The sequence below is a fragment of the Tamandua tetradactyla genome, chromosome 3 (genome assembly GCF_023851605.1).
Source record: "Tamandua tetradactyla isolate mTamTet1 chromosome 3, mTamTet1.pri, whole genome shotgun sequence".
Taxonomy (NCBI): domain Eukaryota; kingdom Metazoa; phylum Chordata; class Mammalia; order Pilosa; family Myrmecophagidae; genus Tamandua; species Tamandua tetradactyla.
This window is the reverse complement of record NC_135329.1, coordinates 179,137,843-179,209,931: the sequence shown is the minus strand read 5'-3', so window position 1 is coordinate 179,209,931 and position 72,089 is coordinate 179,137,843. Positions and strand designations below refer to the sequence as shown.

The 72,089-nt window shown below is 37.3% G+C and overlaps 1 protein-coding gene across 1 annotated transcript; it reads right to left on the bottom strand.

The window, feature by feature from the left end:
- Positions 1 to 29,726: 29,726 nt before the first annotated feature.
- On the bottom strand, positions 29,727 to 63,641 carry ICOS (inducible T cell costimulator). The gene is made up of 5 exons (XM_077154792.1): positions 63,346 to 63,641; positions 37,347 to 37,688; positions 36,553 to 36,659; positions 35,178 to 35,262; positions 29,727 to 33,172 (listed from the first exon to the last, which is right to left on the bottom strand). Exons 1-5 carry the CDS (start codon positions 63,401 to 63,403, stop codon positions 33,159 to 33,161), a joined length of 606 nt encoding a protein of 201 aa, XP_077010907.1. The 5' UTR covers positions 63,404 to 63,641; the 3' UTR covers positions 29,727 to 33,158.
- Between the last annotated feature and the right edge of the window lie 8,448 nt (positions 63,642 to 72,089).

Genomic DNA, 72,089 nt, shown 5'->3' with positions numbered 1-72,089 from the left:
ATGGTGAACACGGCATCATCTGCTAACTTTCTTTCCTGGCTTCCTGTTTCATGAAGCTCCCCAGGAAGCATTTTCCTTCTTCATCTTCAAAGGTCACTGGCTTGTGGATTCTCCGCTTCGTGGTGCTGCAGCATTCTCTGCTCTCTCCAAATCTCCTTCATTCTCCAAAATATTTCCTCTTTTATAGGACTCCAGAAACTTATCAAGATCCACCCAAATGGGTCGAGACATGTTGTCACCTAATCCAGTTTAACAACCACTCTTGATTACATCACATCTCCAGAGAGACAATCTAATTACAGTTTCAAACATGTAATGCTGAATAGGGATCAGAAGAAACTGCTACCTTTACAAAATGGGATTAGGATTAAAACGTGGCTTTTCTAGGGGACATACATCCTTTCAAACCAGCACATCTGGGAAGCAAAAAGTATCAGACCTGACCCTCATGGTGCTTACACTGTGGAGGGAAATCAAGATTAACAATGACAACAAAAATGACGAAATAAATGTTGAGAGAAGAAAAAGAGCATTTTAAGCACAAAAACTGTATCTGCAAAGACCCACAGTAGGAGAGACCATGGTAAGTTCAAAGAAGATTTTTACTATTTATATATATATATATATATATACATATATATGTATATACACACACATATTCATATATGTACATGAGTATATAAGGATATGGTATAGGATATACATACTATATATACATATAGAGAGATACAAATATAAATACATATTTTAAGAAAGCCTCAGAGAGAGAGAGAGAGAGACTGTTTGTATCTATGGGAAACACTTAAAGCTATAAAACATGGCCCCACCCCTCAAGGAGCATGTACTCTGGATAGAGACATAAGAGACATGAGATGATCGTCATAAACAAGTTAACATTCATTCCTTCTCTTCTAAAACTATTTTTTTTAGATTCCACAAATATCCTTGACCCAGTTCCTGGAGGTCTTGTCTCTTTTTCCAGAACTACCAGGAGGGATCATAATGAAATGTTTTTTAAGTAAAAGGAGTAGCCTTTGGGCCGATCCCAGTTCCTCTTCCTTCTTCCTCGAAACAGTAAATTACCTGCTTAAGGAGGGCACCAACAATAAGTTTTATATGAGAATTGCGGAAGAAGAGGTGGTCAGAAAAGGCCTCAGAAGAGGTGGTGAAATTCGAGCCTTGGCTTGGAGGACGGGTACCCTGCGGATAGGAAAGGGAAGACAGAAGAGCAATACCTAAGGCCTGAAAGAAGAGAGTAAAATGGTGCTGGGAGGAGATGTGGGGGTAGGGTGGGGGGTGGGCATAGTGACAAAACCAGTCTTGTTAGAGAGAAAGCTTTGTAAAGGAGAAAAGATAGTTGGAGCCAGATTATGATAAGCCTTGAATGCCAGGCTAAAGTTCTTGGGTGCTGGGGCTTCCTTCTAAATTCACACGTAGCAGACTAGAAGGGTTCTATGAACCCTTCTATGAACTAGAAGGGTCAATGAACACCGAGAGGAATAACATCATGAAAATCACATTCGAGGAGAGTCAGGAGGCAAGGGGTTAACAAGCCCAACGTTTAAGATTCTAAATAAAGTTAATTGTATTGGGAATAGGAGAAAAAGGGAACAATCCAAATCATAATGAAGTATCAGTAGTTTTGGGTAGTTTAAAATCATCTCAGTTAGGGTGAACTATGCTTTAAGCAACAGGCTTTAACGACAGGAGATGTTCAAAACTATTCCCTCCCCCATGCTTCTCTGTGCAGGACACTTTCCTGCAAGAAATACGTCTCTCTGGCTCTGTTGACCTAGCGACTGCTGTGTGCTTCCTTCTCTTTGGCTGTTGAGCTCTGGAGAGAGGTGTTTTGTGTGCTGCTAATCACCACCCTGTGAGTAGGGAGGAGATGGGGAAGGATGCAGAGAGGGACACATGCATCTTACCCTATCTGATGTCTCTTACCTATTAAGCCTAGATACGGGGGTAGCACCATGCTGAATGACACAGATTCCCAGAAATCTTACCAGCAAAAATGAGGGGATTTTGCTGAACCAACAGCCCAGTGAAGGAGGAGGGCTGGTGTGTCAAGATGGAGCCGAGGATTCACCTCCTTTCATTGTACCTACTTAGAGCTAAGATGGCGTTCTCCACGACCCTTGCACCCATGCTATCTAAGCAAACATCCAGAAATCAATAACATCTTCAAAGCTTCTGAAAGTCAAACCAGTCTTTGCTTTCTTTAAAATTACTTCTAAAACCTCACATGGCCCTGGCTACTGAAATCAGAATCCTGACAGCTACAACAAATATGCATTGGCATGGCAGCCAGTCTCCACACCCTACTCTATATACAGGTTGATTTCAGATTCTACCATCTGGATATTTAAATATGTCACATGTTTTCATCTAATTTCTGAACTCTCATGTAAAAGCCTATGAAGGCAGACCTCCCACACTTTAAAGTGCTTAGGGTATACTTTCTGGGCTAGATATAAATTGTAAGAAAACTCTGAAATCTAAACTGAAGAAGTAAATGGCTGTTTCCCAGATGAAGTCTTTTATAGATTTCTTCTTCCATTAAGAAGCAGGCTAAGGGATCTACAACAAAATCAAGAAAAGCTGGTGACTTCTTCTGGGAGTTTACTGAGGAGAAGGGAGGAGGCCCTGCACATGATTTACTTTGTCTGGTTGATTCGAGAGTTTCTGAATGATTAAGAAACTGCAACTTGACTAAGTCAGAAACCATGTGGTCTGTAACAGAAAACATTCTCAAGAAAAACAACATAAATTTCCAGCAAGCAGATGATCTTTGTAATTGCATGACAAGAATGAGAACTCCCGTCTGCCCTCCATTCTGGATATAGTCACTCAGCCAAGGCCATTCCAGGACAAGGGGGTGAAATGTGTGGTCAGCATTTTTTTGCAAAAGGGAAAAATTACCTATTGAAATTGAGCCCTCAGTTTTATTTTAATGACGTCTCCTTTACAGTCAGGTGAATGGATGTGCAGGGACTGAGTCTTGCATTGCCTGTTTTGCTAGCATAAATGGCTTCACTTGGTATATTTTTCCAACAAAAAGGAAAAGAGCACAATTCTCAGTTGTCTACCAAAGACTAGACACTGTGAGAGAGGTCCTTTCTCACATTCTCACTCTAAGAAGTAGCAATGATAATGTTAGAATTTCACTGGCATAGCTATCATTGGCTGAAAACTTACTGTATGCCAGTAAGTAGTGTTTTACACAGATTGCCTCATTTCCTACTCATAAAGCCCAGTGGGGCAGTCAGAATTTCCACCCTTGTTACTGATGAGGAAACAAAGGTGCAGAGAGATTGAGTAAATGCACAATTTAACACAGCTACTAAGTGAAAGAATTTAGGTCTGAAGCCAGAGCAGTCTAATTTATTCAATCCCTGCTTTTACTACTATATCTTTGGGCTTTTTAATCACCAAGTCTATATATGAAGTGTGTAATAACTTTATGTCTATAAATAACTATGTAATGTACTTTTAAAAAATAACAGCTTTATTGAGAAATAATTTACATACCACAAAAGTCATCCACTTAAAGTATACAACTCAGTGGGTTTTAGTACATTCATCTATGTGCAACCATCACCATTACCTAATTTTAGAAAATTGTATCACCCTCTAAAGAAACCCCATATCTATTAGCAGTTACTTCCTATTTCCCACTCCCTCCAGTCCCCGGCAACCACTAATCTACCTTCTGTCTTCATGGATTCCCCTATTCTGGACATGTCATATAATTGGATGCTTACAGTATGAGGGCTTTTGCATCTGGCTTTGTCTACTTAACATGATGTTTTCAAGCATGAATGTTGTGGCATGAATCGTTTTCTTAAGATAAAACTAATTCAAACTTGTGAAAGACAATAGCCATCAATAGCAAATATTTTCTCCTACGATAGTAGATAATAATGATTTCCACACAATTACTGCCACATCCATGAAAGAACAACCGATATTGGAAGATTTCAGGATACTTACGGTATTGTGCATCTCCCATTACCTTCTTTTAAGGGTCTCAGGCCAGTTGGTTTTATAAATCAAAAGCAAATGTCGCAAAGATCCCAGACCTGTTCTCGCTCAGATGGAAGGACCGAGATTAGGAGAAGCTGGCCCGTTATTCTGGATTTATCACCGTACGAATTGTTTTGCTGCTACAAGATTTGGGCTCCCCATGAATTCCCTCTTTTGATTTATTTGTGCCCTGTTATCTGATCTCAATCTCAACAAAACTTCAGGTTGAATTCCCAGATTTGGACTGAATACACCGTGTCTGCCTAGCACTTGGTTTGTTTTTTTGTTTTGTTTTCCATTCCTTCATTAGCTAATATAGTAATGAAAGTATCTCAGTGTTGTAAGCAACCTTGGTCAACATCCTCCTCTAAAGTGACCTATGGAGATCACGCAACCATTTAGTAGCAAAGCTATGGTTGAAGCCCAGGGAAGAGGGTATTTTTCTTTAACAGAAAATAACATAGATGGACTTCAGAGTCAGAAAACTTAGCTGTGAATCTCACTCTCCAAGCCATTTTCTCATGGGGGTGTGAACGTTAAATGAAATAACATGTATAAAGTGTTAAATACTGCACTGAGACACAGTCTAAGTGCTTGACGGGTGTCCACTGTTATCCCTTCTAGTTAAGACTCTTTGGTTTGGGACTCTGAGGTCCCTCCCAGACAGTTGGCGGAAACCTATACTTCCCAAATTCCTCTTCTACTTCCAGAGCCAGGAGAATGGCGAGCACCTGGGCTGTGCTCTTTGGCGAGCTGTAACCTGTCACAATACCAGAACAGACCTGGGAACTGTGCCCCTCAAGCATCCAGGAGATGCTTCATTCGAATCCTAAAGCTAATAGTCATCTCAATCTCTGTGTTGACTGCCCCAACCCGGGCAGCTCTGGTGGACTCCTGGGAGTTATCTTGGATAGAAAACAAAACTTTATTGTTCCCATTTGATGGTTCCCAAGAGTGAGAATGAACCCAAAACGTAGTCTGAATTCTCCTCTTATGCCCTAAAAACATTGCACTCATATGTAAGGTACTCCTTGTAATTGAATCATATTACTTACAGTCACAATTTCCCATTACAAAATATTGTCTTAATTTTAACTAACATGATTACTCCTTAAAATCTAACTGAAAAACTTTCCATACTACCCAAATATCCTAACTAAACAAATACATATGCTCTGCCTTGCAATAGCGTTTGTTCCAAACTTACCCTTTCTTTTTAAGTTATTGACCCAGAACATTTTATATTTTGCTACTTTCCCAGATATGGGCCTAATGGATTGGGAAGCATATTTTCCCCATTTTGCAATCTTTTACCCCTCAGCAGCAGGCCCACTGCTGTACTGATCTGCTCAGAGCTCCCTCTAAGGCTAGGTAGAGCCTACCCCCAAAAGATCCACCCTATCAGCACTTTCCCTTCAGCCAAATGGACAAAAAAATAAAAATTAAAAAAATTAAAAAACCAAGGTATATGCCCTGATAATTAATTATTCAACTCTTTGGAGTGCTTAGTATATATAAAAACCTAACTGAGTTCTGTTACTTTCTTGGTGACTCAATGCAAATTATTTAACATGTCTAAGCTTCAGTTTCCCCATCTGAAGAATGGAGATGGCAAAAGTGTTTATTATAGGGTTGTTTTAAGTATTAAGAGGGATAACAAATAGAAAAGGTTTGCTGCAGTGCAGTGTCCAACACACAAAGTGATCAACCAATGTTATTATTGTTGTGGATGTTGTCACTGGACAATGGAGATATGAAGATACATAAGACATGTTCCTACCCTCAGGGAGCTTATAAGAGACCTGAGGTGACAAGGCTTAAGCATGGGACAAGGTGATAACGCAAAAGGTGTCCTCATGAGGTATGTGATGCTTATGCTTGTCAGATGAATGAGAGATGGAATACTGTGGGCTAGAGTATAATGTTGAAAATGCCAGGGAAAGGTAGCCGGAGGAATAAGGAGCTAAGCACAAAGTGCACTTAGATAGCGAGGAGGGGGAGAGTATATTGGGCAAGAGAATAGGAACAAGTGAGATACAGAGACAGAGTTGTGCAAGAATTTAGAGGACCAATGCCAGAGGACCTGGGTTCGATTCCCAGTTCCTGCCCATTAAAAAAAAAAAAAGAAAAAGAACTTAGAGGACCATGAGTGACTCAAGTGGGGGATTTATGTCAATGTAGGTTGGAGACAGATTATGAAAATATTGGGTATGTATGTACACTGTAAGCATCTGAGGTTTCAAGCTGCAAAACTGTGGGATCTTAAGATGCTGGTGGTAAATGGAGTGGGCTGGTGGGTTGGTATATGAGGTGGACTGAGGACACTACAATGGGAAATGTATATATTGCTACAATAAATTTAAGGCGAAGTGCAGAGATTCAAGTAGCTGTCTGGAAATGGAAAGGAAGCCAGATCTGAAAGACACTTAGAGGGAGGATTTGTCTCCTGACTGGATAGACAGGGGCAAGTTGTGGTGGGGTATAAGTCTGGGGTAATGGAAAGAGAAAAGGGGCCAGAGTATTCTAAGGTTTTAATCTCAAGAGGCAGATGGTAATGTGGGATAGTATCATTAAGAAATGTGAGAGCCTTTAATTCTGTCATTTGTTCAATGACATTCATTCATCACTCTCTACACCAGACCCTATGCTAGGTAATTTGGATTCAGAGATGAACACAGCAGTCCCTGACTTCCAGGAAATAAGTCTAGTCAGAAGAAGAAACCAGCTAGGGGAAGAAAGGTCGAGTATTTACTCAAAATTTGATAGATATGAAAAAAACTTAAATGTCATCTAGAGTACTCCTCACCCTGCCCCACCTGAAACAAACTTTAAAGATGAGAAAATCAAAGTCCAAGGGGAACAAGTGGCTTGCAAGAATTCACACCTCTAGTTACTGTCAGAACCAGCCCAGAACGTGAGCCCAGAATCCTTTGTCATACTGTGCTACCATCCCTCACACTAGTGCTTACCCTTGAACATGGGCTGCATGTTCAACATCATTTATGCATGACCCTGTGGCATCATTCACAGGGTATCAGAGAAGGCAAAGGAAGCTGCTGGCCAACTGCAAATGTGAGGTGAGGTTCAGTAGCTAACTCACTTCCCATGTGCCGGTACCTTTTTGCTCCCAAAAGATTGTTTCTTCCAAGGCCCATACATTCAATGTCTGTGGGAATAAGGAGATCATCCACCATCAGATCGATGCCTGTCTCTCTCCCTCCCTCCACTGCCTGCACCCAAACATTCTTCAAGACTTCTCACTTCCGTCTCTTAAGTATTGCCCAGATCAATCATCTCATTTCTACCCCCACCGCTATTGTCTTAGTCTAGACCCTCACTGCAGTTGCCTCCCGATTTTTTGCCTCCTGCCCAATCCATCTTTGTCACACTGCCATTAAGGAACCAAATATGGAAGTCTTCTGCTTAAAAACTGTCTGTGTTTCTTCATTAACCACAGGATAAGTCCAGTCTCCTTAGTATAACCAGAAGTTCTTTTCCACCCAGAAGTTCCTTGCCACTCTTTTTCAGGTACACTATACCCCACAAAATAACTACCCACCATTATTTGAACATCCCAAGTTCTTTCATCTTCCTCTGCTTTTGTACATGTTATTTTTTCTGCTTCCTTCTCTTCTTTGTTCTCATCCTGATCTTTGAGCTCCTCCTGATCTTTTAATGCCTACCTCAAAAATCGCCTTTCCCTAAACATAGATTTCTATTAATTGTATTTACATAGCTCATACCATGACAAAAAAATATGTTTATATATATATATATATATATATATAGAGAGAGAGAGAGAGAGAGAGAGAGAGAAATACACTCTATATAGTAATGTAAAAAAAACTCTAAAATTTAGCAAATGGTAGTAAAGTAAGATACACCAGGACTGATGTTTGGTCATAAAAAGCTTCTCATATAATGCTACACATCTGCTAGACCTTCACAGTCATTGATTTAAGCTTCTGGGACCCTTATGCATTTATGTATCTTACCCCTCCCCTAGACTGTGAGTCCTTAAAGACAAGAAATTCATCTCAATGATTTCTGTATCTCCAGTACCTCAAATAATGCCTGGTATTCATTAAGCACTCAGCAAATGGCTATTGAATGAATAGCCAAATGAATAGATGAATGCATATTATACTAATCTTTATACCTCTCCCCCCAATACCGGATAATGGTGCCCCAGTTTTATATATAATGTGAGAGCTAGTAGAGAGAATTTCAGAGAGAAATATTCAAGTACATGGAAAATGGTCATCCTCTTTGGAAGAAATAAATTAATCTTTGGAAATATGTTGACTCTCTAGAAGGAAAGAAATGGAAAAAAGGAGTCAGCAAAAGAAAAAGAAAGGGAGCCTTCGGGGAGGAAGAAGTAGGGAGGCAGGGAAGAGAGAAAGGATGATCAATCAATAGCTGTGAATGTTCAAGAGACCAAAACTCTTCTTGGGTCAAATATCTTTGGGTTCTAACAGACTCAGAGATCAAATTACCTTTTGTCTCTTGGATTGAGTATACTGTACATATTCAAAAGAAGGTTAGGTGGTGGTGGTCGTTTATTTTCAGTACAGCTTAACTTAAAAGCATTATAAAGGACTGACAGCTGGTAACAGAAGACCGTAATTACATTAAACTATTCTTTATAAAATCTTTACCATGTTTGTGGGAAATTTCATCCAAATGTTTCTGATTTTGAAGCTTCTCATATGAAATAAATATTTAAGGCCAAGAAGCATTTTGACTACCATCAATAATATTTTTAAAGTTTTTTTCTTTAAAATAAGCTTGTGTTACATATGTTCTTATTCTATAAATCTATGAGTTAGGTGGTCACTAAACCTTTTCTCTTCATCCAATATCCAAGGGAGGAAAAGAAGAAAACATAAGAGTTCCAGTACAGAAATACACAAAATGGGAGAACGGGAGCTCCCAAACTGAGGTATGATCTGAACAGTCTAACCCTTTTCTAAGCAAGTTGCCAATTAGTGGAAGGTAAGGTAGAAAATATCTTGTGATTTGGGTGATTTCCACAATGACTTTTGGGAGCTTTAGGAGTTTCCTAGAAATTTAAGTAGCAAATTATGAAATGGCTGACCGTACATCTTTAAGAAGTACAAGATCATACCAAAAAAAGATACGATATAATATTCATTTTGCCAATTTAATTTATTCCATAAAGGGGTTGCCCTCTCATTGACCTGAGGAAAAGAAATAGTTGAAGTCTAAGTTTAATCCAAGTAGGGATCTAAACAAAATCATACAGGGTCTGATAAATCCAGAGATTATCACGAGGTAAAGATTTTAAGTAATGCTGAAATTCAAGTCCTGGATCCAGGACTAAAGATATTTAAATAGCAGAATGATAAAATCAAGGAAATAAAATAAACCTCAGAAATTACTTTGTAAATGAGGAAACTGAACCTATAGCATATTTGATGGCAGTGAAATAATGTAGTTTGCAAAGGTAATCCACATACAGTAGGAAACAGTCTTTTAGTAATAAGAAAAAATTATGTGCAAAGTTTAAAATAAATCAAATTGGATAAAGTTGGGATGGTATCAGTGATATCAGTGACCTTACCTGTGACAGCCCAGAACCCTGGATGTTTCAGTCCAGGAACCCCTAGACCACCTTCCTAGCTGCCTTTCCCTGAATACAAAGAAGCTGAGGACAGTGAAAATGTTAACATTAAGAAGAATCTGGATACCTGGAGAAACGAATGGACATTTGCACACTGGTGTTTATGGTGGCAGTGTTCCTGATCCACAATGAATGGAGGTGGCCGAAGGGTACAATGACTGGGGAATGGAAGAGGGAAATATGGTGTATACACACAGTGGACTACAGAGCAGCTCCAAGAAGGAATGAAGTTGTGAGGCATGTAAAAAGGTGTATGAACCTTAAGGACTATATATTGAATGAAATGTTAGGAACAAAAAGACAAATATTATCATGCTTCAATCATATGGACTAACTATACTCTAAAATTCAGTGAACTAAAGCTGAGAGCATGGGTTATCAGATTGGGGCTTATTGTAAAGGGTCCTAGATTGTAAGCTCTTACAGCAGTCACATATATTCAGGAGGTGTAACTGTTCTTTCTAAATTTTGAGATACTGAGCTGTTTGTATATAACATGGTCTTTCCCAGAAACTTTGTTTATTTATGTGATACCTGAGACTCAAAGTTAGAGCTCTGAAGCCATGAAAGTCAGCAGTAACCCATACAGGAACTATTTAAAAAGTTGAAAAAGTGATCAGACATCAAGTAGAAATATGTACAGATATGAATGAAACTGATCTGGATAGGACTAAGGTATATCAGAAGACTGGGTAAAGGATGATATTGTCTATAATTTAAAACTTCAAATTCTGTGTGAAAGTAAAGGGAAAGATGTTTATTTGGTGAAAAATGTATATTTTGGGTAGTACATTTCCTAATTTAACTTGTGTGGTCAGTTTAGTTGAACACCATAAGTCCATGGAATCTTGGATAGTTAGTTTATGGTATATTGGAGTGGCTGGAGGGAAATACCTGAAACTGTTGAGCTGTGTTCCAGTAGCTTTGATTCTTGAAGATGATTGTATAAAGATATACTTTTACAATGTGATTATGTGGTTGTGAAAACCTTGTATCTGATGCTCCTTTTATCTAGGCTTTGGACAGATGAGTAAAAAATATGAATAAAGAATAAATAAGTAATAGGGAGATAAAGGATAAAATAAATTGGTTAGCTTGAAATACTAGTGGTCAAAGATAGGGAGGAGTAAGGGGTATAGGATTATGAGGGTTTTTTTTTTTTTTGTATCCTATATGGCAGGGTCACATTTCATTATTTTTCCATGTGAGTTTCCATTATTGCAGCACCATTTCTTGAATTTTTGTTTGTTTGTTTTGGGGAAGCACACAAACTGGGAATTGAACCTGGGTCTCCCGCATGGCAGGCGAGAATTCTACCACTGAACTATCATTGCACCCTCTCTTTTTTGCTTTTTATTCCTTTTTTTGGAGTGATGCAAATGTCCTAAAAATGATTATGGTGATGAATACACAACCATGTGATGATATCGTTAGCCACTGATTGTACACTATGTACGGACTGAATGTGTATGAGGATTTGTCAATAAAAATATTAAAAAAAAAAAAAAAGAGGGTGCATGGGTGATTCAGTTGTAGAATGTTCACCTGCCATGTGGGAGACCCAGGTTCAATTTCCAGATCATGCACCCCCCCCACTCCCCCAAAAAAAGAAGTATCTGGGAAGCAAGAAGCTGGTGACAACTGTGGGCACATAAAGAAATGTGAGATGCAAAGCCAAAAAGCTGATGACAATAATGGGGATGGAAAATTGCCTAATTTTAGACAAATTATTAGTGAAAATTGTACAACTACACTGTACGCTCTTTTCAAGCAGGTAATTTTAAAACGTGTCCTAACATGTTTTTAAAAGAAAGTGTCATTTTAAATTCAGGTTTGTCTTTTCAAAAGATTCATATGTTAATTTAATCCGCAGCAGCAGTGAGTACTACTTCAGAAAAGCAAATTATACTATGGAAAAAAGTGCTTAGCAAGAGCTTCTCTTTTGTTCTTTGTGGGGGCGGCAGTTTCCCGACTATGGGCATCAGCACTCAGTCTCATTATGTCTTCTGTGAATTGGGTACCATCTCTGCTCTGCATCTAAGTAAATATGACTCCCAAATGGCTCCCACCGCCAGCTTCAGCTGTGGCTGAAGGTGCTTTTCAAGAGCACAGCAGGGAGAACTTGAGTTGAGCAGTGTATTTGAAGTTGTAATATCCAGTGCCTCCACACATCCGTGTTTGTTGTTGATGGTGAACATAACAAAAGGAGGGAAAAACCCAAATGACTTCAAACAAGCCCAGACTTCAAACGTTAAAAAAAACCCAGAGGCTGGTAATTTGAGTTAAGGATCTTTTGTGGGTTGAGCTTTACTTAATTAATGCCCCACCTCTGCCTTTACCAATAATGCTTTCAGTAAAGAAAAATTGAAGCCATCTTTTGGAAATCAGATAAAGGGGAAAAAATCTAGGCTAATTTGGCCTAGAGAAGAAAAGATGGAGAAAAAGTTTGCTAACCATATTCAAGGATATGTGCAGGTTGGTGGACTTGTCCTACTGGACATTTGGTAATAGTTTGAGCTATTTTCATTAATGGTAAGAAGAAATTGGTTTAACTTCAACAAATAAATAGATTCTAGTGAGAACTATCGAAAAGTAATTCTTTGTCCAGGAAACACCCATTTCTGAATGAAACACCTATTTCTTCCAAGGCCATGTCAGATTTGAACACACCCAAATTCATCTCACATAGAATGTGGTATCTAGGATTATTGGGGGAAAAAATATTATTTTGTTTATGTGTTCATAAACTCCTACCAACATATTTTACATAGGAAGCAGATAAAGATGATTCTCATTTCTATCTTCTCCACTCCAGCTATGTTTTCCTAGTTGTCGATCTCTATTCATGTCACCATTGCTTCTATATGTAGGAAAACACCTCTGGCTTCCTTTGATAGCCAGGTAGCAATCAGAAATCTATTACTGTTCATTCATCCTTCAAACCCATCATTTCCAAATGTGGATTCAACATTCATCCCTTCAAAACTCCACTTCTTGTACTTCCTAGCTATTTCTGTTTTGATCAGAGTTCAGTCAGGGAACTAGAAACCAGGGCAGTTATTCGAGTCCTGGGAATGTAATACAGGTAATAGATTAAACAGATACTGGAGGATTGAAAAGGCGAAGCAAAAGGGACTGCTGAAGTAATACAAGTATAGAAACTGAAGGTAGCAACTATAACTCTTAGGGGTGGTGGAACAGAGGGAGGAGCTCAGATCTACAATCTTGGATCTGGGGAGCTCTGGGCACTGCTAGGCCAGTGCTGATGCCTCAGGAACTCAGAAGAGAAGCCTCAGAAGATGCAAACCTCTGTGGAGGGGACACACCAGCCAGCCCGTGCTGGTGTATCTGAGGCAGCCCCATTAGCCTTGTTCTGGAAGTGTGGGGACAAACTGGAAATCAGAACCAACCTCAGTTACTAGGATGAAGAAGCCCTGTTTTGATGACCCTGATAGGAGCAGCAAACAAAACAGGAAGCAATGGGTCCCCTCTCCCTCCTCCAGGCTTCATAGGGAGCCAGCTGGCAAAACAGAAATGTGGTTTGCAGTGTCCAGCCTCAGTATCCCAGGGCAGGATACAAGAGAGTAGGTTTAGAGCTTAGAGACTACACCTTAATAACCAGCATTAGTACCATAACCCTCTAAAGCAAAGATCAGCAAACCAGAACCTGTGGGCTTGATATTAAGTAAATAAAGTTTTATTGCAACACAGTCTTGCTCATTTGTCTACTTATTGTCTATGGCTCTTTTTTTTTTTTGCTACAGTGGTAGAACTGAATAGTAGCCACAGAGTCTTTGTGGCCATAGAAAAGTATTTCATTCAGAAATGGGTGTTTCCTGGACAAAGAATTACTTTTCGATAGTTCTCACTAGAATCTATTTATTTGTTGAAGTTAAACCAATTTCTTCTTACCATTAATGAAAATAGCTCAAACTATTACCAAATGTCCAGTAGGACAAGTCCACCAACCTGCACATATCCTTGAATATGGTTAGCAAACTTTTTCTCCATCTTTTCTTCTTTAGGCCAAATTAGCCTAGATTTTTTCCCCTTTATCTGATTTCCAAAAGATGGCTTCAATTTCTCTTTACACAGAGTGTAAAGTAGTTATTCGGCCCTATGTATAAAATGTTTGCTGATCCCTGCCCTAAACTTACAAAGCTGAACAACTCTGTTATTTTGAGAACTTCACTGCCTTCACCCTCAGTGTAGAATCATCTAAGTTCTACTGATTACACCTCTTCAATGTTATTCCTTCTTGTCTCTGATTCCTTGGCTATTACCTCTTCTCTTGACCATTTCCACACACCTCTTCAGTCTACTTACATGCTGCTGCCTGGATATTCTCTGAAAAATTTGTCTCTGAAGGTGTTTCTGTTGTGCTCAAGCACCTTCAATACTTCTCCATACTACTGGGAAAAAATAAATCTAAAGCCATTACCCATTTTTTGGCACATTGCTACAGTTCTGGCTTATTTCACATCACTTTCACGCACACTCAGGTCACTTATTTGCACCTAAACTAAACTCTGCTCTTTACTATCTTTGTGATTCTGCTCACACAGCCTCATTTGGTTTAAGAGAATTAAAAAAAAAAGTTAACACTACTCCTCCCCACCCAAGTTAAAAACCAACCAAGTAATAGGTCTAGGAGTCAGGAAGATGGAGTTCAAGAAGGTAGATTTGTTATTATAAAAGCTAAGTTGTTGGGTGGGCAATGGTGGTGCAGTGGCAGAGTTCTTGCCCGCCACACCGGAAACCCAGGTTTGATTCCCAGTGCCTGCCCATGCAGAAAACAAACAAACAAAAAACACAACTAAGTTGGAATATGTAGCTAACTCATGCAATAAAATGAGTGTACTAATACTCATTAATATACAACCTCCCATTCACATCCCAGTTAGACCTTAGGAAAACCCATCCAATGGAAAAACTTAGGACTGCAAAATAAAACGCCAGGATCTTTGCCTCACACTAATCCAGGATTGTGAGAAAATATTAGCACTCAACATCCCAGTGCTCAAAATTTTGTAATAAATCAAATCAATATATGTGAATCAATGGATATTTCCTACCAGTCAGGAAGGATGGGTAAAAGACAGGGCTGTTGGTTAAGGGCCCTGGCAAAAATAATCAGATTGAGGAAGGGTTGTTCCCCAATCATTCCCCATCATTTTTTTCTCTCTCTCTTATCCTTTGGGATTAACAGGAGATCCACGATTCACCATGGTTGTGACTCTCTCCTCAGTAAGGGAGGACACCCACTGTTCATGAAGGCAGTCCTGCTCTGACTTCCATGGGCTGCTTCCTCAATAGCATCAACTGCTCCTTTGGTAACCTCCTGTTAACAAAGCATGAACTTGCCCCCAGACAGTGCATTAACTAGTTTAACTTCAAATTCACACTCTATCCAAGATTGAGAATTTGTTCCCTCTTCTATTTCCCATCCCAAATTATGCCCAACTACACTCCCCCATATAACCCCCATATAACCCCCATATAAACCCCCATATTATGCAATACGATTAAATGGCAAAACTAATATATTCCAATGATACATTTCCAACAATATAAAGATGCCCAGAATTTGCATATAAACTCCTTCCCATGTGCAATTCCCAGAAGAAATTGAAGTCCAAAGATTCAATTTTCTTGCAAGTTAAGGTCCAAGTAATTTAAAGCACAAAAGAATTAAAGTACTTAATTATTCCTTCTCAACTTCTTATTCTACTTAGGCTCAGTAAAAGGGATAGGCTCAGATATCTGGTAGAGTCTGATTTCCTTCAACACTTCTGCCTTGGAGTCTCATCACTGAAATGTATGTATTTTCTTTTGTCCCTTCACATTACAAGAACCCAAAGACACACCAATATTGTCTCAGCAGCAGCCGTATGGCCATGAAATTTAGAAAACAAGGCAAAGAGGCCTAGAGTGGCCAACCCCAAACAAAACTGTTTCCTTGAAGCAATACTTAAACCTAGATCCATATCAGTGGAACCAAGGGGGGGTAGTTAGAGAGCAGATCTCAATTTTAGCCTTGTTCAGATGCCAGTCAGCTGATGTCAGGCATCTGAAGTTTATGACTATGAATTTATATCCAATTGGGACAAATTTCTCCTAAAATGTTAATTTCTCAGAAGAGGTAACATCATATCTGATGGAAAATCCACCTGCACTCTATCTCCCAGAGAGAGGTATTGGACGTTATAGCCTTCTTTGAAAGTTTAGAAATGTATGAGTTACAGTACATGTCACAAGGTCTTATTTCCATTTCCCCTTCAAGTTTTGTTTTTCTGGTGCCACATACCACACAGAGGGTGGTATCTATTTAGACCATAATTTCCACTCTTCCGAGCGACATTTTCATCCAGCAAGCGAATACAATGGCTGCTAGCCTGCCTCTTGAAGAAGAATTGCTTAACCCTATGAAACCTGTTTCCTAGGAAAGGTATTACCCTACTCCCCACATTTTTTTCTATTGCAATCTCACCCTTCGCAGATCTCTGAGCTGAAGTGCCTGTGAATGTTTCTGAATATTTTTCTCCTTGGTTTCTGGTGAGAGCCAGTTTCCCTGTCCCAAAACACTTACTATCTTTCCTCCCCTTTTGGATGTTCTGGACTTTGAGTACTACTTCATTCTGCTCCATTTTTTTTTTCAGCAACAACCAGATATATCTGGGTTTCATTTTTGTCTGCCGTTCTGTTACTTTTTCAGAAAGGATAGGTTGAGATTCTAACAATTTACCTAATGCTTAAGTGGATCTTTTTAAATTTGTCACAAACATGGCAATACCAGTAATTTTTTTGTACCCAAGTATTTTCTGTCCTTTTATTTTCTTTTAGGTTTTTAGCACAGATTGTTTATATATATATATATTTTGTGTGGTCCCTGATAGCATGAGAGAGGAAAACAATCAGTGAGTTGTTGGGCTACCAGAAGCTCTCAGCCTAAATCTTGTCCATCGTTATCCATCTGAGTTGGGTAATTCCATTCCAGGAAGCACTCACCCACCAGACTAATTTCCAACCCAGGCCATGATTCAATCTATTACTTTACTGCTTGGTTCCCCTGTAATAGGCCTCATTTTACCAGAGACTTCTTAGAATCCTAATTTCACAATCTCGGCACATGATGCCCACTTACCCCTCATAATAACCATGCTGCCTTGAGATTTACCCAATAACTGAATATTTTTTACTAATCTGTTGGGTCATCCCCTCCCAAATAAGTCCACATTTTCTGTAACCACATGGCTTAGTTATTCCATCTTTAAGGAACAATTTTCTAATGGTTCTTAACATAAACTTTCAACCAAAGATATTAAGGTAGTACCTCTTAAAATTTCCTAGATCCCAACTTCCTCCTGGGAATCTTTCTGGTCTGTTCTCTGGGATCCACTTTCCCTTCCTCTGTTAGATTATAATAACTCACGAATGTTGTTCCTAATCTATCAACAAATAAAATGCGTCTCCCTTTCCTACTGCCTTATTTAGAAGCAGTTAGACCTAGATTTATTTCATTTTCTTTTCACAGGTCTACCCTTACCCACCACCCACCCCCACCCCCACCATGTATTTGTTGTCAGCTTTGCTCAAAGAAAATATTGCACCTCCTCCAAATTTAGTAAGACTATTTTCTTTTATAGGCCTCATTCATCTATTGTTCTTGTATAAAAAAGGAAGGTCAAATCATATTTTTTTAAAAACCACACCAGTTCCTTCTGAATTTCTTCAGCCAATCTGATTCCTAGAGGCAGAGGATTTTAAAAGAGATATTTTAAAAGCTTTCTTAACCTTTGGGTTTGGAACAATTTCAGTGTATTATTTCTCAACATAATAAAAGTTGATGAAATAGTCTATAATAATAAGGACCGGGGCGGGCCGCGGTGGCTCAGCGGGCAAAGTGCTTGCCTGCTATGCCGGAGGACCTCGGTTCGATTCCCGACCCCAGCCCATGTAACAAAAACGGAGAAACAGAATACAATAAAACAAGAAAATGTTTAAAGATGTTTCCCTTTCTTCCTTCCTTCCTTCCTTCTATCCTTCCTTCCTTCTCTCTGTCTTTCCTTTAAAAAAAGAATAAAAAAAAAAATAATAATAATAATAAGGACCACTATTTCTTTTGTTAAAAAGCTTCACTAAGTGTAACTTACATACAATAACATCCACCAATTTTAAGTGTACAATTTGATGAGTTTTGGTCAATGTTTAGAGTTATGTAACCACCACTACAATGAAGATGTAGAACATTTTCATAACCTCCAAAAGTTTTCTCATTACATTTCCTGTCAATCTGCTCTCCCTATTCTCAGTCCCAGGGAACCATTGATTTGCTTTCTGTCACTATAATTTTGACTTTCCTAGAATTTTGCATAAATGTAATCATATCGTGTATTGTCTTTCTTACCCGGTTTCTTTCACTGGGTAAGATGTTTTTGAGGTGCTTCCATGTTATTTCATGCATAGGAAATTTGTTCCTTTTATTGCTGGGTAATATTTGCTGGGAAAGTCATGGACACATGCTCAGTGCCCATCTCCCAGTCCTGGCCTCCCAATCCCCCATTGTGCAACAATTTTTCAGTATGGTTCCATTCCACAACATGGGGGAGATGTCAAGTCTAATGAAAAGGTCTGGCCAGACCTTAAACTGGGAAACCAGGAAGCTAGCCCCAGATGCTGATGAAGGCAGGAATTCTTAGTGGCAGGGCCTCCTCCCTGCCAAACTGGATAAATACCACACTCAAACAGCATAGATTTGTCTCATTTCTCAGATGCAAAGTGGAGCGTACAGAGCTGCCATGTACAGACTCAGAGGAGTAGTTTGGGCCACTTCAGGAGACTGACCAGGATGAAACTTCTTACCCTTCTTTTTTTGGATCCTTTGTGCTATGTAAGTAATAAAACAGTCATTTCTGAAATGACACAGTTAATTTTTTTCCACCAGTTGATGGGCAGTTTGGTTGTTTTCAGTTTTTTGTTATTATGAATAATGCTACTGTAAACATTTACATACAAGTCTTTGTGTGGGCATGCATTTTCATTTCTTTGGGGGAAGATTCCTACAAGTAGAATTGCTAGGTTATATGGTAAAGATATATATATATAAGAAATTGCCAAACCGTTTTTTTTAATTTACATTCCCATCAGCAGTGTACGGGAGTTCCAGTTGTTCTACATCTGACCACACTTAGTATTGCTGTCTTTTTAATCTTAGCCATCTTAGTGGATGGAGGTGATTTCATTTGCATTGCTGTGAAAACTACCTGTGCTGAACATCTCTTCATGTGCTTATTTGCCTTTTGTATGTTTTATTTTGTGGAGCATCTGTTCAAATCTCCTGCTCCTTTTTAATTGGGTTGCTTTTCTTCTTATTATTGAGTTTTAAGAGTTCTTTTAAAAGCTGAGAAAGAGATTAGACTTCAATTAGAGATATGAATGAAGCAGATCTAGTTAGGACTAAGATAAATCAGAATATAAGGTAAAGGATGATATTGACTGTGTATTAATACTTCAACTTCTGTGTAAGACCAAAGGAAGAGATGTTTATTTGATGCAAAATTTTTATTTTCTATAATATATGATCTAATTGAATGGTCAATATATAAATACCATAATTACATGGAAACTTGAATAGGGAGTGAGCTCTTGATGGTTTTTACAAGTTAGTGTGCCCTGATACATCCCAGAGTAATTTGGGCATAAAATAAAAAGCCCTTTTGAGGGACTAGGGGAAAATGTGGAAACACTAAACTTCTCCACCTAGGGGATTCCAGATATCTGCTGAGCCTTCAATCTTGGGATTTAACCTTATGAAACTTATTCCTGCAAAGGAAAAGCTAAGCTTACTTACAATTATGCCTAAAAGTGAACCCGAAAGAACCTCTTTTGTTGCTCAGATGTGGCCTCTCTCTCTGAACCAACTCCACAAGTGAGCTCACTGCCCTCCTCCCTACATGGGATGTTACTCCCAGTGGTGTAAATCTCCCCAACAATGTGGAATATGGCTCAAGGGGTTGAGCCTAGCCATGGCATCATGGGATTGAGAAAACCTTCTTGACCAAAGGGGGAAGACAAAAATGAAGTAAAATAAAGTTTCAAATGCTGAAAGATTTCAAATAGAGTTGAGAGGTCATTCTGGAGGCTATTCTTTTGCATTATATAGGTTTTCAGTGGATTAGAATAGCTAGAAGGAAATACCTGAAACTGTTTCTTGAAGATGATTGTATGACTATATACCTTTTACAGTGTGGCCATGTGATTGTGAAAACCTTGGAGATGACACTCTCTTTAACCACTGCATGGGTAGATGAATAAAAAAATAAGGACAAAAAATAAATAAATAATGAGGGAGGGTAAAAGATAAAAAAAAAAAAAAAAAAGAGTGAAGGGATCAATAACATTGTATGCAGGTTAACAGTCAACATGTAGCATGTGCTCCCATGATGTAAGAGTGAACATAGTTCACTAAAATCTCCTTCAGTAGGGTATGCATGAAATATGTTATGGTACTTCCATATCGTGGAATATGATTTTTGTTTTGATAACAAATGAGGCATATTCATATATTCACATATTTGCTGATATGTAACAAACTATACTGTTAGATGAATAAAGGATGGTACAGAAAAGCTTGTTTAGTACATTCTCATTTATGTAGAAAAAAATCTGTTTATTGCTTGAATTTTCATATACTTCTCTGGGATGCAACAGGAAAGCAGGAGAGGAAGGAAGCCTCACTTTTCACTGCATATCTTTTTGTATACTTTGAAGTTTGATTTTGAACCTTATGACTACATGATTAACTCAAAAATAATTAGTTAAGAAATAATAAAATCAGTTGACTGTAGTAAAGATAAGCAGATAGCAACTGTTAGCAGGATGCTTTCCAAAATTACAGTTTAGGTCATCTGTGAATATGGAAATTAGGATAATTTCCACTTTCTTTTTGGTGTGTTGTTTTATTAGTTTTTACAATAAAGGTGTGTCATTTTTTTATTTAAAAAAGATGTCTTTATATGTTCCAGATACCAGTTTATTGCCAGATATTTGTATTTGTATTGGAAATATTCTCTAGAGGTCTGTGAATTATCTTCATTTTCTTAATGGTATTTTTTAAGGATCAAAAGAACCATGCATGATTTTTTTCTGTTATAATTTATATTTTGTGATCTTCCTTAAAACCATGTGTTTATCCTGAATGTGTAAAGATTTTTTCTTATGCTTTCTTCTAGAAGTTTCTGTTTTTGTTTTTTTTCAATCTGATCCATTTTGAATTAGGTTTTGAATATGATATGAGATAAAGGTATGTGTTTTTTTTGTTGTTGTTTTTGTATGGGCAGGCACTGGGAATGTATCTTTTTAAATAATTTCTTCTTGACTTTTTTCACTAGCTAGAATTTCTAGTACATTGTGAACATAAGAGTGAGAAAATATTTCATCATCGTTTTCTTGATCTTAGGTTGAAAGCATTCTCCTTCACCATCAAGTACAATATTATCTGTAAGTTTCTCTTAAGAAGATAGCCTTTATCAGTTTGAGAAAGTTCCTTTCTATTCCTAGTTTGCTGAAAGTTTTATCATAAATGAATGTTGAAGTTTGTCAAATGCTTTTCTGCAAAAGTCAGCTTTACTCTATTAATATGGTGAATTATGCTGATTGATTTTTGGATGTTTGACTGACCTTATATTCCTAAAATAAAACCAAGTTGGTCTCAATGGATGATTCTTTTTATATATTGCTAGATTCAGTTTGCTAACATTTTGTTAAGAATTTTTATCACAGTGTTTGTGAAAGATATTGGTCTAAAGTGTTCTTTGTTTGTGTTGTCCTTATCTGATTTTCAAATTAGGGTAATACTGGCCTAATAAAGTGAGTTAGGAAGTGTTCCCTCATCTTTCTAAAAAAGTTTGTGTGGGATTGATATCATGTCTTCCTTAAATATGTGGTAAAATTTGCCAGTTAAACAATATGGATCTGAAATTTTTATTGTGGAAACTTTTAAATTACAAATTCAATTTATTCAATTAACATGAGAGTATGCAATCTTCTTGAGCTACTTTTGATAATTTGTGTCTCTTGAGGTATTTTTCTATTTCACCTGAGTTATCAAATTTATTGTCATAATGTGCCCTTACTATCATTTTGATGCCTGTAGGATCTGTAGTCATGTCCCCTTTTTCATTCCTAATAATAATAATTTTTGTCTTTTCTCTTCTAGTCTACCTAATCAAAGGACCACCTTTTCATTTTCATTGATTACTACTTTTACCTTTATTATTTCCTTCCTTCTTACGTTGGATGCTTCTTTTTCTAGCTCCTTAAAGTGGAAGCTTAGATTATTGCATTTAGAAATTTTTCCTTTTCTAAAAGAAGAACTTAAAACTACAAATTTCCCACTTCATACTGCTTTATCTGCATCCCCCAAACATTGTATCTTTGTTTTCATTTAGTTGAAAATGCTTTATAATTTCCCTTGTGGTATCTTATTTGAAATTGTGACTAATTTTCTCAAAAATATGGTGTTTCTTTTCTAAATATCTGAAGCTTTCCAGAGCCTGAGCTAAGGGTGGAGAGGGCAGGGAAAGGACAGAAGGGGAGTTGGAGAGTGCACCTAGACAAAAGAACCACCAACTCAGTTATTTCCAGGAATAGTAGTAACATTTTGAGAGGAAATTCTTCCCAAGTTTCTACTTGCTTTTGCTTATTTTCTGAAAGAGTTATTTTCCAACTCTCTCAATGCCATCAATGCCAAAATCCCTGCTGCTGTGCTCATTTTTTCCCTCAATTTTTCATTAATAAAATCTATCACCCTTCTATGTATGAAACCCAGTTTGCATCTCTGAAATTTAAAGTCACAGTTCTATTTGATTTTAGTTGATCAGAATTGAGGGTTATCAATCTGGCACTGCCTCCTCAAATCTGGGACTAAGAATTTGTAGCTAGAATACTAATGTTCTGTATCACTGGGGACTTTAGTTGCCTTTGTTGTTTAAATTCTATTCTGCAGTTGGAAGATCTTCCTGAGAAACATGGTAAAAGCAGCAAATGTTGATTCACCTACCAGTTCCTAAAAAGATAAAATTCCTTCCTCAGTCTTACATGCAATACCATGTAAAACTGTGTACCTGAGGAGTTAAAGTTCAGCTGAAATCCCTGGTCTATAGTTTCCTTATAATTTCAATTGCTAAAATAATCTCCACCCCCACCCAAAACTGGTGTTTGTGAAGGGTCTTACCTATTAAAATGTTATTAATTCATAAATGCATGCTTCAGTTAACTGTTCTGTCCAATTGAAGGTGTTTCACAGCCTGTGCTTACTAACATGAGGAAAGTGGGGTAATGGTTTCCCCTAGTCTTCTCTACCTGGAATATCCCTCAATATACATTAATACTGAAATAACTTTCTTTTTACCTGCCATAGTTCTACTGATCTTTTAAATCTCAATTCAAATAAGCCTTAATTTAAAAAACATAATGACAAGGTCTTACCTCCCATACTTTCCATCTCCTAGCCTATTAATACCATCAAACATTTAATTCTCTTAGTATTTACTATCTTCTTTATTATTTATTTTATCTCTATTAGAATATAGTTCCATGAATGCACTACTCAGGATTTACACATTTTTGCATTCTATCTGGCTTTTAATAGAGTGCCTTGAACATAGTAGAGTTAATAACTTTTCTTGAATAAATAAGGAAATGGAAGGGAGGGAAGAGAGAAGAAGGAATGATAAATGAGGCTAAAATTTATTGAAATCTACAGAAGATTTATTCTGTATTACTCTACAATGTAGAATTAGAATTTAAAAGGTGATATTATAAGGAAATAACCTTCATCTCAACAGAATAAAGAGCTTTCCAATATTTGGTGTTGTTATTAAAGTGGAATAAGTCTCCATTTGCGAGAGTGAACATTATGTCACATTATGTCACTGTGCCCAACCAAATGCTGAATGATTCTTTTTCAGAATTGCCATAAAGACATTCTGACATTTACTGGAAGGTTATACTAGGTGAAGCACACAATTCCTTCCTATTTAGACCTTCTGTGATAGTCACCTGTGACCACCTAGAATCTCCACTCATATTGTTCCCTCCTATTTTCTGCATTTATTGCTTCCAAGCCTGGTCTGCCCAAAACTGAAAATGACTGATCAAAAATATTGACTGGTCTCTACCTCCTTCCCATTTGTTTCCAAATATCTAAATTTTATATTCACCTGTGTCTATCAATTACCCAGACTGGCCCAGAATATTTCATTAACAGGTGAGGTATAAGCAAGCAGATATGAGGCAATGATGAGGAAATGTTGAAATAGATGTAATTATGCCTCAAGAAACTCTTTTACATATATCCTCCTGGGCCAGAAGCCAGTCCAAACTAGCGGCTGGCTCAGAGCCCTGAAGATGGGTCATATTACAGTTGGTGGTTAAGTAAAGGGCTGCGCTGGCTGGGGTTGTGGTATCAGAGGTAAATATAGATTCTGATAAGGTTGGTGTCATAGGTTTCTGAAAATTTAATGACTGGCAGAAACCACTTTTATTTTCCTCCGAATGCTTACCAGAAGAAACCCTAGAAATAATGGATAGTGCCAGCAAATTATTTCTTACTGGAGTGATCAGGTAATTGGCCTGACTGTTGGGTCTTAGCAAAGACAATGGAATCTTAGAGCTGCAGATAAGCTCTAGGGAGTAAAAGTAAGGAGTCTAGGTCCCAAGACTCAGGAAAGATCCAGTTCTCATTTCCACTGACCCTTTTATCTAAAAACAGTTCTTGGTCAGAGCCTCTCATGTGTGGTTAAAACTTGGTTGAGGAAGGGAGTTAGCGTCATTACCATTGGGGTTAGGGCAGAGTAGGAAGTTGGTAGAGTGGTAGAGTGCTATCCCTGGAGGGTGGGGGTCAAATCTTGGTAAAGAGGGAGGCTATTCTTCTTCAGCTCTGGTAAAGACTGGTTCACCTCTACTTGCTGCCCACTGAGAACCTTCCTTTTCCTTCTCCCTCTCCTTCTGTATCCTCTTCATACTGTCCCTCTGTAGGTCGAGGAGGATAGATTTCATTTTAGTAGAGGATATAGAGTACGTAAATGAAGTTGGATTAGGTAAGACGAAGCAAGTGAGAAAAAGAGGTAAGCAATAATGTCAGACATAAGAGGTATAGTTTCTGATCTGCTTCTGACACTCACTAGTGATGTAATCATGGGTAAATCATTTCACTTCTTTACACCATCAATGAAATTGGGTTGGAGAGTCTTGGGATCCCCTCTGGCATTAACACTGAGCTTTATAAATACTTTTCCTTGTGGCCTAATTTTATATTCAGATCTTGCCTTTACTTACAGATAAGTGATTATTCTGCACACTTGAAAATCTGGACAGTCATTTTCTATAGCATTTTACTTTAAATATATAAGTCAGCATAAAGCAATTGCTCCTTTAGCATGAGAGAGAGTGGGGTTAAGCAGGGAACAGAAATTTGGGATTGATTATTTTAAATCACTCCTTTGCTCCTCACATACCAATAGGATTTATTCTCAAAAGTCTGTTTGAGAAATGTTATGTTAGCTCCGAGCATTCACTGGAAGGCAGTCAATGGGTCCAATATCACTTATATTCATTCACTTGATTTTCTTTACATTAAAAGAGGAGTATTTCCCAGAAAGAGTCATTTTTCTTTGCTGTTGTTAGGAAAGGGATTCAGACATCAAAGCATTTACTATAGACTTTGGGATGGAGGAAAATAGAAGAGCTTCACCCTGATTTCCATTACAAGGGAAACTCTCACCCAACATAATTTAATTAAGCCTAGCCTACTTTCCACATTAATAAAGTAAACAGTCATTAAAAGCTAATGCCAACTTCTTTAGGGATTCTGACAGACCCTGCAGATGAAGCAAAAAAAAAATTTTTATTTTACAGTGATGGGATCCAATGACAAGTACAAGTCAGGGTCCTGGCTAAGTGAGGCAATAGAGTCTTTTCTTAACGTGGGTTCAGACTGTATTGAGTCCCAGGTAGAGTTTGTTCTTTAGGGGCACGTTTTACAAGTAGTGAAGAAACCAGTGAATCTGCAGCTCCTTCAGTGGAAGTAATAGAAAGGAAACTGGAACTGGAGGACTAAATTCACCACTGCCCATGGGACTAAAGCCCATTCACCCTGTCCTCCCTCCACCCCAGCACCTGCACAGCTAAAAGCAAGGCATTTCAGCCACCCAATGGGCTGAAGACTAAAACTCTGCTCATGACTATAGCACTTAAATTGGAGTGTGGGCCACTGGACAGGGAAAGAATCTAAAGGAGACAATAACAGCAGCTTTGTCAAGGATGGAGTGTGGAGTTTCAGAGAGAGAAATTTACAAAAGGAAGTGAGAGTCCTAAGCAGAAGAAACCCAGATTGGAAGTAGAAGAAAGGGTTCACAGGAGAATCCCCACTGACCCTGAAGACCTCAGTCTATAAGTATCTTTTTTTTTTGAGACTCAAGGTGTAATGGGGTAGACAATGTCATTGGCTAGAAATCAAACACAGTGTGAGAAGAACAAAGCTTCCCAGGATGCTTCTGGCAGAATGATCATGTACACTGGGAGCATGAGTATGTGAAAAGGGTGGGGGAAGACATTGAGGGAGGTTTGGTGATTGGGGACCATGATAAGATTAATAATGGTCCCCAAAGATATCGCGGTCTTAATCCCTGGAGCCTGTGTTGTTTTGTTCCCTTATATGGCAAAAAAAAGACTTTGCTGGTGTGATTAAGTTAAAGGTCTTGACATGGGCTCTGAACATAATCACAAATGTTCTTATAAGAGGTGAAGAGAGATTTGAGAACAGAAGAGGAGAAGGCAATATTAACAATAGAATCAAAGATAGGAGTGAAGCAGCCAAAAGCTGAGAAATGCTGGCAGTCACCAGAAGCTGAAAAGGGCCAGAAAAAGGATTATCATCTGGAGCCACTCGAAGAACTAACCCTTTTGGCATATTGATTTAAGCCCAGTGAAACTGATTTTGGACTTCCAGAGTGCAAGAGAATACATTTTTGTTTTTATAAACACCATGTAATTTGTTACAACAGCCACAGGGAACTAATACAGGGACAATGTGAATGAGGAAGAGAGAAGTGAGCTATTTTGTCAGCTACTTTCAATGGGAAAACATGACAAGGAGATGGAAGAGATGCACAGACTGCTTATAGAATACTACAGGGAGGAGGAAAGGAGTGGGAAGTTTGTTTTGACACTGCCTCCAGGCCTCTGAGAGGTACTGATAATAACAACAGAGTTTTTCTTTAATGAAGTTTTGCTGTGCTTTGAGAATGCAACCCCCGATTGACATATTCTCAAAAGATTAGGCAAAGATATATTTTTCAGTTAAATTTGCTTCTGTTAGAAAGTCATTTCCTTGAATATATTTCTGAGTGGATTCCAAGGTGTGTGGGTTTCATACTAGATATTTTAGGGAAACTTAACTAACACTTTTTTAGACTTCAAATGCAGTACTCAACCTTCATCATGGATTCAAGCTATCTCCCAAGCCAAGCCAAAGAGGGCATAGTCATTTTGAATTCCATATTATTGGAATAATGATGGAAAAGAGTGCCACATGCATCAAAAGCAAACTACAATCATTTTGGCTATCACCATGAAGCCAAAAGGAAAAGGTAGGAAACTTTATTTTTGTCTTAGGTGACATTAGGCTACTTATTAACAGTGAAGGGGACTTAAAACTTTCTCTATGAAATCCACTAGAAATACATTTTTAACCCTGCCTCTGTGGATATTTTTTCTTAAGGAGAGAGGTCAGTGACAGACATTTATGGTTTAAGGAAGGCTCTGTCCACCTTCACCAACAAAGACAAGATTCCCTGTGAACGTACCTGACCATAGACACTTAATTCTTGAAAATGGAAAATTTCATAGAAATCACTATGCTAAAGAAACTTTGCAAGAAAGAATGACATTTAGTCACAGAGTATGTTAGTAACATAACATACACAAAGTTGAAATGACACAAGTAGTCTTCGAAGACTGAGAAAAAGAGTTCATAAGGACTGATGTTAGGGGTTATTTATAGTTTTGATGACAGACTGTCTCAGGAATAATGTATGGCAAGGGCAGAATGGCTAAGATTCAAAACTGAGTTCATAAGAGATAAAAGTTGGTGTAAGGTAAAAGACACCCGAGGGTGGCTTTTAGGTAGGTAAGTACTTGGTGAATCACCACTATCCTCATCTTACTGAGACCATGGATCCTGGAGGTGGGAAAAAATGTTGATACCGATGGTTCACTCTCCTGGAAATTTTCAAATTCCCCACTTCCTCATTTTTATAAAATGAAGGTTGTCTGGAACCAGGCTGAACATGCACAGCTTGGCTTCAGAGGCACTGAGAGAAATTTTGCCCACCTAGTAAAAATAAATAAATGTGGATCAGAAGTAGAAAAAAGACTTAGATAACACAAAGGAAAGGTGGTCTCTTCTTTGTAAAGAATGAACTAAGAAAAAGATACAAGGTAGAGAATTTTATTTATCAGAAATCAAGCTGATACTTATAAGAAGGGAGGTCAGAGCACACGAGGAGTACATACTCTAGGGCACTGGACATAAGAGGGCAGTGAAACAGAAGGAGCAGGTCATGTTTGGGTGTGATTCAATCAAGGACTGTGCAGAAATAGATGAGAGCTTAAAAGGTTAAAGGAGTGGTCTTACTGTGAGTTCCCCCAGAAGACACTGAAACAAGGATTCCAGTTTAAGTAGCTTGTATTGGAGGTGAAGAAAAACAAGTAAGGTAGTGAGAAAATGAGACAGAGAAGGAACAGTAGCCAATAAAGAGTTTGTTATAAAGCCAGTTATCACTGTAGGCAATTGAAACTTGACACCATGAGCAAACTGAGGAAGCCAGTTATCAAGCCCAGACTACAGAGTTATCAATTCATCCCAAGGTAGGGGAGCATTTGTAGTCTCCAAGCAGGAGCTAAGAGCCTGAGTAAACAGAAGGGCATCCCAGCATAGGATATTAGAGCCAGAAGAGAGTGTGGAGGGCATTCATGTGGGGTGGAGATGCCCAATGTGGGGATATCGGAGCCCAAGTTGGGCAAAGACGGTAACGGGATTGAACAGCCCAGAATGAGGAGTAAGCATGCAAGCAGAAAGAAAAGGGCACTAGGTGGGGAGGGGGTGGCCAGAAAATGGGAGATTGGTTTCATACCAGGGGAGTGAGCAAATAAATAAATATATTCAGGATAACGAGAGTCAGGTTTCTCAGTCTCAGAAGAGGGGCAAATAATAGAAAGGGATAGATCTAGGCTGAATCGTATAGTGCTGTATTGGAATCAAAGGCACAGGTGTGAAATAGTGGTTTTTGATATAGATGGATGATAGATAGATGTAAATGTGTATATGCATGCATATATCATGCAATTTACATCTGTATTTATAAATATACAAATTTTATATCACATAGATTTGTAGGCACACAGATACACACATTTACATCTATATTTATTTTCATATATATATATATTCCACTAAGAGAACCTATAAGCAGGGAAATCCCAATAGCATAGACCATAACTAATGCCTAGATCTTGGCTTCTAAAAATCATTTTTTACCAAAAGAACCCAGGGCTCCTTGGAGAAACAGCTGATTCCAATGCTGGGGGCAGGGTAAACTGAGCCTCAAATATCGTTTTCTGCCAGAAAGCAGGGAAATGCTGAAAGAATGGTGGGGAGGACTGCAGAAGGGCACAGAAGTCAGCTTAAATGGGCTCCCACTGGCCAAGGTTGGAACAAAAAAATACAGCTGTACATCGTTTTATTGCACTTCCCTTTACTGTGCTTTGCAGACATTGATTTTTTTTTTTTGTAAATGTAAGGTTTGTGGCAACCCTGCATTGAGCAAGTCTATTATGGTGTCATTTTCCTAGCAGCATATCCTCCCTTCTTATCTCTGTGTCAACTTTTAATTAAGTTATGCACATTGTTTTTTTTAGACATAATACTATTGCATACTTATTTGTAGTATAAACAAGACTTTTATATTAGTAGGAGACCAAAATATTTGTGTGATTCATTTTATTGAAATTTTCGCTTTATTGCAGTGGTTTGGAATTTAACCCACAATAACTCCAGGGTATGCCTGTAATGATAGTTACAAGATTTCACCCATTGAATAAAATAGGAAACTATTAGTCATACAAATATAAATGAGCAAATGAATATATTGAAACTTTGATGAATAACAGAAGAGTTGCATAGTTTCAAAGTACCACCCCACAAAATATCTATTAACTACTCTGTATATTACTTTCTAGTGTAGAAGCTTGACAGACACATTTTAATCAAGTGATCAAAATGTATATCATCAGTAATGTGATTAAAAGAATGCAGCATCCCTTCTGCGTTATTTTTGCCAAAAATGAATGTTAAGTGAAATAAAATGATTGCCTGCCATGGGCGTTGCTGTGAGGAACTTGACTCCAAGAAAGAATTTTCCAGAAGACAAAATAATTGACCTGGAGGGGCTTTCCAAAAAGAACAATGGAAAGCACCCTGTAGATTGGAGATAAGCAACACCTGCTAATAAACCAGTCTCTGTCCAGTTGCAATAGCTTATCAGACTAGGCAAGTACACCATAGTAATCAATGCATATTTCCTGCCCACTTTGTATGAGCCCTCTCCACACAATGAAAGATGGACACAGCTGTCTGCCAATCAGAACAGTGAGTTCCTTTCCACATGTAGTTTAGATGCTGCCTGAATGAATGGTAAACTGCTCCAATAAACTTATGGAACTCATATCTTGCCTAACATTTTATTTTAACAGGAATAGCTTGAATTTAATAATGAAGAAACACCAGACTGACCCAATTCAAGGAATATTCTACAAAATAGCTGATTTATAATCTTCAAAAGTGTCAAAGTCAGAAGTCTAGACCGAGGAACTATCCAATCTGAAGGACACTACGAGACAGGACAAAGAAATGCAAAGGCAGATTCTGAACTGAATCCCCACAGTACATTCTGGTGAAACTTGAGTGGATCTGAGGATTAGAAGGTAGCAAGATATCGTGTTAATTTTCCAAGGTTGATGCTGTATTGCAGTTATGGAGGAGAATGTCCTTGTTTGCAGGAAATGCATATGAACATTTGCATGTAATAGGGCATTAGGTCAGAAACTTATTCAGGAAAAGTAGACTCCTTTTGCTGTTCTTCCAACTTTTAAACAAGTTTGTGGTTGTTTGAAAGTTTAGAGAAAAAAAAAAAGCAACCGTTCCAAACACTGTAACTATATTCAAAAATAAAGGTCAAATTTGCAACTTCTAGTTGAGGTGATCATTTTCCTCCCCCCCAAAAAAAACACTAAGGCATTTTCAGTTTCAGTTGTGGAATAGCAAATGTTTATTCTTTAGCTTACTACTGCTGCTAAAATCTCTTTGGTAAGTGGCTCCTGTAAAAACCAGTTTTTATTTCACAGAAATATTGTCCTTTAATAATTCACTTTGAAATGTCCAGCACTGAGCACAGGAAGCTGCAGGGACACAGCTAAGGCCACCGGGTGGTTATGCCACCACACAGGCTCCCTCTCCCTGCATGGGTAGCTGTGAAAATTCAGGGAACCCCTCTGCAAAGCCAGACAGGTTGTCCAAGTCACTGAAAACAGAAAACACTATACTTGATTCAAATTACAAACTCAGTACTGTACTGTACACATCCAGCATTATGCACACTTAAAAAAACATAGGCATGCATAATGACACATTGGATCTCACTTTTTTAAAGTAAACTATCAGCAGGCAACTACAAATTTTTAAACTATTAAATAACTCTATGTTATGTAAAGTTAAACATGTTGTTACATACACATTGGCTGCTCCAGAAGCCTTGGGCATACAGACTGAGAAGTGGAGACAATATTCCAACAAAGAACAATCACATATTTGCACATATTTAAGAACTTTTCCAGCCAAATTATATTCAAAGAAAGAGTATTTTGAAGGGCCAGGGCCAGTTTTTTGATGTGCCCTGAAAACTCCGTCCTTCGCAGATCCTGGAGGATGAACATGGTACAGATTCACTGTGATTCCAGTATGATTTCAACCTCTGGGAGCAAAGGTACCAGGTTGTCCCCGCCTCTAGGAGTCTCTCAACCCTTGGAATCGCATCCAGGTATGAAGGGTTGCTCCAGGCTGATAAGGACTGAACTTCTCCATTTCAACCTGCCGTGCCCGGAGGTAGCTTGGTTGTAGTTTGCAGCAAACTCCGGTAAAGGCAGCACTTGTGGCAAGTGGCTAATTGGCTCTGCCTCCAGAGAATGCTCACAGTCAAGCACGGTTAATCTGGTCTGAAAAAAGAGCCTACCTGGAAATTAGCACCATGAAAACATGGAAATGGTAGAAAACAGGATCATAAAATGAAGTTGAGGGGGGTACAAGGGTAGTTCGGTGGTAGAATGCTCTCCTGCCATGCAGGAGACCGGGTTCGATTCCCAATGCATGCAGTTCCCCCAAAAACAAACATGCAAACAAAAGAAAGAAAAAACAAACAAACAAAAATTCAACAAATGGCGCTGCAATAACAAGATACTCACATGGATAAAGAATGAAATGGGACCTCAAAAAATGAAGTTGCCCTTGATTCTGGGCCATGTTTCCTACCACTAATGTTAACAAAGTAAACCATTTTCACTGAATTTGGGAAAATAAGATGTCTTTCCAAGGCAAATATATTCTTGTAAGGAAAGTATAGGCGAATTATATCCACTGGCAGCAATAGTATACATCTTCTAGTATTTTGCTGAGAGGCCGAGGGAGAAAATGTAGAAATGGCTACCTATTCAGACTGGCTGCCAAGTAATCATGTAGAAGTATTCTTAAAAGGAAATTTGAAAAAAAAAAAAAAAGGAACTTTGAGAGCTGAAGACAGCATCTAAACTTTTGATGGGGCAGTTGGAGAAGAGAGTACTGTATACTAATGTATTCATATAATATAGAACACGGTAACACCTCAAAATAAAAGAGCTACAGTTTTGAAGCATCTCCCTCCATGGAAAGAAAAGGTCTGTGGGTCAAATGCAGACAGGTGCTGGCCCTCTCGGCCCATTTGCTTTGCAGATTTGGTACCTTTGGCATCTTAAAAATTGTTTGTGGATGTGCTCATTTTGCTGACTGGTGCATTGCTGGGAGCAGATGTGAAGACAGGCATTCCACCCGAGTGAAGTCTATTTGCTGAGCAGACGTAAGCCGGACCTTCCAAAAAGCTAGTTGCGGGAGGGTGTTTGTTTTGCAAGAACTCAGCAGTACCAAAACAGTCTGTTGAAATTCCTACTGACTGATAGACTTACTGGTCCAGATTGAACAAAACACCAGTAGGGAATGTATATAGTCAAATCAAGTCTGACTCCATGGTCGAGAAAACAAGGGAATCTCACGCTCCAAGTTGAGGGGTGAGGAAGGGAACTCGCCAATTTGGTTCATGCTTGGGTGCCAGGGAATTCCAGATTATAAGGTCACATCTGTAACAAAATTTTAAATAAATTCTTAAAAAGCTCTCCATGCGCCAATTCCTTCAACAAGTTTTCCCCATTCCTCTGCTTCTCATAAACATGCATATAGTCGAAACTCTTCTTTACTACAACACCCACTACTAGTTCCATATTTTCCATAAACTTTTGCCCAGCCCACTCTGGACTCCTGCAATAGACATTATCTGAGCTCTTCACTGTGCCATTAATCATGTGCTTTTTACACCCTCCTGCTACTCCACTTTGCATAGGAGCATGTCACTTCTCCCAGTGAAGTTACAAACTATTGAAGACATGAACTCTTGGGTCTCCCCTTCCTCTACCCAGCTCACATTTTACTCAGCACAGTGTATTCACATAATAATCATATAATTACTATTTGACTTGAATGGAATTTATTTATTTAATAAGTATCAGTGAGCTGTGTGCTAAGTCTATGGAGTCATCTGTCTGGGGACCTAGCATTCAGAAATTTTATGAAGCTTATTTTTCAAGATGCCGAGTCATGCTTTGCTTGAAATTGTGTGTGTGTAACACTTTCAAAACACAGAAAAGAGACCCTGCCCGCCCTCAGGAACTTACCCTCTGACCATTTCCACAGTTATTATTTGCCTAAATCTAATTACAAAATATACTAGGCTCGGTAAGTGAGGTGTGAAGCTATTCATCTCTGATTCCAGTTGCACCTGGGGTGGCCAGTTCTACCCCAACAGTCCCACAGGACACAGCCCAGGGATGAATGAGAGTTAATGCCCCTGGAGGCAACCCCAAATCAGGGGGACAGGAGCCAAGGGATAAACACCCCATTTCTGGCGCCTCAGGAGAACAATTCAGGGAGGAGCCTTTACATCTCTCAGAGGTCCTGATGAAGTCAAGCTTCTGTGGCCAATAGTTGAGATCTTGATCATGCACATTTCTTCTGTTCTCCCGCCTTCTCTCCTTCACTTTCCCAGTCCCTCACCCCTTTGTCCTGTGATCACTTCCCAAATAAGCTACTTGTACTCAAGTTTCCTTCTCAGATTCTGCTTCAGAGGGTACAAACTAAGAACACATTATTATGAGCACACAGATAGGGAGAAAATATGTTTTCACTATCAAAGTAATGAAGCACAAGCTCTTTGCTTGTGTCAAAGCTACAGAGTTTTAACCATCTGAGCAACCAAGAGAGTCACTTAATTCTCCGGGCATTGATTTCTCTTATCTAAAGGTGAGTAGATGGACTAAAAGGAATATTTAGGTCCCTTCACATGCTGTGATTCCATGACAATGGAAGCTATGCCTGTGAGGGTCTCTCTGATATAGTCCTTAACCACTATGTGGAGAGAAAACTGCAGTGACTTCTGCCTTATTACTTTCTTCTTATCATTCAAATTCAAAGGCATAGAACTCACAGATTTTCCTCAATGGATGCTTCAAACCTTTTGATGCTCTTCAACCTGACAATACTCATTCCTAAATTTCAACAGAAAAGGTCAAACTTCTACCTTACCAAGATTTCTGAGGCTGTCCAAGCTCTTTAAATTTGCATTCTCTTTACAGTACAATAATATAATATCTTCATCAATTTTCCCTTCTCCCCCTTTTAGCACCAGCCCAGATCTCTTTTCTAAGTCCAAAATCTCCATCCTGCTTGGTATCCCTCCCAGCTCCTCACCCAGTAGCATGCACTTAAATGATGCTCAATAACTGCTCTTCATATGATATAATGAAACTTTCAACGAGTAAGACTTGGAATCATCACAACTCTTGAAATATGATTTGGGAAATTGCCTTGATAGAGCAATGGTTTAAGAACATATTGTTTGTTTTCAGTAGTGGTTTACAAACTTATTGTTTGTTATCAATGTACAGCAGAAAGCATAAAGTCAGTTAAAGTGGAAATTCAGACCTTCACAGAAAATACAAAAATAAGGCCTAAGAGATATTTTCCCCTTCTTTAAAAGAAAAAATTTAAAAGAACCTCCTCCACTGCCCAAACCCAAAAATGGAGCTGTACCTCTGATTCCAGGTTTTTTAGTTGTGTTCACTGCTGCCATGGACATATATTCACTATTAGGTTCATGCACACAAGACTGATACTTCTGGGGAAAAAAAAAGTCAGAAACATGATTTGTCCATTGCTCTTCCCCATTTTTTTTTTAACTTTTTATTGTATTGACATAAATGCAACCCAAAATCTCTGATTTTAACATTTCAGTGGTACTAATTACATTCACAATATTGTGCCCCCATCACCAACACCCATTACGCCAACTTTTTCATCAACTCATATAGAAACTCTGCATCCATTAAGCAATAAACCCCCATTCCCCTCCTCCTCTCCCAGCCTCTGGTAACCTGTAATCTATCTAATTCTATGAAATGTGTTTGTTCTAGGCATTTCATACAAGCAACATCATATTTTCCATTCTTTTTCAGAGAGGTATGTGACTAAAGCATGAAGATGTGACTTAGGCACCTGACTTTAGACTAAGTAGGAGGACATTCTAGAAAGACCTTTCGATGATAAGAACTTTCTACTGAATTTCTTTCCTCATTTTTGCCTTTATCATTCCTTCACCCAATAGACTTAGATCTTGGGCCTTATCTCACTGCCTCCTTTCTTCTTCTCTCTTTTCAAATTCTAGTCTAGCGTAGATATGCATACTGCCTGGCCAAAGAACATACCATGGGTATGATTGAGTAGTCATGTATTTACATGATATCTAGATTGTTATGAGTTCTTTCATTGAGAACCCTAATGTAAAAAAAGAAAACCCCCTAGGATAGAGAGAGATTACTGTCACTGTCATCACTGTTGTCATTGTTGCTATTTTGTTTTTCTTGGTAGCTTTTATGTGGTTTTCTTTAAAAGCAAGGGGTCTAATAATTTATCATGCGAAGAAGCTGGCAATTTCTTTCTCAAATTACTACTGACAGCTTATAAATTTTTTTCACTGATCATTTTTTATCTTACCTGTTAGGTGAAACTTAAAACTAATTGTTTCATCTTTTCACTGGCTATTAGGAAGCTTGGAATCAAATTTACAACACATTTTTAATAATTTTGTAAAATCATAGGCATCTATTTTTGTGTTTTATCTTTCTGCCTGGCTTTTTTTAACCCCCTTTTGTTGACCCCAATTTCCATTTCTTTTGAAAGAATAATAACATATTTCTATTTAAGCCTTTGAGTCCTTTTCGAAGGAAGTGAGTTATTAAATAAATAAATAAGCTTCTGTTCTAAGTTATTAGTTTTTAAATAAATATACCTTGGGAAAAGGAATTGCTTACCTGTGGATCAAATTACTCTGGTAACGTGTACCTTTGATGAGTAAATACTGCCAGTGTTCTTCAGTAAAGCAGATGCAAGAAAAGATAAAATAGCTCACCTTTTTTGAAAGCCAACAAATAAATACACATCCAAAAATGTAGAGTACAATAAAAGATGCACATCCTATGGGTAACCAGATCTTCAGTTGGCAACAAAGCTGTGATTCTGGGTTAGAAAAAAGATATGTTAAAGAAAAACTCTGAGAATCCAATCTCTTATTAAACTGCTAATCACAAATTCTTTTACCACATTTAAAACCTGATTTAATCAAAAGAAGCTTTTCTTTATTACCGTCACGATAGCCAATAACTATTAACTGACATCATCTCAATACTATAGCAAGGATCTAGAAACTAAAACTTAAAAGGCTCTATATTTTTATTATACATGCTTCTGTACTCACAGGTGCTTAGAAATGCGGTTACTAGAAAGGGCTTTCTGTCTTTATTTTTGAAAAACAGTAAATAAGAAAGTAACCTATTTTCAATACAGAACTACTATTTCAATCTTTTTACCCTATTACTCAAACCCAGGACAAAACCAGAATCTTAAACCTTAGGTAAATAGAGGTAATAGCCATTAAGCCACGGGCTTGAATATTTGTCTCAATAACTTTGTTTAATCTTTAATGCCATATGAGTTTTAAAAACAACATGACTTATTTCCAACTCAGCTGTCTACTGATTAAGCTGCATATTACCTATTAATAACCATGAATAATTATTAATAATAAATTGTCCCTTGCATATTCTCATTATAAAAGATTGCCTTTAACTGTACTAAATGAACTCGAACACAAAAGATGCTTATTTGTTTAACTCTTAAACTAGAAAGATGAAAGCAACGTCTTACCATAAATATGCAAATATTCTCCTCTAACAATTGCTACATCATGAGGAGGAGGTTCAAAAATTGATAGTTTGCAGAAGTAATAGCTGGCATGAGAGCTGTCCAAATTGTACAGAAAAAAAGACACACTATTATTGGATAAGTGTGACTGACAGAATTCCAAATTCTTAGTGGACACCATGTTGGTTTTGTTTTCCATTGTCTTAGTGAGCTCACAGAGCATTTGACTCCCTTTCAGCAGCTGCATTTTAAATTGCTGGACAATTTCAGGGTATTTGCACATAACTTGTACACCTCCATTGTGAAATGTAAACATCTCATACTTGGTAGAATCATTGATTTCTCCTGGACAAAAAGAAAGAAAACAGAGAAAAAGTGACCTTTAATGAATATTTTGCCATAATTATATTTGAACATAAAAGTAATTTCTCCTCTTCTTTAAATCTCCTTTATTACCCCAAAGTAAAAAAAAAAAAAAAAATCACTTCCAAAAAAAAAAGAAGAGAGAGAATATGGCCAAAGGCAAGACTATGTTCTAGGAATCCCTAATCAGAAACTTTCTTGTCATTTATAAATATCTAATACATGATATATTAAACAAGATATTTACCTAAGTATGAATCAAACAGATATGGTCCCTGCCTTTTGGGAGCTTTTATATTTGAGACAGATAGTAAACAAATAAATGCATAGTAATGCACTATAATTCATGTTAGGAATGGACAAAACATAGTACTACTCGAATAAAGGTGGTAAGGAGGAGACAGAAGATTGAAGAATTAGAAAATGCCATTTTGAGGAAGTGAGTTTTAAATTGAGATGGAAAGATGAGTAGCACTCAGTCAAAGATGGGGAGATTTGGGGAAAGAATGTAGTTAAGGGGAAAAAAACTTTTAGAAGTTCCAAATAAACTAAAAATGAGTGGTTATATCTATATTTACATTATGCCCTTCCACTGGAAAGCAAAACAACAGATGAATCATTTTTCAAATGGTAGTAATATGTCTTCTCTGAACCTCATCCACTAAGAACTGAATTGAAGCCCAGTGATAAAGGTAAAGTCCCTTTTTTTGTTTTTTGTTTTTGCTTTTTCATTTTTTTTAAAATAAATTTTAAGCTTATAGAAGCCCAGGTTATTTTTTGTGAGCTACATAGGAATAATAGAAGGAAGATGCTGAAACAGTTTTGACCTGTTTAGATCCTGAGTTTTTAAATGAGTTCAAACTGTTCTTTGTCTTCCTTTTTCTTTTTTTTTTTTCAATCTGATAAAGTCTTCAAGTTGAAAATGTTTGGGAAAAAAATATTAATATGGCATATTTTTTTCCACCTAAGTTTTGGACTCTATATCTTTATTCTTGAGAACACTATATAACAAATGCAAAGGATGTTTAAGAAAAAAATTACCCAGTCCTCCAGTGAATAGAAATACTAATTGTATGTTTGTGGTTTTTATATTTCAGATATATGCTTTTTTTTTTTTTTTTTTTTTTTTTTTTTTTTTTTTTTGACAGAGAGAAGGAAGGAAGGATAGAAGGAAGGAAGGAAGGAAGAAAGGGAAACATTTTTTAAACATTTTCTTGTTTTATTGTATTCTGTTTCTCCGTTTTTGTTACATGGGCTGGGGCCGGGAATCGAACCGAGGTCCTCCGGCATAGCAGGCAAGCACTTTGCCCGCTGAGCCACCGCGGCCCACCCAGATATATGCTTTTTTATATAGCAAACATAATATTCTGAATTCTGCTGTTGTCATTTAATGTTATATCATAAACATTTCTTTATTTTACTGTCATTATAACTTTCTTTTCAATTACTATATAATATGCCATTATGTTCATCTATTATAATTTGTAAAAGCATTTGAACTATGTTGGATATAGGGGTTATTTTCAGCATTTAGCTTCCATAATATGGCATTTGGTAAAAAATTTTCACATTATAATACATTGTATTACCATAATGTTTTCTGAAAGAACTGATCTACTTTATGGGTGGCCTGGAAATATGCAAGTGGGTCCATTTTTCACAATTCTCATTGAACTAGTTGCTTTAGTGTTATTTAAGATTCACTACTGTTTTAGTTTGCTAAAGCTGCTGGAATGCTTTACACCAGAAATGGATTCATTTTTTAAAGGGGATTTATTTAGTTATAAATTTGCAGTTCTTCAGAGGAAAGGCAGCCAGCTTTCATCTGGGTTTCTCTGTCACATGGGAAGGCACACGGCAACATATGCTGGCCTTCTCTCCTGGCTTCTGGTTCAAATGGCTTTCCCCGGGGCATTTTCTCTCTGCGTCTCCAAACATCTGGGTCTATGTTGGGTTTGAGCACTGTGCTGGTTTGAATCTATGGTGGACCCCAGAAAAGCAATGTCCTTTAATCCTCATTCAGTATTGCTGGGTGGGAGCATTTTGATCGTTCCCATGGAGATGTGACCCACCCAACTGTGGGTGGTAACTTTTGATTAGATGATTTCCTTGGAGGTGTGTCTCCACCCATTGAAGGTGGAGTTGCTTACTGGAATCCTTTAAAAGAAGAAGCATTTTGGAGAGAGTCCCTTTTTTGTAGAGCCACGAGAAAGCCAGCAGATACCACCATATTTGCATGTGCCCTTCCAGCTGAGAGAGAAACCCTGAACTTCATCAGCCTTCTTGAACCAAGGTATCTTTTTCTGGATGCCTCTGATTGGACATTTCTATAGACTTGTTTTAACTGGGACATTTTCTCAGCCTCAGAAGTATAAACTAGCAACTTATTAAATTTCCCTTTTAAAAGCCATTCGGTTTCTGGTATTTTGCATTCAGGCAGCTAGCAAACTAGAACAAGCACTATCTCTCTCTTCTGACTTCTCCTTTTAAGCCCCCAGCTGGTTAAATGAAACATCATTCATTGTGGAAGGCACTCTCCTTAGCTGACTGCAAATGTTGTCAGGCACAGATGAAATTCTTGTGCTGATGATTTAAGCCCACAGCAACAGAACAACTAGGCACCATTACCTGGCCAAGTTGACATTTGAACCAAACTATCACAAATACTAAAACTTATTTTTCTTAATATTTCCAGATTTCATTTATATCTCTCATATTACTAAGGGATCAATTTTCATCTTGGGAATTAGATCCTGGGAAATAAGCACATGTTTCAGTTTTCAATTATGGCAGTACAGATTATTCAGACTAATTTCCACACTGAAAACAATAAAAAATGTCAAATAAAATGTCTACAAAGATTAGTAAAAGCATTAAGGAATTGACAACAAAGGAGGAGGAATTACCAGGTTAAACTCGAAGAAAGGATCATACCCAGAGTGATGAACAGATCTTAGATGATGATGTTACTCCAAAAGTATTCACTGATCTCCCAAAATAAAAATTAATTTTAATATCTCAACTCCCAGAGTCTTAAAATGTAATGGGATACTCATGCACTTCCCAAACAAACTAAAAACCAGACAAACAAAAATTCAACAAATGGTGCTGCAATAAAGGGATACTTGCAGGGAAAAAGAATGAAATGTGGCCCCGCCACATAGCATATTTAAAAAGGGGGGAAAATACCCCCTCCCCAATACACAGAAATTCCCAAAGAGTTACATCCTTGAAGTATAGGTAAACCAGAAGTAAACCAGACCTCATGCAGATTACAGCTCACTTTCAAATTACTTTTATTATCCACGTAACTTCAAGCCTTGAATTTTGCTTAGGCCAGGGTGGTCCTGAACTATTATTATCCATAGGCTTTTGAAAGTAAAAATGCGAACTATTTCTGGAGAAAAAGATTTACTCATAAGGCTTCAAGTCATTCCAACAACTAATATTTAATGCAGTGATAAACACATCATCAAAAATCATCTGGCACACAAGGAAATGAAGCAACAGCAGAAACAACAGTCTGCAGAAACAAACTCCAAAAACAATTTGCAATCTGAGTTATCAGATCCACAAAAATAAAACAATTAGGCTTACTGTGTTTAAAGAAATAAAAGGCAAACTTGTAATAATATCTGCAGAGGGCAGAAAACTTTTCTTAAGTCAATCAATTTGAAAAGGGAACCAACTAAAACTGACAAAAAAGAAAATAAAATTGCACAAATTGAAATTAAAACCCCACAGATGTGTTTAATGGCATATTAAACAGAGCTGAAGAAAGAATTCATCAACTCTTTCTGGAAGATAGGTTAGAAAAATTATCCAGAATGGAGCATGGAGAGACAGAAAAAGAAAAATACAAAAAAGAGTTATAAGAGAGCAGAAATTTGAAAACTTCCTGCAAAAGTCCAGATAGCAAACATTTAGGCTCCCCAGTCTATACTGTCTCTAGTGCAACTACTCAGCTCTGCCATTGTAGTACAAAAGCACCCACAGACCATCCATAAATGAATAAGTGTGGCTGTTCTTTCAATTTTTTTTGACCCGTTAGAATGCAAAAACAACTCAGCCTTTGAACTGAACAAAAAGAGGCAGCGCACCAGACACGGCCTCCAGGTCATGTTTGCCAATCCCTGGCATAGAGTTATAGAGTGAAAAGCCCTAACACATAGTTCATTTGAATTCCAGGAGGAGAGACAAAAGAGAAAATGGAACGAAGCATATAATAGAAGAGATTATGTTGAAAGTTTTCTTTAATTAATAAAGTCACAATTTTCAGATTCATGAATCCCAACAAATCACAAGGAGAATTTTTTTTTAATGTGCACTTAGACATTTCACAGTGAAAAATCTTAAAAGCTGCCAGAGAAAAGAAATTGATAGCCTTCAAAAGAAGCAACTATTAGACTGACAGATGATGTCTTAAAAACTGCAGTAAAAGCCATGATGCAGTAAAGCTGTATCTTCAATGGGTTGAAAGAAAACATCTGTTACTTGAGAACATATTGTCTGGGAGGAGAGTAAAGTTGTGTGTAACTTGAAACACTGATAACTGAAGTACGCATGTTGTTACTTCTTCCATAATGACTAAAACAGAAAAGGAATGCATAGCTTAAATGAAAATCACAAAATTCAGCCCAATAGTTTCCTCTAAAGGGGAGAAAGTATTGGAATCAGGTGGAGAAGCGTCTGTGTGCTGACAGGGTTTTCGTTCCTTACCTGTGCCAACCGTTTCTAATTATTCATTAAATTGTGCATTTATTTCTATTCACTTATTTGTAGAGATGCTTTATTCTACAATAAAGAAGCTTAAAAAGTATTCAAGGGGAAAATAATAGTTATTTCATTTAAAAATAGAGGAAATAATGTAAGCAAAAAGCAAAGAGGAAAGAAATGGCAGTGGGAGCCTAGGGGCAGTCCCCACTGGATTAAAATGAAAGGTTTCTTGTTTGGGAAGTTATTAGTCTGAAAGTAAATGACGCTGCATACAGTTTCTTTAACTCCTACATGTCTCTACTATCATTGCAGCTTAAGACAAAATCAGGGGGTTGCTCCTCAAATACTGTAGAATTGTTCAGAGCAAATTTCCCAGAGACTTTAAAGTTGCAGCAAAAAGACCGCAAGATCTTGGAGCAAAAGTGTCTGCGGTTGTGCATGCCCACACACGTATAGTTGCAGTATTGTTTTCTCTTTCTGAAGATGAGTTTGTCAGCAAGTTTTCCTCTTTTGAGCCCACGTTGTGATTTATAGCCCAACATGAGATGAAATACAGCAGTAAATGATGCAGTGTAGTCGAAGTGCAATGCAGCAGTTTCTAAGGAAACTGAGGCAAATTCTGCCTCCCGCATCAGCAAGCCTCCGTGATCAAACCATCCTTCTAGACCTCAGCCTCCTTATCTATGAAATGAGGAGTTAGGACAAAAAAGTCCTAAAGTTCTTTCCCACATTTACTTTCCAACATTCACACATATAGATGTGACTACAAACAGCCTGGAGGACTCATACAATGCTGCTGGGTGAATCTCCAAAGGGGAAACTATGTCCCCATAGTTCTCTCTGTCATGGCATTTTTTTTTTCAATGCAATTTATTGAGATACATTCACATACCATATAATCATCTAAAATATATTATCCACAGCTCACAGTATCATCATATAGTGTGCGTTCATCACCACAATCAATTTTAGAATTTTTTCATTGCTCAAAAAAATAAAAATAAAAAATTCCGTACCCCTATCCCCCACTCCCATTACTTATTATTATTTTTTGTCTTATTTCTTACTCAACTGTTCATACCTTGGATAAAGGGAGTGTCTGTCACAAGGTTTTCACAATCACATGGTCACACTGTAAAAGCCATATAGATATACACTCATCCTCAAGAATCAAGACTACTGGATTAGAGTTCAACAGTTTCAGGTATTTCCTTCTAGCTGTTCTAATACACTGGAAATGGAAATGGAATATCTATATAACGCCTAAGAGTAACCTCCAGTATGACCCCTTGACCCTATTTGAAATCTTGTAGCCAGTGATATTTTATTTTGTTTCATTTCTTTTCCCCCTTTTGATCAAGAAGGCTTTCTCAATCCCACAATGCCAGGACCAGGCTCATTCCTGGGAGTCATGTCCCACATTACCAGGAAGATTTACACCCCTGAGAGTCATGTCCCACATGGGAGGGGGAACAGTGAATTTATTTGCAGAGGTGGCCTAAAGAGACAGGTTCTGAGAAACAAAACAGGTTCTCTGGGGGTGACTCTCAGGCATTATTACAAATAGGCTTAGCTTTTCCTTTACAGGAATAAGTTTTATAAGGGCAAGACCCAAGACTGAGGGCTTGGCTTATTAAATTGGGAGTTCTTAATACTTGAGAGAATATCTGGAATTCCCTAGGTGGGGAAGTTTAGTATTTTCACTTTTTCCCTAGTCCCTCAAGGGGACTTTGCAAATACTTTTTTATTTTATGCCCAAATTACTCTGGGATGTATTGGGGTCAAAATAACAAGATCTCATTCCCTATACAAGGTTCCATGTAATTGTTTGAATAAACTAACAATACAGATTAAATTAGCTAGTGTGCTACAGAAAATATAAATTTTGTGTCAAATAAACATCTTTTCTTTTGGTCTCACACAGAAGATGAAATTTTAAGATACAGTCAATATTATCGTTGACCCTGTATTCTGATTTACCTTAGTCCTACCCAGATCAGCTTCATTCATATCTCTAATTGACGTTTGATCTCTTTTTTAGCTTCTTTTAACAGTTGCTATGTGGGATATGCTGACTTTCAGAGCTGCAGAGCTCTATGAGTCTAAAGTGTCACACAGATATCCAAAGTTCCAGGGAATGACCAGGTTACACTCAAAGAGCTCAACATCTCAGAATTTAGAAATAACAGTTACAACTCTGGAACAGATCTGACTGCTGTAAGATTTTACAATCTAGGAAACTTTAAAATAAGCCTTACTGAACAACTTGCACACCTTAATCACCAATTGCCCAATCTCTGCCCAGATTCTATCACCTGATAACCTATGCCCTTGAATTCAATTCTCAGAGTTTGCACATTACAGTTAGTCCACGTTAGTGAGGTCTTACAATATTTGTCTTTTCCTTTCTGGCTTATTTCACTCAACATAATGTCCTCAAGTTTCATCCACCTAGTTGCATGCCTCACAATTTCATTCCTTCTTGCAGTCGCTCAATATTCCATCGTATGTATACATTATATTTTGCCTTTCTGTTCATCAGTCGATGTAACCTAAGACTATCTACATCCATTACAGACTGTGAATAATGCCACCATAAACACCAGTGTGCAAATGTCCATTCGTGATCCTGCTTTCAGTTCCTCCAAATATATAGCTAATAGTGGGGTTGCAGAATCATATGGCAACCCTATACTTAGCCTCCTGTGAAACCACCATACTGCACCCCAGAGAGGCTGCACAATTCTAATTCCCTATCAACAGTCATTAGATACACTTTTCTCTCCTACATTTTCTCCAGCACTTGTATCTTTCTGTTTTTTTTACTTTTTTTATTGTATAATATAACATATATACAAAGCGAAGAACGAAAAAAGTAATACTTTTCAAGGCACTCTTCAACAAGTAGTTACAGGATAGATCCCTGAGTGTGTCATGGGCTACCATACCATCATCTCAGATTTTTCCTTTTAGCTGCTCCAACATATAGGAGGTTAGAAGGAATAAATATTTCTTTTATCATCACAATCAACTTTTAAAATCTTTTTTTGTGAAAAATAACATGTATACGAAAAGCAAAACATTTCAAAGCACAGCACAATTAGTTGGAGAACGGATTTCAGAGTTCGGTATGAGTTACAATTCCACCATTTTAGGTTGTACTTCTAGCTGCTCTAAGATACTGGAGATTAAAAGAAATATCAATTAATGAGTCAGCAATCATATTCATTTGTTAAACCCTACCTTCTCTGTACAACTGTACCATCACCTTTGATCTTTCTTGCCCACTCTTTAGGGGTATTTGGGTTATGGCCATTCTAACTTTTTCATGTTGGAAGGAGCTGTCATAACATGGAGTAGGGTGAGGGAACTATCTGATGTTCTGGAGAGGTGGGCCCTCTAGATTTCAGGACTTACCTGGTTCAGGGACCCATCTGGAGGTTGTAGGTTTCTGGAAAGTTGCCCTAGTGCATGGAACCTTTGTAGAACATTACATATTGCCCTAGGTGTTCTTTAGGATTGGATGGAATGGTTTTGGGTTGGGATTTGGCAAGTTACAACAGGTAGAAATGTCTAATTGAAGGTTGTGTAAGAGTGAACTCCAGAGTAGCCTCTCAACAATATTTGAACTCTCTCAGCCACTGATACTTTATTAGTTACACTTATTTTTCCCCTTTTGGTCAGGAAGAGATTGTTGATCCCACGGTGCCAGGGCCAGACTCATTACTGGGAGTCATCTCCCATGCCACCAAGGAGACTTTCACCCCTGGAGATCATGTCCCACACAGGGGGGGGAGATAATGATTTCACCTGCAGAGTTGGGCTTAGAGAGGGTAAGCCACATATGAGCAACAAAAGAGGATCTCCAGAAGTAACTCTTAGACATACATATAGGGAGACTAAGCTTCTCTGCTACCTACATAAATTTCACAAGAGTAAGGCTCAAGATTAAGGGCTTGGCCTATTGAGTTTGATGTCCCTAATGTTTGACACAGTATCAGGGGATTCTCTGACGGTAGAGTTTAATAGTTCCATATTTTTTCTCCCATCCCTCAAGGAACTTTGCTAATACTTTATAATTATCTGCTTAATATATTCTGGGATGTATCTATGCATTACACTAAACTATACAGGACTAAAGGCCCTCATTCTTATTCTGGATCTTTCTGTTTATTTTTAAAGCAGTTTTATTCACTCACCATGCAATCCACCCAAAGTAAACACACAATGGCTCTTAATATAATCACATAGTTATGCATTCACCACCACAATCACTATGAAAACTTTTCCATTTCTTCTGCAAAGAAAGAAGAGGAAAAAAGGATAAAAAAATAAAAAGGAGAAAAAACAGCACTACCAAAAATCCCATACCTTCCCTTATATCCCCCTCTTACTGACATTCAGCTTGATATATTGCTTTTATTATAATTAATGGGCACATATTACAATGTTATTGTTAACTGTAGACCCTAGTTTGCATTGATTGCATTTTTTTCCATATACCATCCCATTTTAAACACCTTGTGTGCTAGTTTGAAATGATGCATATACCCTAGAAAAAGCCATGTTTTAATCCTAATCCCATTTTGTAAAGGCAGCCATTTCTTCTAATCCCTATTCAGTATTGTATGTTTGAAACTGTAATCAGATCATCCCCCTGGAGGTGTGATTTAATCAAGAGTGGTTGTTAAGCTGAATTAGGTTGAGGCATGTCTCCATCCATTTGGGTGGATCTTGATTAGTTTCTGAAGTCCTATAAAAGAGAAACATTTTGGAGAATGAGAGATTCAGGGAGATCAGAGAATGCTGCAGCACCACAAAGCGGAGAGTCCACTAGCCAGCACTTTGGAGATGAAGAAGGAAAACGCCTCCCAGGGAGCTTCATGAAACAGGAAGCTAAGAGAGAAAGCTAGTAGATAATGCCATGCTCACCACGCGCCCTTCCAGCTGAGAGAGAAACCGTGACTGTGTTCACCATGTCCCTTCTCACTTGAGAAAGAAACCCTGAATTTCATCGGCCATCTTAAACCAAGGTATCTTTCCCTGGATGCCCTAGATTGGACATTTCTATAGAGTTGTTTTAATTTGGGACATTTTCTCGGCCTTTGAACTGTAAACTAGCAACTTATTAAATTCCCCTTTTTAAAAGCCATTCTGTTTCTGGTATATTGCATTCCGGCAGCTAGCAAACTAGAACACCTTGCAATGTGACATTCATTTGTTCTCCCTCATGTAAAATCTTTCTTATATTTGTATATTTAAGCACATCTTTATCCACCCTTGGTTTTGCTAAACCATACAATCCTAGTTTTTAACCTCTATCTTTTCTTCTGGTGTCTTACATGCCCCTAGCCTTCTTCATTCAATCATACTCACATTCAGCTTTGTTCATTATATTTACAATATTGTGCCATCTCTTTACACTTAGTGATGGTCTTCATTTTACACTCTTGTCCAATACCCTCTCCTGTCTTTTCTTATCTGCCTGAAGTGTTTCCTTTAGGATTTCTTGTAGAGCAGATCTCTTGTTCACAAACTCTATCAGTGTCTGTCTGAAAATATTTTAAACTCTCCCTCATTTTTGAAAGATGGTTTTGCTAGTATAGAATTCTTGGTAGATTCTCTTTCAGTATCTTAAGTGTATCATATGACTGCCTTCTTGCCTCCATGGATTTGGCTGAGAAATCCACACATAGTCTTATGGAGCTTCCCTTGCATGTGGTGGTTCACATTTCTCTTCTTGCTTTCAGAATTCTCTCTTTGTCTTTGACATTTGACAGTCTGATTAGTAAGTGTCTTGGGGTGGGTCTATTTGGAACTATTCTGTTTGCTGCACTGCTGAGATCTATAATTTTATATCTTTCATAAGGGTTGGGAAAGTTTCAGTGATTGTATCCTCCATTACTCTTTCTGCCCCTTTTCCCTTCTCTCCTCCTTCTGGGACACCTATAATATATATATTCATGTGCTTCACATTGTCATTTAATTCCCTGAGACTCTGCTCATATTCTTTCCCTTATCTGTTCTTTTCTGTATAGGATTTCAGATGACCTGGCCTCTTGTTCACTAATCCTTTCTTCTGCCTCTTCAAATCTGCTGTTGTATGTCTCCATTGTGTTTTTCATCTCTTTTATTGTGCCTTTCATTCCCCTAAGTTCTGCGATTTGTTTTTGTTTTTTTAAACTTTCAAGTCCTTCTTTATGATTACACAGTGTCTTCTTTACATCCTTCATCTCTTTTGTCATAGCTGCCTTCAATTCATTGTTTTGATTTAGAAGATTTTTTGGAACATCTTTAATTAGTTGTTTCATCTCCTACATCTCATTTGAAGTGTTAATTTTTTCCTTTGGGCATATCTTCTTTTTTCCTAGTATGACTTTGTTTTTTGCTGGTGGCTAGGCATCTGATTTCCTTGACTAGTTTATTTTAGAGGTCATTTTCTCTCTTTTACCTACAGTTTTTTATTGGTTAGCTTTATTCTCTATCTGTTCTTTAACATTCAGTTCAACTTATTCTAGACTAGCTTGGCTTCTGTTTAATGATCAGAATTTTTCAGTTCTTGTTTTTCTGGATCTTGCCCTGCCAGATAGTACCTACCCCAATTGGATTTTCCAAGACAAGAAAGGCTCAGGACTCAGAATGAGGATGTAACCAGTTTCAAGTTTCCCTGATGAGACCTAATAGGCTCCAGTCTTTTCTATGAGGCCTCTTGAATCTGTGTTTTTTCTATCCTATCCAGCAGGTGGCACTTGTTAGCCCACAGCTCCCTACTGGCATAAAGTGGTGCACTGCCTTTAACTCTCAGCAGACCCTGTCCTTGCCAGGGATGTGGTTGAGACAGAATCTGAGGTAGAAGGCAGAGGCCTAAACTGTTTCTGTTTTCCAGGCCCTGGGGTCTGAATTCTCTAAATGAGAGCCACCACTTGTACTGAGTCTTGCCTCCTCCCACACCTTTTCTTGGGAAAGAGTATCCTTTAGGGGATTACCTCTTTCACCTGACTAGTTACTTTATCTCTCAGACATTCCTTAACTCTATGCTTGCCTGAGTCAGTGTTGAAATCAGAGAATACCTGCAGCTTAATTTAATGGGCAGCTAAAAATTAAAGTAAGAAAGAAAGGAAGGAAGGAAAGAGGGGGGAAGGAAGGAAGGAAGGAAGGAAGGAAGGAAGGAAGGAAGGAAGGAAGGAAGGGAAAGAAAGAAAGAAAGAAAGAAAGAAAGAAAGAAAGAAAGAAAGAAAGAAAGAAAGAAAGAAAGAAAGAAAGAAAGAAAGAAAGAAAGAAAGAAAGAAAGAAAGAAAGAAAGAAAGAAAGAAAGGAGAGAGAGAGAGAGAGAGAGAGAGAGAGAGAGAGAGAGAGAGAGAGAGAGAGAGAGAGAGAGAGAGAGAGAAAGAAAGGAAGGAAGGAAAGAAGGAAAGAGAAAAAGAAAAGCTAGAAAAAAAAACCCTTTCAGAACCAAACGCCAGCCCCATGCCAGTCTTGCCAATCAAGAGCCAGAGTTGGTACCTGGCTCTACATGCCCCTTTTCTTGGGCAATAGTCCTTTTACAGTATTCTGGGCTCAGCCAACTCCAAAAACTTCTGGGTTTGTTTTGTTTGTTTGTTTGTCAGACCTGCCTCCTCTATGCCAGGGAGAAACCTCCAGGCTCCTTTCACATGTGATCCAGGTTTCTCTGTGCACAGAGCTTGTATTCAGCAATCCAAATTTGCTAATTAATTCTACAGCTGGAGCTTGGTTGAGCTACCTTCCTTGCTCCTAGTAGAGACTGCTTCTTTGTCTTACAGGGATATAACTCCAAAACAGCCCACCCTCCCTGCCAGTGGGGGAAGAGCACCAGCCTCCATAGCTTGGGAGACTTACAGTTCTGTGCTGTGATCTCAGCCCTTCCATCGTTCAGGACTGGTTTACAATTTATTTCCTCTCATGGCCTCTTAATGGGCTATTCCAAGGAATTAGGAAAGACAAAAGGCCCTTCCCTACTGCTCTATCTGTTCCCAGAAGGAAGAAAGCAGAGTCCTTCATTTTGCAGCACTCAGTAGGGGTGCATGCAAACCATTTCCCTGTGTGAGCTATGGATCAAGACCTGCTGGCCATGGGAGACCAACAACCACTACGGAAGCTGCCCTTGCTTGGTCTTTCCTCTATTGAGTAAACATTGACCTGTCAGTGATGTGTGAGATATCCTTTTGTTGGTGAGTCCAACACCTGAAAACCATGGAGTGGGTCAGGACCTTAGGACCTGAGGACTGCTAGTTCTGATGGCAGGCATTGTTATGCTCTTTCTTATTCTCCATGTGCTGAGACTCCTCCCCTGGAATCAGGTATTTCTTTCCTCCAACAGTTCACTGTTTTTTATAAGGAAATGTAGTAATCATAAGCTTGACTCCATGTTTAAAATATCCATCTGGAAAACCATTTGAAAACTCTAGTCTGTAATTTAAATGTTTTTAGCTAAAGGAACAAGGTATGCATTTGATCAGTTGCTTCACAATCATACTACTTCCAGGAGAAGAGATATGCTAAAATACCTAATCATAAATTCTCTTTAGCCTTTGGTGATGTTTAAAAAAGTAGTATCAAAAGAATATCCTTTCTTTTTATCCACAACTAAAGCATTTAATGGATAAACAATTTCAGGAAAAGCTGACTACATTAGTTTCTTATAATTGAAGCCGCAGCTAGTGTCTTTTCTCCTCTGTCCCTGGATGTTCCTACTTTCATCTCTAGTATTCACCCAAGAGCACTGGTATGAGGCACCAATTTTTATAACCAGTGTCTGTTACAATTAGTTGGGTGTCAAATCTGTTTGCTCAGTTCCTCTGCCATACCAGCTGTTAAAAATTGTGTGTGCCCCTCTCCAATCTCTTATTGCTCTCCCTTCCTGTCTCTCTTTCTTATACTTTCTTCACATATCACTGCTTAATATAAAATTTTCCTCCAAAATATCCTATTTTACACTACTTTGTTTTGCTCCCTACTCTCCATACCATAACATCTCCCTCTCCAATACCCACAAATTCCTATAACTGTCCATATTGTGGAACCCTGAGAATACTCTCATCTTCACACTGTGTATCCTATAACATGATTCACCTCTACCCAGTACCATAGACAATTAGATCTCATAAACTTAGAGACCATACAGCAAGTCCAATTCTTTCACTTACAGATAAATAAAAACCCAGACAAGTTAAATTCTGTGCCAAGATTACACAGCTTCTTGGGTGTACTGCAGATACTGGGTTCATTCTGAGGTTGAAGTGCCACTAGCAACTGCCAAGAGATGTGTGATGGAAGCAGGCAACCACATGAAGTTAGAGTCTTACAGCACCACTGCTAAAATCTATCTGTGGGAAGAAGGCTTAACTAACTGTACCTCCCTTTTATGTTCATCAGTCTATCCATTCTTCTCCATAATGACTGCAACTGATCAAAATACCATCATCTTTCTCTGGGGCTGTGAGCTTCCTAACTTTCTGCTTTCACTCTTGCCAATTTATAATCCATTCTCTACAGAGCAGACAGAATGATTGTCTAACATCATAATCAGATAGTGCCCTTGATCTGCTTTGGAAAACCTTTAGGGCCTTACGATTTCCAATTATAATAAAATCAAACTCCATGGTCTGGTTTCCCAAGATCTGCATGATTCCTCCCACAATCTAACACCACCTTGTACAGGTCGCTCACTACATGGCCCTTCCTTCCATTCCTTAAACATATAAGCTTTCCCCCAGGTCTTTGGATTTGCCGTTTCTCTGTCTGTTCTCTCTGAACTTCACATGGTTGTTTCTTTCTCATCATTTAGGAGTAATGACACTTTCTTAGCAACAACTAGTCACCCAATTGAATGCATACCCCCTAAATAATTTCCTATCATATCACTCTGAGATAAAGTATTTAACATTGTTGAAATTATCTGCCTTCTTTATTTATTTGTGTGCTTATTGTCTGGCTACGTCACATTAATGTAAGCTTTAAAATCAGGGACCTTGTCAGACTCATTCACCACTATCTCCCAATTACCTCCAATGGCAACTTGTATATAGCAAGTTTTAATAAATATTTATTGAATAGATGAATGGAAGGTGAATTTATTGATCTCTGTGACATTATAAATATCATAGATGAAGCACAGAATATAGAATATAAGAACGAAAAGTATTCTTAGAAATGATCAAGTTAATCCCTTCACTTTACATTTATCAAGTAAACTGGGGCCAGAAAAGTTAATATCTTGCCCAGGATAACACAGCTCATAGCAGGGACATGATCCTAGTGTTAGCTAAACCACATTGCCTGTCTTCTAGAAACAAGTACTTCAGATATACATACAGTCATCCAAATGTGACACCTTCCCAAGTGGGGACCATATTCTAATTAGAAGTATCTTTCTGATTTAAAAAAAAAAAAGTCAACTACTGCAAATATCTACAAGGTTTATAAAGATTTAGATGGATTATTCTTTTGGCTCTATCATGCCTGTAGAGACGAAGACAGGTTTAAATCTGGATGATTGCTTAGATCTCCCAAAAGTACATAGCCATTAAATTTGCCCAGTGTATAGCTTGGACAGGAGCTGCTGGACCAATATTTGTTCTAATACATCTAATACACAGATGTTGCATAACCATAGCAGGTTAGTAATCTGTGAAACTATAACTTTTATATATAAAAATATATAACTTTTATAACTTAATATATTGCTAAAAACACAAATAGGAATGTCTTCTACATGAATCCTGATGAGTCTTAAAATATGAATATTAAGCATTAGTTTTTGCTTTGCCACACATAGCTGTTGACGTCTTGTTGGCATGCCTCAGTTATAAGCATGGAGAATAGATATTATTTCTCTTAAATTACATGGAGTACCATGTCTAACAGGGCATTTTCTTCCCTCTAGAGGCTTAAAATTGTTAGCTGCTGCTAATTATGATTTTCCTAATATTACTGTTGATATCAGTAGAGCTAACATTCTGAAGAATCAGAATGTATTAGTTTCTTTAGGTTTTCAATTTTTTCTAAGGGATAAAGGTACTTGTGTCTGCTTTTTTGGTACTGTGAAAGAAAACTTTGACATAAAGGTCATTCACCTGAGTATTGTTCCTAGTTCAAAAGAATTTATTAATTTCTAGCCCTATCCTGTTAGAATTCTTTATAAGCAGTTGTATTATCTCTCATACAAAATCCTTTGAAGAAAACTTTAAGAAAACCCACACAATGCAAGAGATGCTAGACAGATCAGAAATATGATTTTATACTCCTTAATTCAGACTTCTAACCACAAACCTCCACAGAAGTCTCAAAGTAACAGAGAGATAAGATCTCCTGAGTTTGCAATTATTCATGGTGCTTATTAAACACATTTTTGGTAATCAAGCAAGGATAAGCTTTAGCTTAATGCGGTATATGAGCATGATGCAAGAGATAAAGTTCTAAAAATTGCAATATTTATATTAGTTCCACCATTTTTTAAAAAAATAGCTTCCTACCACATCTTTTTGCCTTTCATAAAAATAATGTCATTTCTTATGAGTTTACTAGTTAAAACTTTAAAATCCTGGCTAGTATATTTTTATAAAAATATCATTTCTGTACTTACATTACTACACAAAGGCAACCATAATCTAAAGAAATGATGGGGTCAGCATGGAAGGTAGGCAAAATAAATCCAATCCAATCTAAATTCTTGTATCATTTGCATTTTTTAAGCAGAAAAAATGTGAAGAAGAAGAGTGAGGAGAAAGACATAGAGTTAAAGGAGTGCGCGCACACACACACACACACACACACACATATACACACACATGCACCAAATGTGTGAATTGTTTTCACTCTCCAGGGAACTCTTTACAGGGCATCCAAAACCCTTAGTTCTCTAAGATTGTATAATAAGCAAAATGAAAGATTGATATTCTTCCAGTAAAAGTTGATTTTCTTCGTGAAGATAGAAAAATCCCAGAGGTGTTATAAATTTTGTAGCAATATTCACAAAGTAATTAATTTGCAGACAAGTTACTTTGTTAGTTATTTCATTGCTATAGATGTGAAATCGCCCTGCTAGGGAAATCACATGAGATTAAATGAACCCAACTCTCTTCTGCACAGGGAAGGGAGGGAGAATTTTATCTGCATCCAGGAAAGCCCACATTACTTCCATTCTTCAGCTGCTGTGCAATGCTCTGAGGGCATAGCGACAGGACATTTTTTGATGACTTTGTTTACATGTATGGCCCCACAACCCACATATCTTTATCTCTAGACCACCCTTTTCTTTAGATCCAGAACCTTTGTCCAATTTCTGTTCAACCTCTCTATCTGGGTATCCTCTGACATTTCCAGATCTAACTCAATACGTACTCACTAAACCCAAATTCCATCTTTTAAGGAGGTCACTAATACAGCCTTAGGCACCTTAGAGTCTTCACCATGTCTCCCTCTCTCTGACTCTTCTCATCTAATTGACCACCAAGTCCAGTTAGCTCTAACTCGTCGATCTCTGGAATTCAATCTCTTTTCTCCATTGCCATTACCTGCCCAGGCCATTTTCATGTCTCCCTTCAACTGTGGAAGCAGCTTCTTGACTGGCCTTCCCAACATCAATCTCTCTCCTCCTGGTCCATCTTCCTTTCTGTTCCCAAAACTGTGCTTTTAAAAAGCATTTCATTCCTCAGCTTAAAAGTCTCCATTAGTTTCCAGTCGCCATAAAGTAAAATCAAGTTCCTTAGCATGATACGAAATCCTTTCACAATTGTATGGATGGTATGTTCAAGTCATAGTGAACTTCTTGGCTATCCCTTTCACATCTTTACTTCTGTTCCCATAGACTTGAGTAGCCTACTACCTCTCTATCTGCTTGGAAGTCATTCATTTTTCATAAACCATTTTGAGGGCGGGCCATGGTGGCTCAGCAGGCAAGGACGCTAGCCTGCCATGCCAGAGGACCCGGGTGTCTGCCCACATTAAAAAAAAAAAAAAAAAAACATTTTGAATGCCATCTCCTCTCTCTCCTGAGATGTCTCTGAAATCCTCAGACAAAAACTTTTACCTCTGTGCTCTCAATAATATTTTGTTTACACCAATATATTTATAATTCATATCATCTTAGATGATAATTATTTTTGCTTATCTTCTGCAAGCTCCCGAAGGAGCATCATCATGGTTACTTAAACAATTCCAGAAACTGAAACATAGCAAAAGCTAATATTATTAAATGAATGGATAAAGAGAAGAATATGGAGGCTGAGGATGTTTGGTAAATGCACTTGTAATGGGCAAAGGAGAGGAGTGAGTAAAATAGGGCGAGAAATCCTATATATTTGTGTATGAAGGAACACTAGTTTTTCAGTCCAAAGACATAGGCTCAAACTGAACAAAGCCCAGCTAATTCTCTCAAACCCAAAAGATATGCCAGTCATATCAATATCTAAATTTTCAGTAGCTGCCATATAGGAATAAGAATAATAACTTCTTATAAATAATAAGTGCTTATTACATTTTGGGTAGTGTGTGAAATGCTTTACATGCAATGTATGTTTTTCATAACAGACTTATGTGTCGGATTTTCTATTATTATTATCTCTATGTTACAGAAGAGGAAACTGAGGCTTGAATATCTGGCCCAAGATTATAGAGACAATAAGTGGTAGAGCCTTACAATCTAAACCTGACACCCAGGTTAACATTCTTAACAAATGTCTTAGTCCAAACATCTAGTCCAACTTCCTCACTGTATAGAAACCATAGCACAGGCGCTGAAGAGGCTTGCTGAGAAACCAGAAAGAAAACAAAAGTTTTTAACGTTAATCTAGATTTGTAAATTATTTTCAGATATTTCTTTTCTTTTAAGAGGTATTGGATATTTTGCCTCAAATACTTAAAATAAGATTCACATCGATACCATATGTGTTCTATGACTGAAAATTATAAAAATCATAAAACATTTTCTAGACATGAAATTCCACTGTGTGTGTACCACACTCATTTCCTTAGACATCCTCATTCATCAGCTGTTGTGTGCTATTACCCGTGCTTCTGATACTGCAGCAAAATCTAGATCTTTGCCCTAAGTTTAAATTCCTACTATTTATCCTATAACTTATCTGCCTGTAGAAATGCGTACATGTGAGTTCACATACACAAATGCAAACAGGGACTTCTTTGAGATTTTAGCTTTAGTCCTACATAATGAACAGAATTTTAGTTGTAAGGGCATTTGAGGTTTTCTGTGTGGTGTGGTTTGGTCTGACTTGGGCTTTTTCTTTTTTTGCATCAATGGTTTCTTTGGCACTGAGCCCTAAGAGAACATAAACATTGGCTGTAACAAGTTTGATTCCTCAAAATCAGAAAAGTTACATTTAAATTATTTTTAAGTAATTGTTGAAAGTACTGTGTCTGCATCAATGTGACTCAAGTGGCAGATATAAAAACTAGTGGTGACTTGAATCGGAATTCCCAAGCCTCAGAGGGGATGGTGGAGTTATACAGAGAAGGTAGGGTTTAACAGAGGATGAGTCCTGAATCATTATATTAATATTTCTTTTGGTCTTCAGTATCTTAGATCAGCTAGAAGTAAAAACCTAAAATTGTGGAATTGTAACCCATAGCAAATTCTGAAATCTGTTCTACAACTAATTGTTGCAATGTGCTTTGAATTTATTGCTTTTTTGTATATATGTTATTCTTTACAAAAAAAAAAGAAAGAAATGGTATAAACAAAACAAACAAGCAAAAAACTCCCAAGCCCATCATCCCATTTAGGGACAACCTGTTCTTGCTTTTCTTCAAACAAAGTAGATACAAGCATCAGTACGTTATGCACAACCCAGAAAGTGTTCATATCCCCAATTTCTGACTCTCTCTCTCTCAATTTGCAAATCTTTGTCTTTGTCTGGTCATCCTTGCAGGTAAAATCATTGAAAAAAAAATCAACTTTTGACTAACAGCTTCAATTTGTGTTACATATTCTCCATACAGTACACACATATTCTCTACAAAATACAATTTTGGATTTTTATAAGGTTTCAAAAATTCTTATTTTATGTAGAAGGACCAAAAAGTGCCATGTGACAGACTTAATTTCTTAGAACAACAAGCAGCACAGAGATGCCATTTATGGAAAATTGTGTCCTTTCATTGGTTTCTAGCTTCCAATAAATAAAAAATATATATATATTTTAAAATTTGTATGCCCTAAATGAATCACTATTTATATACAATATATTTATTCTTAGGGTAGGGAGGTAGTATAAGTTGTGAGTTTTACTCAGCTTATAACTATGAATACTGAAGCAGTTTTTTAAGTCAAACAAAGCTATGCATCTTACAACAGGCAAAGCTAATATGATAATTTAGGTCTTCCCTGTACACCTACATTTTATTTCTACCAAGAAATGGGATTGCGGTAGTAGTAATTTAAAAACCATAATATTCCATTTCATCTGAAGGAGTTGTGGTTATGAAGACCATTTTATTCACTCATGATGAAAAAATAAATTTATTCACTCAAGGTCTCACATGAAAATATTAGGCATTTCTAGAAAGAGAAAGAAAGAAAAGAAAGAGGAAAAGCTATGATTACATAAATACTAAGAGATTGTCCCTGAAACAAAGAAAAATACTTCCAGACTGAAAAGGCTCACCTAGTCCCAAACAATTTTAATAAACATACACACACACAGGTAAACAAATCCTAGCAAAATACTTGAATTCCAATATTGAAACGAAAAGGTGCAAGATGAGAGAGAGAGGGGAAAGAAGCTGCTTACAAATGAATGGCATTCAAATTAGCAAAGAACTATTTATTTACTCACGAGCCTGGAAGCTAGCAGACAACGGCTGAATATCCACAGACAGAAAGACTGCAGTGTGGAATCCTATTCCCAGAAAAGGTATCAGTCATCCATCAAAGTACAAGAAAGACCTCTATCCCTACGTAAGAATTCAGAGTTAGGGGTCTCTGAGGAAGTCTTCTGACACAATGAAAATTTAGTCTGAACAAAGGTTTCAAGACAGGAACAGAAGGAGAGGATGATACACCACTGGAAATACGTGACAAAAGTGTTAAGAAAGGGTTATTGAAACAGAAAAGGAACACTGTAAGAGGAAGCCTAGTGGTGAACAGAAACTACACATATTAGATTCCTTCAGCAAAACCCAAGCATCAAGGCCTGGGTGCACTAGATGGAGCCTGCATGAGAGAGGGAGGGAGAGAGCGTTCAGAACTTCTCATGTAAATGTGGGGGTTCTTGGGGGGAGCTTGGTATATTAAATAACAAGGCCATCTTTTTTAGTTTATTTTAATAGAATAAGAGACAGACATTGCCTTAAGATTTTCTAAAAATGAAGGTAATATCTTGGGAAATTAAGAAGTGTTGTTGATCTTCCAAATTAACTGGAAGCAATGAGGGGAGTTAAAGAGAACATCATCAAACCAGAAAGAAAAACGAAAGAGATGATAAAACAAAGGAAAATAAGTAATACACAAGAAATGAAACCAAATATAGGATTATTTTACTGAGTGAAAATGACCTGAATTTATCTATCAATAGGTTTGGATTTTTTTATAAATCCAACATGAATACTGGAAGTGGGTACTGCCAGTACATCACATTTTTGCAGAGTCCTGGAGAGGTCAGGAGGAACCACAGGTCAGCTCAGCTCTGACGACTTCTCTCCTTACTCCTGGGGAGAAGCAGGTAGATGAGACACCAAAAGACCGTTTTCTCTGAGATAGTGGAATTCAGGAATCACTGCTTCAGCACCTCAGTGACAGAGCAAGGCTCAAAGTGGACAAGAGGGCTATTCTCCCAGCTTCTTCTCAGAACACATCATGGACATGGACATTTATGAAGCATCATTTTCACTCTACTCATTCCCCCCACTCCCAGTACTTTCTCCACACTACATTCAGAGTCATCTGTCTAAAACCAGAATTCATCAGGTCACCTACCTGGTCCCCACTGGCCATAACGTCTAGAAAGAAGGTCTTCTAAATGCAGTTACAGAGTCACATTTTCCCCAGATCCTTTTTCAAAGAGAAGCTTCTAATCATTCCAGAAACATTAAAATAACAAGACTGTGTTACTTCAAATTGAGATCACTAGAAGATTGGGAATCACCAAGATTTCCAACCCTCTTAACTCAAATAACAAAACTGCTCAGAATTTCTCTTATGTCTCTGCTATTTCAATATGTGGAAAGAATGTGGAACCAAACACATTTGAATTCTCATCTTGGTTCTGCCCTTAATTGCTGGGTCACAAATCACAGTAACAAATCACATCTGATATTCTTCAAACATAAACTGAAGTTAATAATACCTCTTAGTGGAATGAAAATGTATATACATAGTGGGGAGGATTAAAAATATGGCAAAGATGAGAGTTCAAATAGAATCAAGAGGCCACTCTAGAGGTCACTCTTACACAAGCTTCAGTTAGATATTGCTACCTATCATAACTTGCCAAACCCCAACCAAAACCATTCCTGCCAATCCTAAAGAACATCTAGGGCAATTTATAAGATTCTACAAAGGTTCCATGAACTAAGGTAACTTTTCAGAAACCTACAATTTCCAGATGGGTTGCTGGACCAGATGAGTTCTGAAAAAAGGGGCCAGCCTCTCCAGAATACCAGACAGTTCTATCTCCTTACCCAAAATTATCAACAGCCCCTTCCAACATGAAAAAGTTAGAATGTGCATAGCCCAAATACCCCTAAAGACTGGGAGAAAGATCAAAGGTGATGATGGAGTTATGAAAGAGAAGGTAGGGTTTAACAAATAAGTATGACTGCTGAATTATTATATTGATATTTCTTTTAGTCTCCACTACCTTGAAGCAGCTAGAAATAAAAACCTAAAATTGTGGAATTCTAATCCATACCGAACTCTGAAATCTGCTCTACAACTAATTGTTGCAATGTGCTTTGAAATTTATTGCTTTTTTGTATATATGTTATTTTTCACACACACACACAAAAGTCAATTGTGATGATAAATTTAAAGCTATATGATGATATTGTTACCATTGCATGTATACTTTGGTTGATTACATGGTATGTGAATACATTATATATATATATCAATAAAAAAATAAAATTTAAAAGATCAAAGGAGAAGGTGGAGTTTATAAGAGAGAAGATAAGATTTAACAAATATGTATGACCCCTGAATCATTACATTGATATTTCTTTTAGTCTACAGTGTCTTGGAGCAAGCAGAAGGAAAAATTTAGATTTGTGGAATTGTAACCCATATCAAACTCTGAAATCTGTTCTATAACTAATTGTTGTAATGTGCTTTGAAATTTACTGCTTTTTTGTGTATATGTTATTTTTCACAATAAAATTTTTTTAAATATGGCAAGGTTCTATTCCCAGACCATGCACCCCAAAATATACATATATATGGCAAAGAGAAGAACCTGCAAGTACTTACTTAACTTCAGTTTGGCTCTTTATTTTGTGTTTTGAGTTTTTTAAATGCAGTTGCTGGCTAAATCCATTATGGTGGTATTTTTATTTATTATCACTATTTAGCCACTTGTGCCTCTGTTTTGCCACTTGTCAAACAGGAAGATGAAATGCCAAATGACATTTTCCATGATGAGAGTGATCAGTGATTTCATTCATTTGAGGTCCAAGATTCCAGGGGTACAATTTATTCATCACCTCACTTTAGTGACTTGAAACAACCAACCTAGGCTGGATCTGTCATTCTATAGAAATAATGCTGATGCTAATCCAAACCTCCTGAACACAGGTTGCACCACCATAACCATCCAAATGGCATTGGCATTTGGGATGCTTTTTAGCAGCACAGAACAAACAAGCAAAGCTAAATAAAACAAAAAACACTTTTATGACTTGTCCCAACATTCTTAGAAGAAAAACAAAAATTCTTAACATAGCCCAAATGATCTGAATGGTCTGGGTCCTACCTCCACTTCCAGTTTTACCGTGCACTACCTCAAGCCCTTCCCTTTCTGTGTTCAGGCACATCTCTGCCTTCCTTCAATTGCTTGACCTTATCTCTCTTCCATTCTGCCACAGGCCCTTTGCACTTGCTTTAGTTTTGGCATGGAATGTTCTTTCCCACCCAAACATTATTCTCCCTACTTGCCCTTCAAACTCAAGTGTGACTTTCACAGGAAAGCCTAACTCCTTCCCCACTCTCACATCCATTCAAATCCAGTCTACTCGGACTCCTTTGTTACATTCTCTCATAGAATTGGATTCAGACTGTAATTATCATTAATTCATGGAATTATTGATTAATGCCTCTTTCCTACCTATTCAGTTAGCCTCAAGAGATTAAGAACTGACCTGGTTTTTTTTTTATCATTAGTACAACAGCTAGCACAGTACCTCTGCATGAAAGGTGCTTGGTACTGCATGAGTGAATGAATGAATTAATTAATTAATTAATATTAATTCAGAATCATACCCATGCCGCTAATGAATTTGTAGAAAAAGTATAGTCAAACAAGTGATTTCAGTAGCTTAGGACTGCCCTGGGACTCAAACACTAGACCATAATTTCTCTTTACTTAAAAGCATTTCAGTTGCCTTGAGTCATCACAAGATCAAACCTTTGATCAATCTGCTTTTTTTCTTATTATTTTTTTGGAGAGAAAAATACAGTCTATTTCTCTGCCCCACTACAAAATTTATTTGTAGGTGAGATTATACCTACTAAAAACTGTGCCTTCATTTTAGCGTCCATAGACCTTCTGCATTTAATAAAATTTCATTTTTTTCCCAGCCTCAAGAACATGGCTCAGAGTTAAGAAAAAACAAAAGTAATATAAATATGTAAAGAATAAAAAGCAGCAGAAAGACACACATTAGTTTAAATTGTAGGTAGCATTGCGTAAGCCATTTGGATAGAGTCTAATATATAATATCCAAAAGAAAGAATCAGGGGCTCTAGGTTGTTTTCAAATGTCTACAGCAGCCTGGAAAGTGTTTTTATATAGTCTACTCCTCCTTAGCCTTTTGGGGAAACCTTGATTTTACTGTGTCAATAAAAACTCTGCAGCAGCCTGGGTACGTCTAACAACATACCACCCGGAATCCTTCTTTTCAAGAGCCCTTCCATTCTACATTTTTCTACAGAAAGAATTTCCAGTTCAAATGCCAGGACTATTTAATTTTCATTTTATTGACACATGTCATTTTGCCTTTCATCTTTTTCTGAGAACAGTAAGCCACGCTTCTATTTCATCCACTGATAGCTAAATCCAAACAGATAAATTAAAAATGTGACAGTCCAATAAACGTAAAGGGCCCAGCCTCTCCAGAGCATCAGCTAGTCCCATCTCCCTACCCTATGTTATGACAGCCCCTTCCAACATGAAAAAGTTAGAATGGCCATAACCCAAATACCCCTAAAGAGAGGGAAAGAGAGATCAAAGGTGATGGTGGAGTTATACATCAAAGATAGGATTTAACAAATGAATATGATTGCTGAATCATTAAATTGATATTTCTTAGTCTCCCAGCTAGAAATAAAAACCTAAAATGGTGGAATTGTAATCCATGCCAATCTCTGAAATCTGTTCAACAAGTTATTGTGGTGCTATGCTTTGAAATTTATTGCTTTTTTTGTATATATTTTATTTTTCACAAAAAAGAAAAAAGAAGTCGATTGTGATGAAAAAAAAATGTAATCATCCAATGAAACCCTTTTTTCCATTCTAAAACACAGTTTCAAAGGCAGCAATGCAAACTCAAGACCAGTAAGAGTGACAGTGGGTGACCCGGGGGCCTTCAGCCATGTGCTCCAGCCCTTCTTCAACTGTTCCTGCTTTCAAAAAAATAACACCACTTTCTATTTGCTGCCTAATTTTTCTACCTTTTCTTTTTCTTAACGTTCACTTGGAATCACAACTGTATAAGAAATAGTCAAAAGGCCACTTACCTTTTAGAACTTCAACTTGGAAACAGAAGAGAAAGAAGTACCAGATGTTTAACTTCATGTTTGCCAGAAACAGATACAATCCTTTCCTTCAGTGTTGAAAGCTGACAGTCAATTCATGCTCTCAGTTGTTTTCTATTTGCTTCTAAAGGAAGTGGGTTTTGCGGAGGTTGATGAGGTGGCACCTGTCAAGTCAAGGAAGCCTCTTACCCAAGTCACAGGGCACGGGAGGAGTCAGTGTTCCTGGGACTCAGCACTTACTCCAGGGATCGTGGATGATTTTGAGGACACAGGAAAACTTTACCCTTATTCTGGTTTCAGGAGAACAAGTTGAAGAGACAATGTCTATTCTTTTCCAAACTGTCCTACATCTCCAAATCAATAGTTACTGGAGATAACTGCTTCTAAAAATACCTACATGATGAATAAAAAATGCATCTTAACATATTTCTTAGGTTTTTTGTTCCAGAGATGAGAAAGCCTTTGGAAGAGGACAAGAATGAAAGGAAATTAAATTGACATGAGAATTAAGAGGAGAAACATAGAAATATGAACTTTAATGCCTACATGCCATCCATTGTAGATTATGATTATCTAAGTGAGTGATGCAGTTGGTTTTAAACTAACCTAAACCATGCCTGTGTATCATAGCAGTCTGTGAAACCAAGGTTTCTCTGCCTGTTGATTCAGATGAAAGCAAGAAAGTTGAAAAACCTACCCATGGTCTCTCTATTCCTGTAGGAAAATAGAATAGACAGTAATTTATCATATAAATATATAATCATAATATCTAAATTATTATGATTATATATATACATATATTATAATAAGTGCTGGATCCAGGCTGGGCTTCTGGGGAACGACAGGACAGGACCAACTCACAACCTGCAGAGTTGGCATCCAGATGAGAAGCTAAAATCAAAAGTTGGATAGGGCAACTAAGGTGTCAGTCTAAAAAGAACAAGTTCTGAAGCAGAACCCAGGTTTGGGGCAACAGAACAGCTATTTGAGATGTTGGACCAGAGCCATGGGATTTTAAAGGCAAGGTAGGAGGTTGATCCCTCAGACATCTCGCCAAGCTGCTCGGGCTACCTGTAGGTACCCTTTTTAGGTACCTTTTTGGGGGCTCCTGGACCTCAGAGAGGAAGCTATCTGAGATGCTGCCCTGGCCTGAGCAGTCAAGACTGGATGTCCAGCAGCCCTGAGAAACTGCTACTCCAGTTTACTTCCTTTCTTTTCACTTACCTCTTCACAGCATCTAGACAAGATTTCTAGACCTGCTGTTGTGCTAAAGTCCTTTTCCAACAATCAGACGGTCTTGGTCTTGGTGAATAATTGACTTTTTCTAGCCTAGTTATGGCTTAGCTCTGTAACTAAGTACAGGCAGCTTTTTCTTTATTTGCAAAAGCTGAGGCAAATTCTAGAGCTCAGCTGCTGTCACACAGAGGAAGATACAGGGTATGAACCTAACAATTGACATTTATTGAGCACAAGCCTATACCAGATTTGAGGCTTCACATGAATTATCTCATTCAGTTCTCACAACAACTCTGTGAAATAGATCCCATTATTATTCCCATTTCATTGACGTAGAAATTGAGTTAGAGAGATTAAGGAATTTTCCCAGGGTCACACAGCTGAAGTGACAGAACCAAGTCAAACCCAGGCAATGAAACTTTGAAGTCCACACCTCTAATTACCATACTACACTGACAGGCCAGCCTTCATTTATCCAGCCAGAAATTTCTAGTACATCACCTTTTGGCCTCATATTTTGGTAGAAGAAGAGAACATAGGTCCTAGAAGAAGTTCTAAAATATTTTAAGGCAAAAAGTATATTTTTTAGTAATTTAGTTGTGTTGTTTCCGCCTCAAGGAAAAAAAAGTTACAGATGTTATGGTTGAATTCAGCTTTAGTTCAGCTAAGTATATGTGCTTTCATTTCATATGAACTGGTATACTTTCTCCCAACCAAATGCTTCTCTGTTTGTTGAATATCTGGTCATAAAATGAAGCAGACCTTGCTTCTTCATAAATGGTGCTTTATGTCAAAAACCCCCGGAGGTGGTCCTTCCCCTGCCTCCCACTTCTCAAAAATCTCAGTGAAGAATACACTTACTTGTGGTTTTAAATATTCAGAATTACTTTTCATGCACCTGGAAAATAAACTGGGCAAAAATTTCCATTCACCCCACGCAAAGCCATTTTTGTTGGCTTTTATTTTTCACTTTTCATTCCATGACTTAAAAGGATTTTGATTTGTGTGTGCAGATTCTTGGGGGAGGGTGGGGAATGGAAAGTTTGTCACAGTAAAAGTACAATGTGTATTATTTCTATCCATGCTGCATTCTCGCTTTTCTGATATCCACAGGTGAGAAACCTACTGAAAATAATATTTGTGTACGTTCAGGAGACAAAACAATATGGGCTGTTGATTCCAAACAACGGGGTTTAAAAGCACATCAAAAGTTGATATGTTTCACCTAAACTTGGCTTGTCATTTTTAAATGGAAAAACACGGAAAGAGAAGAGTTCTTCCCAACCAAAACTGCTTCTCCTTCTACGTGCCCTATTTCATTGAGTAGCTCCACATTCCACCCATTTAACCACCTAAGAAGCAGGGTGTCAGCCCTCCTTTACCCCAGAATTCACCAATAAACCCTAAGTATTCTACCTCCTAGCTGTCTCCCAAATCTGTTTTCTTCCTTCTATCACCAGGATCACTTTCTTAGATAAGGCCTCCAGCCATCATCCCTTTCCTAGACAACCTCCTCTGTGGTCTTTTTGTCTTCGCTTTTGTCCCATTTCAATCTATCCCCACACTACAACCAGATTAATCTTGGTAGAATGTAAATATAACCCATCTGTGTTCCCCTGCTTCACACCCTCCAATGGCTTCCTAGCCATTGGATAAAGGACAAGGTTTTTACAAAATCCTTTCAGACAGGCTCATCCTGTCTGATTCATATTTGTTCCTTCTTCTTCCTGCACCAAACACTTCCTCCATGTTGAATGACATGGCATCCTCCAACTGCCCATGCTAACTCGCCCCCTAAACTTTCCAGCATCCAAGACCTCTCTTCTTGTCTCCACTTCCCCTCTTCACCCATCCCACCCTCCCACCTCTTCTGCAGAATGCTTACTGTCCTTAAACCCTTTGCTGGCACAACCCATCAATTCATCAAAGAAGTCTTCCTTGGCCATTCACTACCAACCATCTCTACAACCAGTGTCCATTAGATGGGCCTTCTGCATCCCTCCAAAGCACCCACCCATGTCCTCCACCCTAGAACTCATCATAACACTGTAATGGCCTGTTTGCTTTCTTGCAGCCCTTACAGGGCTGTGAGCAGCCCCATTGTTTAAACCCCATTGCCTGGAATCTGTGGCCCCTTGTGCTGGCCTCTGAACACATGCAAATGTTATTTTCAGTAGGTTTCTCACTTGTGAATATCAGAAAACCAGAGCAAGGACTGCAGATATTTTCTTCGCAGCTATAGCTACAATGCCTAATGGTGTCTGCAACAAAGCAGGTGTTTCATAGCTATTTGTTAAATGAATGAATGAATCAATGAGTACTCTAAGAATCTTTTACTTTGAAGGAGCCATATTCTCTCAGGAATGATCATCAATTAACACTTTGCTCTTTGAGCCACAGTATCAAGTAGAAAGGTAGTACGAAGTTAGAAAACTAACAGAATGTGCTCATACTTAATACTGAAATTAATTTGAGATCTGATAATAATCTTGATTTTTATCTGAACATTTGTCCATCACTAATCATCAAACAAAAGAATATTCCATTTTAATGGCCGAATGACATTTTTCATTTGAATTATTAATTAATCTATGAAGCCCCAAACTAATTGCATGTTTCAACAAAAGTGAAATAAATCAGTATAAAATATGACTCTAAAGAGATACGTGGTTGATATTTTTAACAAAAATACCCAAAACATGTAATAAAAAGATAATCAGCATCATTCCAATGATAGTGCTACTGCTCAAAATATCAGTAAAGCAATTACAGAGCTTTAGTCGTATTGGGTTAGATTTCTTGAGCCATGCTTTGTGTGAATGGATGACACCTACTAGTATAAAATAAAACTCGGCTTCTTCTTTATAAGAAGAAAAATTAATGTTCCTCTTTTAGGGCAAGAAAAGAAAGCATTCAGTAGAGTCCAATACTGTCAAAAATGTAGTTGCTGGAGATGCAAGTCAAGGATTTCATGGAATGATGAAAAAATGGGTGTGATGCATTAAGGGGAAAGGGCAAGTATTACATATGCATGAGCTTAATGTTTAAATTTTTACATAAAATTTATAAAGAAAAAATATATAGAAACTATACATGAAAAAAATCAGGACAGGCCACAAAGAATTTGCTGCTTAAGTAATATGCTAGTATTACAAACTTTCTGTTCTTTTGAAATTTTCTCCCATGACCATGTGTCATTCTTGGAAATAAACACTAAGTGTTTGTGAGATTTTTTTTCTTTCTTAAGTATTGTATGAAATATTTTATGTGAAGAAGTACAAGTGTCCCTAGTGGTTGAACTTTAGATTTTGGTCAGGCAAGGCCCCTGTTTGATTTTAATTTTTTTAAAGTATCCATTTTCACCTAATTATGTTTCCAAATAAACTTGAGATTCATTGTTAAATTTTTATAAATTCTACCTAACCAAACTTCCATCCTCAAATTCCATTTAGGATTTTGATTCAATATAGTATCAAGTGCCCAAACTTCTGTGTCACTACTTCAGATTCCCAACAGCATCCTAAAGCCTAGTAACTTGGATTTTCATTAGGCATTTTATTTTAAAAGCCAAGTTAAGGTTTTAAAGATGCAGTTATGAATGCTGTGAAAATTCCCATATATAAAAGCAATCTCATTCTTTGTATCAATGTCCACATTTATTTCTTAGTCTTTATTTCATGTTTTGAAGATTTTGGTGATTATAAGAAACTGACATAACAAGAGTTTATCCCGATTCTTAAAGGCTGAACCCAACTCCTGAGGAAAGGGCTAAGTCTCTCAAAGACTAGCATGGCTTGAAGAAAATTAAGTTTAGTATGATAACCAAGACAGGTAAAAAGGTAAGCACTTTGAACTCCTGATAAGTCAAGAAAAATCAGAGATAGCTGCAAAGTTCGATGGAGCAGGTGGAGTGATACTGAACAACAGACAGTCCAGAATGCCCTGGTGACAAAAGCAGGTAAATGAGATGATAGAAGACAGAAAATGTATTAACTCAGAGTTGTGTGGCATGGTACCATCTATATGGCTCCTGCACAAGATTATGGGCTATAAAAGGATAATTTGGGCAAAACAATTATTATCACACTCATTTTGTAGGAAAGGAAACCTGAGTCTCAGAGTAGTTAAATAGTTTGCACAAATACCTAGGCTAGAGTCAGAACCAGGACTCATGTGCACTTGCTTCTAGATTAGTGGTCTTAAAAGAGTTCTAGAAGGTAGCGCCACAGTGGCTCAGTGGCAGAATTCTCACCTGCCATGCCGGAGACCCAGGTTTGATTCCGGGAGCCTGCCCGTGTGAAAAAAAAAGTCTCTAGAAAGAAAAAGAGAAATAAATATACTAACTTTGTAGAATTCTATTCTGGAAACTTGATTCTAGATCAGTAGCTCAGAGTTACTCTTTCCTGGGCCTAAAAAATGCAACCATAAATAATCTTAGGTTCACCCGCTCGCCAATTAACCATAGATCATCAGCATTCATGCTTAGGCCTCCGTGATGTTAGCTTTCATCACTTGAAATCACTTGAAATCAAAATATGAACAAAGTTTTGGTGGGTGTAGTTATAAAGCTTTGAGAATTAATCTCTCACTTTATTACCCAAATCCACAACTTAAGTTCTTAGAATTATTTCATGACAGATACACTAGTTTTATTATTAAGACAATGTGAGCCCATCCTGGCCCTCCAACCAAATGATGAGCAATTTCCTCCAAAGGCCTATTGAATCAAAACCCAAAAAGAAGAGGGGTGAGAGAGCATGAAGATGGAACTGTCAGGGTGATACTAAAGTCCATCCTTTATTAATAAAAAAAGTTAACTTTTTTTAAAAGAAAAAAGTAGAGATTCCTAGGACTGCTATATATTAAAACATATATAAAGCAGACAAATATGGTATATAAGTGCTATATCATGAAATCATTAGAATAAGCAAATTAATGTAGTCAGATTCTAGAATATAGGTTACCAGGAGACAGGGTGGAGATAGGGAATGGAAAGTTAAGACTTAAAATGTATAGGATTCCTGTTTGGAATGATAGAAATGCTTTGGGAATGGATGGTGGTGATGGTAGCACATCATGAATTTAATGAACACCAATGAATATATATATGAATGTTATTAAAAGGAGACATGCTAGATTGTTATATGGTAACAGAATAAAAAAATTTAATATATCTGTGGAACTACACTACCGAAAAGTGAACCCTAAGTTAAACCATGGACTATATTTAATAGTTCAATTATAAAAATGTGCTTTCATTGATGGTAACATGTTCCACAGCAGTGCAAGATGTGAATAGTAGAGTGTTATATGGGAATCCTGCATTTTATGAATGATTGTTCTGTAAACCCACCACTTCTCTAATAATTTTTTTAAACACATATTATAAAGTTATAATAATTAGATCATTTTATGCTGGCACTATGATGGATGAAGGAAAATAATATATATGGGAAACCAGGCATTTTTGTCTGGTAAAGGCAATGAACTGGAAAGAGTTCAGTGGCCAATAACAGAAACCATTCTCATTAGGTTGACCAGAAGGGAATTTGTTACCAGATGTTATAAAATCTTTGGAGAAGGTAGAGGAACAGGTTCTGGGCTTGGCTTCCAGAATCATCTCCCAGGTTTATATGGCTTCTATTATGATTACAAAATCTGCCATTGCCATTGCCAGAGGCTGCCATGTAGGGAATCTGTTGACTCTAAGACTATACTACCTCTGTCATAATTTGTACTAGCAAAATAAATGTCTTCCACTTCTCAAGTGTTAAGGCTGAATCTGCACTTGCTCTGTAAATCTGATTGGCAGAACCAAAATTATATCTAAATCATATCCACGAGGGATCTGGGAAAGATTATTTTCAGACCTATCTGAGCTCTACAATATAGGAAGGCTCACTTGGAGCTTGAAATGGCATTTAAGCAAGCCAATTCTCAGTATCCACCACCAATGGCATTTTACATCAGCTAGAAAAGAATGTTTATTTTAAAGAAAGGCACATTTGTGTAGCTAGAACATTTGTGTAGCTGGTTGGAAAAAACTTCATTTAGATCTATACTTTATATATCAAAATGAACTCCATATAAATTAAAAAGCTATATTTCAAATTCAAGTAAAAATTAAAAGAATATGAATAAATATTTTCTTTGTATAAAAGCGACAACAAAATATTATAAAGAAATTGACAGATGGGATCCAAAAAACAGTTCTGCATATAAAAAATGAGAATTGAAATTCAAACAGATTAGAAACAATATTTACAACAAAGAAGCAAAGAAATAATATTTCATAAGTGAAATGCCTATGAAAACATTAAGACCCCACAGGTCTTGAACGTAAAATTGACAAAAGAGGTAAAATGTAAAAAGTGCATATAAAAATAGGATAATCAGTGACAAATAAAAGGAATATGTGGTAAAAACATTAATGTCAAAGAAGAATTCAAGACAAAAAGATCAAGTCATTTATTACTAAAAAAAGGCTAACTTAACAATATAGATTTAATAGTCACAAATCTGATACTTGAATAATATATCTGAAATACATAAAGCAAAAATTACAGGAAATATTTGGAAAATTGACAAAAACACAATAGTTATGAGAGATTATGATTTGTCTTTGAGAGTTCAAATAATCTAAAAATATGTAAAATAGAGATAAGTGGGATTACAAAATTAACATGGTTGATTTATTAGATATATATTAAACTTTTAGTCCACAAGAAATTATACCTACTTTTCCAGCACACATGGAACATTTGTAAAAAGCGCTCATTTATTAGGCTTCAAAGAAGACCTTAAAATAATTAAAGGCAAAAAATGTACACATTCTCTGATCACGTGATAAAACTAAAAAGAGTGATAACATTAATTGCACGTATAGATTACTTGAGGAAAGTGACAATAAAATGTAACTTACCAAAACATATTAGATATGGCCAAAGTTAGAATAAGGGAAAATTTATTCATAAACATTTAATTTTTTATAGGAAAATAATGTAAATAATCAATAAATCAAAAGTCCTATTCTTGTTTTTAAGATCATTCAATCAAATAAGACTATCTTAGCATGAAAAAAAGAGTATTTATGCACAATATTGGATGAGAAGAAAAAAAATACAGATACTGATGAGACTTAAAATTTTAAAGAAAACAGCATCCAATATGTAATTTTTTTAAATTTAGGTTTTACTACTATTTAAAGTTAATTAAAAAAGATCTACAAACCAATGTCACTTATGAATATAAACACAAACATTCTAAATTAAATGCTAAAAATCTAATCCAGGAGTTTATAAAGGGAATAAGCCACTAGATACGATTTATTACTGAAGTTCTAAAATTGCTTAATATTAGGAATCTATATATCATTAACTTAAAGGAAAAAATATATGATCATCTCTCAATAGATGCTCAAAAAGACTTTATTAAATTCAACATCCATGTATGATTTTTAAAGAGAAAAATATATATAGATCAGGAATGGG

Bases quoted from the DNA above. Each gene is read 5' to 3' on its own strand.
- ICOS (XM_077154792.1), bottom strand. From the start codon at position 63,403: ATGAAGTTAAACATCTGGTACTTCTTTCTCTTCTGTTTCCAAGTTGAA. The intron at 36,660-37,346 runs GTAAGACGTTGC...TTTCTAACCCAG, and splicing joins AGAATATTTGCATATTTATG to AATCACAGCTTTGTTGCCAA. The intron at 35,263-36,552 runs GTGAGCTATTTT...TTTTTTCCCCAG, and splicing joins TTTGTTGGCTTTCAAAAAAG to AAGTATCAGTCTTGTGTGCA.